General features: G+C 41.8%; 1 protein-coding gene and 1 long non-coding RNA gene across 6 annotated transcripts; both read left to right on the top strand.

The window, feature by feature from the left end:
• The first annotated feature begins 31391 nt into the window (after window positions 1-31391).
• On the top strand, window positions 31392-34050 carry LOC112564645. The gene is made up of 3 exons (XR_003099254.1): window positions 31392-31646; window positions 33768-33875; window positions 34039-34050. It is a non-coding gene; the product is annotated as an uncharacterized LOC112564645 (long non-coding RNA).
• A 1351-nt stretch (window positions 34051-35401) lies between these two features.
• On the top strand, window positions 35402-50068 carry LOC112564139. 5 transcript variants are annotated; one of them, XM_025239119.1, is made up of 11 exons: window positions 35402-35555; window positions 43512-43835; window positions 44366-44493; window positions 45296-45886; window positions 47190-47378; window positions 47566-47660; window positions 47881-47989; window positions 48249-48326; window positions 48475-48650; window positions 49237-49383; window positions 49976-50068. In XM_025239119.1, the coding sequence occupies exons 2-10, from the start codon at window positions 43619-43621 to the stop codon at window positions 49265-49267; spliced, it is 1614 nt and encodes a 537-aa protein (XP_025094904.1). In that variant the 5' UTR covers window positions 35402-35555; window positions 43512-43618; the 3' UTR covers window positions 49268-49383; window positions 49976-50068. The 5 variants fall into 5 exon arrangements, with proteins under 5 accessions (XP_025094904.1, XP_025094579.1, XP_025094659.1 ...); XM_025238794.1 differs by having other exon boundaries at window positions 35403-35555; window positions 45296-45934; XM_025238874.1 differs by lacking the exon at window positions 35402-35555 and adding an exon at window positions 39365-39386 and having other exon boundaries at window positions 45296-45934.
• Window positions 50069-60045: the final 9977 nt, after the last annotated feature.

The following is a 60045-nucleotide window of genomic DNA, read 5'->3' as shown; positions in this document are numbered from 1 at the left end:
TGTCGCGTGTTGTGTTTATGATGGCACAGATGGATCCGAAGTGGAAGCACCCTTTCACGTGGGTCGTAGCGGGGCCTACCGGCAGCGGAAAAACGTGTTTTGTGGTTCGCTTTTTAAATCATGTGAAAGATATGATGACTCCTCCCCCTGATGAGGTGGTGTGGTGTTACGGCGAATGGCAAGAGGGATATCAACGCTTAGAGGGAGTGACGTTTGTAGAAGGGTTACCTAACGTAAACGATTGGCGAGGTGATAAGCACCGATTGATCATCATCGATGACTTGATGACTGAAACAGATCAACGTGTGACTAAGCTATTTACCAAAGGTTCTCGTCATCGCAACTTGAGCATCATGTATATCGTGCAAAACTTGTTTGGAAAGAACAAAGAGCAGAGGACCATCAGTTTAAACAGTCATTATTTGGTCGTCTTTAAAAATCCCAGGGACGCTTCTGAGATCACCCACCTCGCCAAACAAATGTACCCTGGAAAACTTAAATCTGTTCAGGAGAGTTTTAAGGACGCGACATCGGCGTCTCATGGTTATTTGCTGTTTGATCTGCGACAGGAAACACCGGATCATCTACGCTTAAGAACAAACATTTTTCCACCGGACCATCAAGTGGTGTACGTTCAAAAGTTAAAAAAAAAAAAGCACCATGTCGGCACTCATCGAGCGAAATATGTCGATGCTCAAGCTGTTGTGCGGTGCGAAATCAAAGGTCATCAAAGAAGTGCTGAAAGGAGCCTCCCCCGACTTGCTCAAGGCCATCAGCGAGTGTTCTCTTAACGTTTTAAAAGGGCATGTTCATCTCACTCCGGCTCAGAAAAAGCGACTGTGCAAGTACAAAGAGGACTTGCGGCTCCTGGCACGTAGGAATACTTCTGTGAAACGCCGAAGACAGATTCTTCAAAAAGGAGGTTTTCTTTCTTTTCTTTTGAAACCCATTTTGGCCGCCTTGGGAGGACTGGTGGGATCGTTTACCTCTAACGAGTAATCATGGAACACACCAAAAAACTGATTTTGATGGATCCCCGAATGATACCACCACCACCACCTGTTTCGGACGCCATGGGTCAAAGTTTGACAGACATGGATGCACAGATGCGCGATATTTTGGAGCGAACGGATCTCAGTTTACACGACAAAGCAAATCTCTATCAGCAAACGTTGTGGCGGTTTTTGAGCAGGTTTGGACAGTACAGAAACAGACCCTTAGGGATAGTTGATGTGAGACGGCAAGAACCAACGACACCATCACCACCACCATCACCACTACCACCACCACCATCACCACACCACCATCACCACCACTACCACCACCACCACCGGTTGTGCAAGAAGATCCCGTAGAGGCAGAGGTCTTGGGAAGCGTCCCAAAATCGATGAAGAAAAAGGCCGAGCGACTGTTGCAGCACTTTAAACGAAACCCAGAGCTCACTTGGAACGATCGGGGTGAAATTTTGTATGAAGGACAGGCCGTCAAAAACTCCAACCTCGTAGATTTAGTGAATGATGTTCTCAGAAAACAAAAACGTGCTAGAAGCCCGCGAGGCTGGGAAACTTTTGCCAAAGCTCTGCGTCGAATGAATGTTTCTCAAGATTTGGTCGGCCATCCTGACCGGTGGAAGTTTATTACCGAAAAAGAGGAACCGGTGAAACATGTAGAACATCCCACCTGGGAAACGTTGTAAGCGATGGGTAAACTGGCACAACACTATTACACACCACGGCAACCGGATGCTTTTGGAGGTGTTGCGGGCTTGGCGCGCGTCACCAAATTAAAACCAACGGTCGTCAAAGAATGGCTGAGTCATCAAGACACGTACACGTTGCACAAACCCATTCGTCGCTCTTTTGTACGCCGGTGTATCATCGTAGGTGGAATCGATCACCAATGGCAAGCAGATTTGATCGACGTGCAAAGACTAAAGCAACACAACGATGGCTATGCCTATCTTTTGACGTGCATCGACGTTTTTAGCAAGTTTGCCTGGGTGGAACCGCTCAAAAACAAGACAGGGCCTACGATGGTGGATGCTTTTCGACGCATTTTTTCTACCGGTCGCAAACCCAGAAAGCTGCAAACAGACAAAGGAACCGAGTTTTTAAATCGAACGTTTCAAAAATTTTTAAAAGAAGCTCCCGTTGACTTTTTGGTGACGGAAAACGAAGACATCAAAGCTGCCGTTGTGGAGCGCTTTAATCGAAGTTTGAAATAAAAGATATGGCGATATTTTACCCGAAAAAACACTCTCAGATACAAGGACGTTTTAACGCCGTTTGTACAGGCCTACAATCGCTCCTATCATCGGAGCATCAAAAGAGCACCTGTAGAAGTCGATGCCGATAACCAGGAAGACGTGTGGCAGACGTTGTACGGTGACCAGCAGCAGCAGCAGCAGCGTGTGACAAAAACGATGACACCAGGAGACCGCGTACGAATCAGCAAGGCGAGGTCAAATTTTAAAAAAGGTTACCTCCCGGCATGGACAGAGGAACTCTTTACCATCAGTCGCATCTATGATTCCGAACCCACCACCTATGTCTTGAAACATGACCACGGGGACGAACTGCGCGGAACGTTTTACAGCCAAGAACTACAAAAGGTCGGTGCAAAAGACACGTATCGAATCGAAGAGGTTTTAAAGCAGCGTGTGGGGGCAGGCGGAAGAAAGGAGTATTTAGTCAAATGGTACGGTTACGATGCCTCATTTAATTCTTGGATTCCGCAGTCGTCGCTTACCCGGTACTGATGGAAGGCACAACATCACCACCACCACCACCACCACTGACTGGCTTGTGGCGCATCATGGGACGTCGAATTCCTCGAAGTGAAATTGTATTTTTTTTTTTGCCAAATGATCCTTATTTATGTCGTGGTCGGCGTCTCGCTCTTTAATCTGACACGTGGACACGGAGCGGACAATTTTTGGGTGGCATTGCTTGGTAGCTGTCTCGGATACGTGCTTCCCAACCCTGCTATCGACCCTCCTCCTCCTCCCCCTCCTGCTGCTGCCCACCACTAAAACATGTTTTATCTCACCCTACCCAGCAACAGCTCGATGGAATATTATCCAGACAACTCTGCTAGTCACTATTTTACTACACTTCCTCAGACCATCGACTTGGAGCGAGAATTTGAGGTAGGACTATCAGAAATTCAACTTACCAATTCGTATCTCAACGTGGCCAAGGGAGATTTTTGGATCGAATTTACTACTCACCTGCCTTCTGAAAATGAAGTAAGAGCCAGATTAAGGTCACCAGAGAAAAAACGAGTCGAAATTCCTGGTGGACTGTACGATTCGAGCGAGTATTTTGTGCGGTTTCTCAACACTGTTTGTCAGAAAAGCTTTCATCGTGCTTTGGACCCTTCGAGCAAAGAAAAACGCCTGTGGATCGAGTACGAACGTGCCTCCAAGAGCACGCACATCAAGCTGTACGAGGAAAATACGCCGATTTGCTGAGTCCGGCCTACAGCGAGTGTTGGGATTTTCAACAAACATGTTTTTAGGAAAAGGAGACTATTATTCGACCACAAATGTGGATCTCAACGAAAATTTTAAGGCCAGGCACCGGTCGAAAAATTGTCAAAAATTTTTCATTTTGGCCATTTTGAGATTATTTCATACTGTCAAAGTTCATATTTTGTTCTATTCACTCGCCAAGTGGTTTTTCATAGAATAATCTAGAAATATGTCTATTTTGTCAATGAAAACATCTACTTCTATCCTATTTACTTTTCCCGAGCGCAGAATTAGCGAGAATAGAGAATGTTTGAGACATAGCAACACACCTCGCCACGTGGGCAACTGTGTCACATCGTATATCGGTCGAAAGGTCATGACGTGAATTTTCAAACAAAGGCTGAGTCAGAACCCTTAGAAGGCCCCAAGCTATGATACAAGCTCTTTTCTAGACGACACAAAGGGTCGGAAACTTCCTTATATGGACGCATGCGTAACATACTTTGCATATAGCCAATCAGAATTCACTAATGCCGACCTAGACGGGGTCATAGGTCACACGAACACGCTTCGGCTGTGCTCGGGTATCCCGCAATGCATCTGTCATGGCCTCCGGATGTATAAACAAATGGCGACAGCAACTGAAAGCTAGTTCAGTGATATTTTCTTTTCTAAGACATTAACGTTGATATTAAATGTTCATTGTGCCTGTCAGACGCTCATTTCTTCTCACAATACCACGTGCGAAAAAATAAAAACCACGTGGACATTCTTAGACCGTCGTAGCAGCTAAAAAAAGTAACTTAGTGAACTGAATTCGGCTGTCGAAATCACCCTCAGTCATGTGGTAAGCGAGCTGAAAATAAAGCGAAGTTTTAATTTCTGCTGCAAATCTCGGTAGTAATCAGGACTAGATGCGAACATTTACACATTTGAGTCAACTTGCAATGCTACTTATATTTATGTACTTTGTCTGGAATGTAAGGAAACAGAGCTTACATCATTTGCACAGAAAACAAAGGTTGGGTGGGGGCTGGATTGTCTTACTCCAACCAAATGTAACAAACAGAATGTGAAGACAATTATGTGTAACATTCCTAACAAACAGAATGAAAACTGCTATCTAGTCAAGTTTGTAGCCATTCAGTGTCTAGAGAGCACATCATTGTCAGCCCCCTAAAAGGCCAGACAGCTATAGTGCTTTTCCCAGAAATCTTTGACAGAAAATAAGATACCCCCTAGCCACAAAAATCAAACATCTTTAATCCATGTGACTACAGAGGTAATTCATAAAATAATCCTAGCATACAGAGGAACAGAACATGAGCAGCTGCTTAAATTCTGGTGCACTCAGTGATGTATCTCTAGATTTCATGAATAGGTTATTCTTATTCCTATTTGCCCCCACTGGAGCATAGGGCTGCAAGAATTGGTTATACTCCCCTATAAGCTTTTGAAATAATTTCTTTAATTGATGTTCATCCCATCACCCTGCAAGTGAAGGCTAAGAAAGATGAGAGTGTTTCCTACTAATGCTGCTACTTCAGTAGATGCTCGCAAAAATTGGAAGCAATATGTGACATCATCACTAAATGCTAGATAGCAAAAGACCAAAGATGGCAAAAACCATGAAGCTAGTGGACACTGAACTTCTATATAACTAACTAAACCTATAACTGTGTTGCTCAATGTTTGCAAACACCATTGTTTTTATTACTGTGTACTTCTCTGAAGCCTGGTCAGCAGTTGGGTACACAACACAACCATGTTGACTTTTCTAAAAGTGAATAAAATAACTAATTTTATTAGTAATGTTAAAGTTATATGTAGTAACACATTGAAAGATGGTTATATTTTTCATTCAGCAGGTAAATTACATGAAAGGCTTAGATAAAACAAAGCTACTAAGCTTGATATTTCTGCTCGCGCTTTTTCCGTTCATTGTTTTTGTTACAGTTTGTTTACTTAAAATCCCTATAACTTTATATTGACATGTGATACAGGCCTAAAATTTGAATAAAGTTTTCTTCATACATATGTAAATATTTCAGTGAGAGCTTTTTTAAAAAATATTTAGTGGTTTAGTAGTTACTAAGCTTTCACTTTGTTTTCCTTCGCCTTTTCAGTTTCTTGTTTTAGTAAGCTTGTTTAGTTCAAAAGCTTATAACTTTATATTGACATGTGATACAGGCCTAAAATTGGGTTGAAGTTTTCTTTATTCATATTTAAACAATTCTATGTGAACTTTTAAAAAAATATTGAGTAGTTTAGAAGTTACTAAGCTTTCAGTTTTTCTTTCCGCGATTTCTCAGTTTCTTGTTTTGGTTAGAGACTGTTTACTTCAAAAGGATAAAACTTTTTATTGGTGAGAGATATACACCTGTAATTTGGTTGAGATTTTCTTCATACAAATTTAAACATTTCTATGTCATCTACTGCGATCTGGTCAATCCACGCGCCGTGGGTGACGTCATGGCCCCGCTTCTCCGCATAGTGCCCATGACCGACAAGACGCAAGACGTCGTGCATTATATCTTTGAAAAACCTCACTACATCCCACTCAGCCGGTCAAATTTTAATTCGGTGGAAATCCTTTTAACGACAGACACGGGTAAAGAGTTTTCATTTAGCAGCGCAAGTACCATCGTGACGCTTCATTTTCGTCGCAGGACCCACTTCTAGGAGGAAAAAAATGGTACGTTACACACCGTATCATAGCAATCCTAACATCTACGAGGACTACTACTGCTCTCAGGTCGGACATGGCTTGTTCGTGTTTGCCGGTGGGCGTCACATGCGAGGAAGAGGACTCGGGAGTCTGTTGAGCAGCGTCGGACGCATGATTCTTCCGCTTGTCAAAAGAGGTGGAAAGGCTTTGTTAAAAGAAGGTCTACACACCGGCGTTCAGGTTACTCAGGACATGATGTCTGGTCAAAATTTTAAGACGGCGATACAAGAAAGAGGGAAAGAAGCAGGCAAGCGTCTGTTTAACCAAGCCGTCAGTGCAATCTCAGGATGTGGTGCACCCCCTGGCGAACCTGCCCGAAAACGTATAAAACCAACATTTCACCGACGACGTGTTCAAAAGAAGAAAAAGAAGACGACGACGAGCAGTAGGGCAGACATCTTTGGTTAACATGGCTCTCATCCACCCTAAATCTTGCGAGAGCGTACATTCCGGACTAGACTTGTTTTCCGTCCCTCCTACGCAAACGGCTGTCGAGGAAGGTTCTTTTGTAGAGTATTACCCGCTAAGTGCCATCTCGACAGGGGCTCCCATCGAATTTTGTATCAATGGCGCCACAGAAGACTACTTGGACCTCAGCAACACCTTTTTGCACGTCAGAGCCAAAGTCACCGAGGCTGATGGGTCAGATTTGGCCGACGGTAAAGACGTCGCTCCCATCAACTACTGGTTGCACAGTCTGTTTTCTCAAGTCGACATTAGTTTAAACGACACTCTAATCACATCTAGCGACAACACGTACCCGTACAGAGCTTACCTGGAGGCGACGCTAAACTTTGGTTCTGAGGCCAAGAAAGGACATATGACGGCTGCCCTTTACTACAGAGATTCAGCCAACCACCTAGATGATACGCAGGAGACGCAAATGCTGGCCTCAAGATTCGGCGAGACATGAGTGCTAAAAGCAAGGAAATAGACATGATGGGTCGTCTCCACGCAGACATTATGCATCAGGAACGCTACATGCTACCAGGGGTGGACGTCAAGATCAGACTGATCCCGTCTAAAGCTGCTTTTAACTTGATAGCTCACGACGAAGACGGAGGATATCGCAGCACCATCACACACGCTTCTCTGTTTGTCCGCAAGGCCAAACTCAACCCTGCAGTGTCGCTCGCACACGAAAAGCGTTAGAAAAGGAACGGCCAAGTACCCCATGAAAGGGTGGTGCAAAAGACTTTTTCTATTCCAGGAGGACAACTGTCACACGTTCAAGACAACCTGTTTCTCAGTCAATCTCCCACGCGCATCATCATCGGTCTAGTGGATACCGCCGCCTTTAACGGAAAATTGAAGGCAAACCCGTTCAACTTTAAAACACACAACCTGTCCTTTCTTTGTCTGTACATGGATGGACGTCAAATGCCTGCCAAACCGCTGATGCCCGACTTTGAAAATCAACACCACGTCAGAGCTTATCATGGGTTGATGACGGCTACCGGTCATACAGGACGAGATTCGGGCAATTACATCGGTTACAGGTATGTTTGTGTGTGTGTGTGTGTGTGTGTGTGTGTGTGTGTGTGTGTGTGTGTGTGTGTGTGTGTGTGTGTGTGTGTGTGTGTGTGTGTGTGTGACTGTGCGTGTGTGTGAGTGCGCGCTACACGTTTTGCCTTTATGTTTCAGGGACTTTGCGCTGGGCTACACCCTCTACGCGTTTGACTTGACTCCCAGTTTGGTGGACGGAGACCAGTTTGAGCTGGTCAAGAGCGGTGCGCTGCGACTGGAGCTAAAATTTAGCGACACCTTACCCAACCCTGTTCATGTGATTGTCTTTGGTGAACTCGACAGCATGATTGAAATTGACCGCAGTCGTCAGGTGCTGACAGATTTTTCAGCATGAACACGCGTGAGATTGCAGCCATCTTAGGCTCGGACATTCATGCTAGACGAGTGTTTAAAGGCGTATACCCTAGAAACAAATTGCCAACTCACCTTCTCCTCGCCGTCCAAGTGCCTTCATCATCAACACCGACACAGCCTCTAAAAGGGGAGAACACTGGGTAGCCGTGTGGTTTGACGGACTTGGTAAAGCCGAGTACTTTGACAGTTTTGGTCTTCCTCCACGTCATCGTGACATCAACCACTTTATCCAAACTCACAGCATTCGAAGTCGTTACAACGATCGTCTGATACAAGACTTGACGAGTTCAGCCTGCGGACTGTATGTGCTATATTTTGTGATGATGAAAAGTCGCGGTGCAAGTCTCCACAGGCTCTTGGCTCCGTTTCACGCCATCAACCTCCGGACCAATGATCGCCTCGTTTACAGAATGGTTCGACACCAACGTCACCGACCAACCCTCTCCAAGCCTCTATAAAAATAAAACACCAGTCTCTCTCTTGCACGTCTCAGCTACACCACAAATCCGCCATGGCTCCTGTTGACCAGAATGCTTCTTCAACGATGTATCCGCTCGGCAAAGATGTTTTTGCTTCTGTGCGAACGTGGAAAGGCATCGTCAAAATTCACGTTTGACACTACACGGCTCCCATCAACGGCAAAGAGGGACGACGTTTGCCCACCGAAAAGGAGTGGCAATGGACTCACAACAGTTTCAAAATTTGTTGAGGGTCCACAAAAAGCTGGCCACCGACTATCGCAGGCAGACAGAAAATCTTCCCGATACGAAACGACCCAAGAAGCTTCGTATCGATAACGACGACGACGAAGAAGAAAAAGACGATGATGTGTTTTTTCCAGATAACCCAACAGTGTAAAAACTTTTGTGTGTGTGCGCCAAAAGATTCTCTTCCTCCGCAACCTTGTTCGGGGTAAAGAAGCCTCCCAGCGACGACACAGTGTGAACTTTGTGTGTGTGAACCGATCGACAAAAACAGAGAGACGTGAAAACAAAAAACAGTAAGCTACTCCAAAAACTTTTTTGCCGCGTGTACAAACATACTACAAAATGTTTCTTCTTCTTCTTCTTCTTCAGACTGTTTGTTAAATAAAACGATGTCTTAAAATGTTACCACGGTTTTAGTGTGTTTGTGTGTGTGTGATGGATAAAGGTTGGTTTGGTGAGAGAGAGGAGTGCCATCCAACCACAGCGGTCGTTCACCTCTTAATTTTGGCTAATGATGCTGCAGACCGCTGTAGGTACCCAGATGACAAGTTTATCGCCGCCACTACTGTGATGAGCTGTAAGATTAATGTTGGCTAATGATGCTGGCAGACCTCTGTATGATTTCTCGCTAGCTCTGTGCTTCAGACCCGTCAATCCCAACGCACGTGAAGCTGCCTTTTGGCGAACTACCAATCACCTCGCCTTTAGCATCTTTTTAGTCCCTTAGACTCCCTCGAGCTATTCATTCGAGCAGCAAAACACGTACATTGAACACGTCGTCCTCTCTCTCTCTCACACCAACCATGGAAATCGTAAGTTGACGACTGTTTATTTTTAAATATATATATATATTTTTTTTAAAACCGAGTATGCATCACGGATTTTTTTTTTTTTTTTTTTCAGAAATGTCCTTTGTGCGGTTTACAATTTACGGCGGTCAAGAACCTAAATCGGCATATGAAAGCCATACACGAAAAGATAAAAGGTTTTCCATGTTCTTTGTGTTTTCGAACCTTTTCGCGCAAAGAGCATCTTGGCCGCCATGTTGAAAAGGTTCATCTCCGTCAGCCTTCGACTGCTTTGATGGCTCCTCCTCCTCCTCCTCCTCCTCAGCCTAAAAAGCAAAAAACCCAGGCGCAGGGTCGGTTAGAAGAAGATAAGCTTTTATCACAGTTACCCCCTGATGTTGAAGTGTATCGCAAAAACTGGAGCGCAGTCAAAACGCACAAACGGTACGGGAAACATCAGTCGGTGTTTACGTTCTTTTGGACTCCCAATGCCACTCCTTTATGGAGACAACGTCTCGTGGATCTTTTTGATTCTCAAAAGAAGCGTTTTAAAATTAATTTTTCCCACTCCTTTTTGTTAAAAAATAAAACTTCTAATGAGTTGTCATTTTTTCATGCCTCTGCCAACAACCACAGAGCGCTAGAAAGACCCCGTCTTATTTCCAATAAACAAGATTTTTTGGACTTTATACATCAAGTTCAAGACCACGACGCGTTGGAGCACGCCCAAAACGAACGTCCCGACAGTAAGGTGGCGGTGGAGGCCATCATGTCCACCTCCTTTTATGTCAACCCCATCGACGACTTTCCTATCGGTTGTTGTACAGAGGATGCTTTACCCGAATACATACAAAATAACGCAAGCCTGCATACACTTCAAACAGACGAACACCACGGGCAGGCGTACCGTGACAATCTTTGTTTTTTTAGAGCCCTCGCATTACACCGTGGCGCCAACGTACATTCGTTACAGACCCCTGCGCGAAAACTGTTTAACCAATGGTCCGCGTCTGCTTCTTTTTCTGACTTTCCAGGAGTGACCCTGCTAGATCTGCCGAGTTTAGAAGATAAATTTAAAGTAAATATCGATGTTTTTCAGTTTGATGAAAGTCAGTCTCCTCCCGTTCTCGTCCCCCTCCAGCGGAGCGCGTACAAGTATACAGACGTTCTCCGTCTTTTACATTACAAGCAACATTTCATGCACATCATCGACATCGACAAGCTCACACACGCGTTTCAATGTCCCAAGTGCGGAAAACTTTGGAAAAAAAATTGGATGATGGAGCGACACGAAAAGACATGTCAGGGGGATAAGGTAAAAGAGACGTATCAAGGCGGTGTCTATCAGGGTACACCCTCCGTCCTGGAAAGTTTACAATCGCACGGGTTTTCGGTCGACGCGTCGTTTGTTTTTCCGTATAGGGCCACCTTTGATTTCGAAGTTTATTTTGATCGCTCTAGTCTTCCCCAACCCCACAGCAACAACACGCGGTACACAGCACAACACGTTCCCCTGTCGGTGTCGGTAGCCAGTAACGTTCCGGATTTTGAGTCGCCGGTTTGTTTCGTCAGCGACGGCGACTCTCAACACTTGATCGATCGTATGGTCGATCATCTAGAAAAAATCTCGGACCGGTCTTATCTTTTATTATGCGAGCGGTTTAGTGACGTGCTTACAGAACTAGATGCTGTCGAACAACAACAAAACAACTCCCCTGACAGTATTCAAATTCCTACCGCCGCCCTCAAAGCCCGATTCGACGACTACTTGCGTCAACTACCGGTCATAGGGTTTAACTCGGGGAAATATGACATCAACGTCATCAAACCCTACCTCGTTCGCCGGTTTGTCCTTTGCGAAAAAGAAGCAGACGATGACGATGTTGACGAGACAAAAAACCCATTTAAGTTTGTGGTGAAGCGTCACAACGCATTTTTGTGCATTTGCACCCAAAAGCTTAAATTTCTAGACGTCGTCAATTTTCTCGCGCCGGGATTTAGTTACGCAAAGTACTTGGCTGCCTACAACGTCACAGAGCAAAAAGGTTTCTTCCCCTACGAATACGTCACCTCTCTCGACACACTACAAGAACAGCAACTCCCTCCCCACGCTGCGTTTTATTCGACCCTCAAACAGAGCAACATCACAGACGAGCAATACGCCTACTGTCAACAGGTCTGGGAGACTCGCAACATGACGTCGATGCGAGATTTTCTGATGTGGTACAACAACCTCGACGTTGTGCCTTTTCTGCAAGCGCTCGACAACCAGAACGTTCTACGCTACTCTCGGTGTAGACATGGTGAAAGACGCTATTTCGGCTTCCGGCATCACATTGCGCTATCTCTTCAAAACTCTGTCTTCCGACGTCTACTTTTCGCTGTTTCACAACAAAACCAAAGACATCCACTCGCTGCTTCGCGACAACATCACAGGGGGTCCCTCCGTCATTTTTCACCGCCATCACGAAAAATCTCAGACATGCATACGCAACAACCTCAGCAAACCCGTACAAAGCATAGAGGGCTTCGATGCCAACGCCTTGTATCTCTGGGCCTTATGCCAAAACATGCCAACGGAACACCCCATCATCCGGAAAAAAGACAATAATTTCAAGGGTGAAAAAAGAGACGTGTACGGACAAAAGTGTCGCGAGTGGTTGGAGTGGGTTATGTTTTGTAAAAACATTCACATTCGGCATAAATTCAATTCCAAAGAAAAACAGTTAGGGAAAAGGCGAATTCGCGTCGACGGGTGGCATTCGGAAACGCAGACCGTCTATCAGTTTCACGACTGTCTTTTTCACGGACACGAAAACTGCTCCCTCACGCGCGGTCGCGTCATCAACCCGTTTAACAAAAAGCCACTCGTCGAGTTGCGGGAAAAAACGCGCGAGATCACCGCGTACTTACAAAACGTCGTCGGTGTTGCTGTGCAGGAAATGTGGAAGTGCGATTGGGAAAGACAAAAAAAGACCAACCCCCAAATCTCCACCGTTATACGCTGCAAAAAGCTCCCCTCCTACAGTTCCAAACGATATCCCACCGAAAATGACATTTTAGCCGCCGTGAAAGACGGAACGCTGTTTGGCCTGGTGCAGTGCGATCTTCACGTCCCCGAGGCGTTGCGTGAGCGGTTTAGCGAGATGACGCCCATCTTCAAAAACATTCACGTCACGCGCTCCGACATTGGTCCTTTCATGCGAGCGTACGCGGAAAAATATAAACTGTTGACCGGATCCACAAAAACGCTCATCGGCAGCTATGTCGGCAACAAAGATTTACTAGCGATCCCTTTGTTGAAATGGTATCTTGAAAATGGGCTCATAGTCACTGCCGTGTACCTGGTGATAGAATACCAACCCAAACCTTGCTTTAAGGCTTTTGGCGACATGGTCACCAGCGCGCGACGCCAAGGAGACAGCGATCCATCCAAAAACATTTTAAGCGAAACGTTCAAACTGTTAGGCAACAGTGCTTACGGCAAGACGCTCACCAACATCGCCAGGCACTGCGACATTTACTACGTCGGTGACTCTGACTGTGAAAAACTGATAAACGACAGTCGCTTTCAAAAGCTGACGGAACTGACGGAAGACTTGTACGAGGTAGAGATGGCCAAAAAGAACATCAACTGGGGCCTCCCCTTGCAAATTGGCTATTTCGTCTACCAGTACGCCAAGCTGAGAATGCTTCAGTTTTACTACGACTGCGTGGACAAGTTCGTAGACCGCAGCAACTTTCAGCTGTGCGAGATGGACACGGACTCGCTCTACATGGCTTTGGCTGCACCTCGCTTCGAAGATGCCGTCCGTCCCGAGTTGCAACAACAGTTTTTTCAAGAATACACGCAATGGTTCCCGGGACAAGCATGCGACCAACATCACCAAGACTTTGTGCACAGCAAAACAAACCACAAACCCTGGGACCCCTCTGCCTGTCCTGCCTGTCTCCAACGCGCTCGCGACGACAAACGCACACCGGGCTTGTTTAAAACAGAGTACACAGGCGATGGCATCGTAGCTCTCTGCAGCAAAACTTACATTTGTTTCGGTGACACGCAAAAAGTCAGCACCAAGGGGCTAAACAAACACCAAAATCAACTTGACCACAACCATTTCAAACAGGTTTTACAGACACAGCAAGCCAGCGGTGGATGCAACACCAGTTTCAAAACAGATGGTAAATGCATGTTTACCTATCAACAACACCGCAACTCTTTGTCCTATCTGTACATCAAGCGAAAGGTCCTTGACGATGGGGTGACTACCGTACCGTTGGATATTTGAGACTGCTGCTCCCTTTTAGACTGTGATATCTTCAAAGCTGTGATAAAAGTTTTTTTCTTGTTCTTTATGCGTCAAACACATTTTTGCCAGTCAAACAGAGCCCTGCCTCCTCGTGGCGACTGGTGGACAAAGTTTATATTTTTGTAAACTTTGACGAAATGGGCTCTTTCAATGCAGACATTTTCCACACAAAGGGTGGGGTAAGGGTGCCATCATAAACACAGCACGCGACACTTTATCGACCCGCACATTGTTTCTGCTTTTAAATACCTGGGCACCATCTTCGATAGGCGACTTTGCTGGGATGTCAACACTCAATCTGTCGTGAAGAAGGCTCAACAACGCCTCTTCCTTCTCCGGAAGCTGAGGTCTTTCTCTGTCTCCCCCCAATTTCTTCAGCTTTTCTACAGATCACATATTGAGAGCGTGCTGTCCTTCTCGTTCATCTGTTTCTATAATAGTTTATCGGTGAAGGACAAGATCAGCCTACATCGTGTGGTATCCACCTGCTCCAAAGTCGTTGGATCCACCCAGAGTTCTCTTCAGGATCTGTATAACAGGAGGACTCTACTGAAAGTGTCTGCCATCCTTCGTGATGACAGGCATGCTCTGTCGGGTGAACTTGTCCAGCTCCCATCAGGTCGCCGATATAGTATGCCTGCATGCAGGACAAACCGACTGCGGCTGTCTTTTGTTGCTTCAGCCGTCAGACTTTTGAATGGATTATGAATGTGATGTGCATGCGATCATGTATGACTTTAATCGAGCTGGTATGACTGACTGCAACACGACTGCCTGTGGGTTGATATATATAATCGAGCTGCAACTGAATTGCCCTCTAGGGATTAATAAAGTATTATCTTATCTTATCTTACCGTCCCTCCCCGCTCACCCAGGGGCAAGTCACTCGTGGTAAGGGGGAGGAAGGTGACAAGATGGCCGCGCCCATGAGACTTCCGACAAGATGGCTGCCGCGGATATGACATCATCAAGATGGCCGCCCCCATGCGACTTCCGGCAAGATGGCCGACAAGATGGCCGCCACGGATATGACATCATCAAGATGGCCGCCCCCATGCGACTTCCGGCAAGATGGCCGACAAGATGGCCGCCACGGATATGACATCATCAAGATGGCCGCCCCCATGCGACTTCCGGCAAGATGGCGGCGGTGACGTCACGGCTCCCCTTCCGGCTCCCCAAATGGGGGATGGATGCAACATGCCTATACTACTTACGTGGAGCAAACTCATTTCCGTAATCTATTCCAGCAAACTTATAGGAAAGGCCGTGGTACAAATTTTGTAGTTAGTTCTGGGTCTTTAGTGCTTTTTCCACAGATCCACCGGACTAGTAAACTAACACTAAACCAAAGAGCTCGCGACTAGTTTAATAACTATCCCGTGACGTGTTGGATGACTGGGACGTTACCAAACGTACTGTAGCAATCACAATAAAAGGTAGTGACATATCTGTGGCTAAGCAACTTCTAGGATAACTTAGACTTTAGGATTCACACATGTCTGTGTTGCATAAATGAATATATGGCACAAACTTTACTCAGTAGGGGAACATAGTCACACAGAGACCCACACCGCCATTACACTACTTTGCCACAGTCTGCATTTGACACATCTTTATGCATACACTCACGCACACACATGCACGCATACACTCATACTCAAGGACCCGCATATCTCTCACTCCCCTGACCTTTTCACACGCCAGTTACGACTGTTATGTGTTGATGTTGTGAAGACAGTGTAAACACAAACACCAGACATCAGACAGGTGCATGCCCACCACTACAGAGCTCACATCTAGATGTTTCTATTGTGTTTTGAGTTGTCCGCTGTGTGCTGACAGTTAGTAAGAGAAGGCAACTACCGCTTGTCCGTTGACAGTCGAGTTTAGGTGCGTGAATAGCCTGGCCAGGCTACACAATGCTATCTAGTGATACAGGAAACTAAACAATATATCATTTCTACAGTCGTTACAACTCAATAATTGACTTCAGTAACCAAATCTAACCACGGAAAGTCTGACCGTGTATGAGATCTAAACCGTTAGATTAACACCTCATGATCAGTCAACATCAACATCATCATTACTATTAAAAAGAAGCCGAGACAGTGTTGTAAGTTATAAGTCAAAGCACAGTGAGAGTAAAGAAATGTCAGAGTGAGTAGCAAGTTGTACAGATTGTGTACACGTATACAAACACAAGAGAAGGTAAAATCGGCTTACAGTCACTGGTGTCAAGTCCAGCCATGACGCCACGGACTATGCAGAGGATCACCAACACACACGTGAAAAGGCTTGAGGAGAGTACACAGGCCATCAGTTGGACACTGGCTGTCACAGGCTGAGACCAATGCCGATGGAATGTTGGCCAGGACAGTTCAGGCTCCGAAGCTGTGATGGCGGACTTGAGCGTTAGCACGGCGGAAGTGGAATGACCGCTGGTAGTGCAGCAAATAAGTCCAGGTATTCATTCCTACAAAATCATAAGCTAAAAGAGAGGACCACTTCACGGTTACAGTAGAAATGTAAGCTAATTAGTGTTGAGTCAGGTACAAAACTACAGTATTTCAATTCATTCTAGGCCTTGATGACACAAGCGGATGTGAACGCTGCACTATGTCAGATCACTGCGCCATGTTGTTCTCACATAGATCTCATAAAAATGTCGACAAACACACTTTGGCAGATGTGATGGTGTCGCATTTAGTTCACCTCAGACATTTGTTTCCACTATGACTGCCTCATGGACGGTGTGCGCTTCTTCTGAGTTGTGACTGGTAGTTTGTTGTGCTAGTGGCAACCAACATAAAATCATCATCATCATCATCATCATCATCATCACTCATCATCTTCAATCAATCATCATCAATCAACTATCTATCAATCATCAATCAATCATCATCATTGTGACATAAGGCAAGTGTTGGCCTTATTCCGAAAATGTAAATCCGTAAAAGGTTTAGTTCCGTTTTGGTTAAATATACTTGGGCGGGAGCCTACAAGATGTCTCTCGTGCCACCTTACACTCAGGCACGCGTACTCGCTCACTTGAACATTCCAGGCCAAATTCGGCCGCCACAAGCGCGCAGCAGTTGACATCTAACTTCTAGCGTTTCATGTCCACCGCATGGACTGACCAATCGGATCGAGAGATTGATTGTTATTGGGTATAGTCTGAGATCATGATACATAAGCTTAAATAAATTGAAGGAAATAAATATAAAAGAAGTATTATTTATGCCCTTGTGTTGGTTTACACTTTTGCACAGATTTAAAAGGAGCAGAACTAAAAATATCACAATTTTATAGTAATATGTAGATTTATTTTATTTTAAAATGATCGTATGTGGTATTGTGTAAATTATGGATTCACGTCGTTATACAAAAGTTTTTAAAAAAAAAGTAGATGAAAGAAATTTATATTGAATAATGTGCGTGTCATGGTGTACAGTTTTGCACAGATTAAAAATATCCAAATTTTTTCTCTTTTCGTTGTGATACGAAATTAAAAATATATATATATATAGTTTTAAAATGCGTATACGTTGTATTCTAAAGTCAAAATACGAAATTAAAAGCAAAAAAGAAAAATTTTGAATGGTAAAATGCGTATCGTGTTCTACAGTTTCACACTAGTTAAAACTAACATATAGTTTTACTGAAATATTTAGGGTTGTTTTTTTTATATGATCATACTTGGTATATAATTGTAAATTGTAGCTTAATTTACATCGTGATACGAATAAAATAATCTAAATAGTATAACATAAACTTTGTTCATGTGCACCCATGGATATGGCTTGATTAAAAAAAAAAAGATTTAAATAAGGAACTGTTATCTAAACCTGTATTAAATATATAATATTGCAATTAATATATATATAGCTATAGCGTCATTGTCAGTGCAAGTTACAAGAATTGTCTTTATTTAAACTAAAGCGGGAAAAAAACGATTTAAAGACTTCAACTAGTAATTCTATAGGGATGCACGTATACTAAAGAGAAAATTATATTAGTATTATGTACGATCGTTCTTTCTACTCGAAAGGAACGGCCAAGAACGGTCACTCTACCAACTTTATTGCTTTATTCGCGCCATACTTTGGTTCATCCACGTGCAGTGCATTCTTGTCTTTTTATATACCATCAGCATGTCTGCTAAAGTTGTTAAGCAGTTTCGACGAGTAAGTTTCCTTTTCGTAATGTAGATTTTTGTATCTGTGAAATCTGGAATCGACAGGAAGATAAATGTGATCTTTCTTGATGGGGATGGGAGCTGGTTTTTTCATTACCAGAAACTAATGCTATATCACCGAAAATCGCTGTATAAAAGCTGCCGAAACATTGATTTACAAGCATTAAATTCTCACGCGTTGCATTACGAATAAAGGTAAAATTTGATGTAGCGCATCGCTGACATCATTGCTTTGGGACTTTTGTTTTCAGATAATTGGACAAAAGAGAACAACGGCCTTGAGCCATTTCACCAAAACAGGGACACGTATCCCTGGTGAAAGTAAGTTATGTAGTTTTCTCTTTACCTTTAGAGGCAGAGGCTCACATGGAGTTCTTCACCACTCCACTAAAACTGTGTCTTTACTACATTATACCGCGTGCAACATGGATTATCCAAATCACAGTAAACAGCTAGTTAATAAATATTGTTTCTTCTTCCTGTCTCCTTCAGTCAAAGGTTAGGTTCGCGCCCACAATAAACAGTTTGAAGGTTCAGCTCTGTTTTGTTATCTTTCACATTTTCACCCATTTGTTTTTGTCCTCTAGCATCATCCAGTGATGTCAACTGACGCCGAAAACGAGGCTTGACAAGACTGACAACAGGCGGCGCTGCTGGGGGAGATGGCGACATGTCAGCTGACAGTTTTACCTTGTTACTGGGGTAACAAGATCACGCAACCAGACAATTGTTTTGTTTTTTAAATCATCTTTGCGACGTGTGACAGGTAAAACTCGGGAGGAAGGAAAGTCTGCACCTGGTGACCTCTCAAGGTTCGTGAGAAAATTTGCTTCTTGTTGGTTGTTTTGACTGTATGTGCGTCAGGTATTCAGGTGGATATGTCGGGTCTCCAGATTGGAGATGTAGGTAATGAGGGGGGATGTGGTGTTGCTGTGGTGTCACTCAAACACACATTCAACCATACATGCGCGCATGCTCTCTGTCAGAAGTGCAGCAGCAGCAACAACAACAATAACAACAGAAGTGCAGCAGGAGCCATGCAGTCACCCTATTTCTCGTCACGTGACATTGTGTCACATCAGCCTCGTCAACATTGTCGTCGTTGAACTCTTCATCGCAAAAGTTGCCGCCGTCGCGGTTCAAGGAAGGGATCTAACTCTGCATCTATACTCATCATCAACAAAAACAAGTGTAGATGTCGGTCGTGTCCTGAAACTCCCTCATCTTTTGACCCCGTCCCCATCCTCTACCCACAACATGGACTCTATGCAGATGACACTCTAACGGACGGCACAGAGGAAGGATAATCATCATAAGACAAACAGTCCGACACAAGAGTTATCGTTCCGCTGTGGGTCGCAGAGTAGCCAGGCGTCGCTAGGGTCGCGCAGTACAAGGCCTTGGAGAGGTCGCACGCGGCACTACTCTGACCTATCAAGCGGTACTAGCTACGCACGAGTGAATGAAGAGGGGGAATGAGTGGGAGGCTACATGTAGTCCCTCACACTCTTTGTTTGCACTTGCGTCCCCGTGACCCCCGTGACCCCCGCGACACGTCAGGCGCCAGGAGCGGTCCCTTGAAGAATGGAGTCTGACGCGGGCGTACGCAACATTCTCTCTCTCTCGCCCACACACACGCACGCGCACACGCAATTCACGTTTCAGTCTGCATGCATACACGCGCGTGTGCTGGTGTGTATGGATGTCTCTCTGTTTCTTTGTGTGTTGTCCTGGGTTCAGATCACATTTCGGTCACCCCATTCTTTCTCTGCGTGTGGCATCTGTTTTTCAGGGCTGTGACATAGCCTGCTGCTGACTTGGTGTGAAACACCGCCACACACACACCATTCTGTATTTTGGTTATATTGAAAATCGTGCTTTTTTATGTTATGCATGGGAAAACAATGTCTTCTCCATGTTCGAAATGTTATCTCTTTAACAAATGCTCTTTCGTCTCATAGACTGATGCGCTGCGCTCGGAAGGTACATCTATAATGACATCGGGATTGGGCTAAGCACTACTCCCTCTTCCCTGCTTCACAATAGTTGACATTGATGAGCATGGCAGGGTTGAAACAGTCCAGCATCTGGAGAGGGACTGCGAAAACATCCATACCCAGCTCCCAAGCGTTCATTCCCCAACCCAACTCACACTGGATACAAGAAGACAGGAACAGTGGCCAAATAAATCTTTCCACACAAACTTACAGCCGCGTGGCTGGCACGAGGCAGTACTTTGGGACTCTGCCGCAAATTCCTTCTGACGAGTGCTGGAAACTGTTTACAACTAGCAAGAAGTTCAAACTTCAGAACCTTACTTCCGGAATCTGAGTGTTCTGTGGTCCACATCCTAGCAAACATTTCTGTAGTCGGTTACTTTGTTGAAAGGTGTGATTACTTCACGATGATTCATAACAACATTTTAAAATTACAGTCGAACTTCTCAGTTGAAATTTTCTCTAACTCGAATTTTAAACATCAGTTGGTTGGTTTCCCATTAATGCAATGCACATTCAACTTCCGTAGCACGAATCGGCCTAGCCAAAAATCTCCCCCAAGTCGAATAATTTTAACCGGTCAGCATGTTGAAAGCATTTGAAAACATGTCGGAAAGTGTAAAATCGTGTACTCCTCCCTCATTGACCCTGCGCTCCCATATGCCAGAGTGTCTTTAAAAGAAAGACAAGAAATGAACATTTGGCTAAAATTAAAAAAATTAAAATTCATTACTTTTTTTTAATGTTCTTTTTCGACAAACTTCCTTAACTCGAACCTTCCGTAACTCGATTTTTTCACCAGTCCCTTGAAGCTTCGACAAAGAAATTTGACTGTAGCACCCCCTTGACATCTGTATGAAAAAGAAATAGTGCCTAAGTTACCTGTAGGACAAGATCTTACCTTTTCTCACTAAAATCTCAGAACATGGAGCTGTAAATGTGTGATGTACACACGAACAACCGCAATGTACCTGCTGTCTTGAAATATTGGCAAAATAAATGAAATAAATAGAAGCAAGAAGACAGATGTTCAGTAACATGAACAAAAGTATGGCAGTCATACCTGTGTCTGTAGATTGTATAAACCTGCGGTTGGTTCGTTTTACAACAGGCACCAGCTCGGCCAGCATCGGCCTCGTCAGTTAGTCCCCCTTGTAAGTAAAATGTTACCTAAATATTTGTTCTTCATGCAACAGGTGCGGGAGAGTAGCTTGCGCTTGGGTTGCGGGCCCGTTGTTTTAGTCCCTGACCTTTCGAGGTTTCCAAACCAAGGCTGATTCTACCTTCCAGACAGGTTTGTTTTCCCGCAGCAGAAAAATCAGCACCACCCCACAAATGTAACATGTCATACCACCCATGTGTAATGCCATCTACCCCTCACCCTCACCCCGAGTCTTGCTCACATGTCCTGGGCATTTATTCTTCAGATCCCAGACCTGTATATTTTCTGGACTTAAGTGTCGGCGCTACCCATCAGTCAATTCAAACTGATAGATACAAACAGAGTTTCTCCAAAGTTTGGTCGTTTGAAAGGACGTTTAGTTTCTTAGTTTGAGAATCGTTGAAATAAAACGATTATCACAGACTATAGGAAAAAATGTTTAAAGGGGTTTTGGGTTCCTTAACTGCGAATACTAAGAAATTACTTTACCTATGTATCTCCGATTTGTTTAAAAATGTTTAATGAAGAAAAAAAAGAAAAGATAAAGGTTTAAGAAAGAAAAAAATCAAGTTATAAAGAATGGGTAGAAGCGTGGGAGTAATCTTCCTTTTTTGAGTTGTTTGTTCTTTTGGAGAAATCATAATAAATTCGATCCGAGGTATTCCAAACACAATTAAGCCAGGATACAAACAGTTTTCGAGTTCCGAGGCAGACAACCGTTGGTCTATAACTTACCGATGCTGTCGACACATTGTTTCAATTTTGTTGACATTGCTGAAACACTCACCTCTTGCTACAGTCTTGTTGTCATCGTTAGTCTACCGTGACCAACGTGTCAATAAACTTCTTGCCCCCCAAACGGACTCAAATTATCCCTCTCCCTCTTTCTTCTTCTTCTTCTCCTTAGTATTCCATACCGACTCAATGGTGAACGCGCAAGACAGGAGAAGACAATCCGTCTCGTCGCCATACGTTGAAGCGATGCTGAGCGAGGGGAGGCAACCCAGACACAGCCTCATCAGTTACTGGCCTTATCTCCGCCTCCATCTCCGTCGTCGTACCTCGTGGCGATGTTTTCTCGAATAACACTCCTCGACGACCGCGCGCGTGGTAATAGAGTTCGTCGTCGGTGCTGACTGGTGGAGCAGGTCTCTGGCGGAGGCTGGAGGAGGGCTGGAGGAAGGCTGGAGGGGTAAGTGGGTTGAAGGAGTACGCAGAGATGAGTAGTTTATGACAGCACGGCGATGAAATGCGAGTCAAGGGTACAAAGGTGGGGAATATGTAAAGAATAGATGAAAAATAGGGAACGTAAAAAGGTATACCAGCTGTAAAGGTAATGAGTCTGGTAGCTTGGTAATTGCAAGTGGTTCACCGTGTCTAAGCGCAGTGCATGGAGAAGACGTCGTCCCACTGGTTGTCCGCTGATGAAGCAGTACTCATCAGGGAAGAAAATTTTGAGGTCACAGACTCCAGCAGGCCTCAGACTGACGATCGACCTTCTGTTGCACAGTCGAGCAGTCTGACTACCAGGCTATGGAGTCTGTCCACCAAGTACAGGTAGTCTCGCATCCTTACGGTCACAGGTAAGTGAGATGTTACGGTCCTCACTTCACGAACAGCTTTTCTGAGGTCCATTTCTTCTTCTCTCTCTCATTACATTTCCTTCTCTCGCAGCAGTGGAGACATTTGATTCAAAAGATGATGCAAGCCTAATCAAAGAAATTCGCTGGAAACAACATGCCCTACGACAGGTAATTAACTCCGTTGCTATGGCCTATGGCTCGTTACCGACCTTTGTGTTGTGATACCGATGAATCAGAACTGCAGTTTATTTATTTTGTTTGCCTTCCCACAACCTGTCATGTTTGATACAAATACAATTCGATAAAACACGTTCGGTGGGAGTGCTTAAAAACGAGTAGAATGTGTATATGGTCTTTAGGTAGAGACGGCGGTCTCGGTAAGTATGTACGAAACATTAGTCTGTAAAGTGTTCGTACTGCAGAACTTACTCAGTTGAATACAAAAATAGTCGAAAAGCCGCGTCTGTTAAATATTTAGAGTGAAGGTTAAAAAAACCCACCCATCTATAGAGTCTATTCCACTTATTTTTGAAGAAAACTTTTATCTTGCGATCAAGTATTTTGTTTCAGCTGCACGTTCACACGCTTGTCGTGGATGTGTGAAACCTGACGAGGCTGTGACAAAAATTCGAAAGAAAAAGTGGCAAAATGATGGTTTTAAAACATTGTTGCTATAAATGGACACGTTCCATTTGACTTTTCATCTGATGACTGCAGACATGTGCTGTTGTTATCTAAATTGCCTTCAAGGGGCGTCACTCTGGGACCGGGAGGCAGTAGTCTCCCCTTTGCTCATTGCACACCATACCTTTGCAGCGCCGAGTACCGGGATAGCGCCATCATATTTCTCTCTCTCTCTTTCTTTCTCTCCTTCCCTCTTTCTACCCTCTAGAGTCTAGACGTTGGATTGTGCACGTTACGTCAGTCCGCACGTGACACACACGCACGCACGCACGCACGCACGCAGCTTTCATCTGAACCCATCCATCACCGTGATGTATCTGCACGTCTGAACAAATAAAGTTGCAGCACGACTGACGTGTTAACAGGGTAGTCACGACTGTTGTGTCACACCTCCCATAGCCTCATGACACCCGATACCCGTACTTTCCCCTGCATCCATGTCTGATGACGTCAGGGGTGTCTACTGAGTACCCTTGTGCTAGAGACGGGAGGTAGTCCGCACACAACCATGGCAGTGAATGAGTCAACTGGTTAGAGAGACAGTGGACCTAAGTGGGGATGGACTAATGTGAGTGTGAGAGAGAACGAGAGATAGTGTGAGTGTTAGCTGAGTAAACAAAACACTAAGACTGTTATCGTGGCGAGCTGAATAATATCGCAGGTGAGATAGTATTTTCTTTGTTAGCAGGAATATTCTGACAATAACAAAAACACTAGACAGCATACATGGCAGCCCGTACTTTGTGGGAATATAAGGTGTCGATGGAGGTGTGAGCGATTTACTAAAGTGAGAATCTAAACATTCTAAACTAATCCACCATCCTCATCAAACTTTCACAAAGATTTGCTGACGGCAACTAATCACAGCAGGACCGACTTCCATTCTCTACATACAGATTTTTGTCTGACCCCATTTTCTGACGAAAGCACAAGACTACGAACGATAATTATCTTCGGTACTAAAGTGCATGGTGTGGCCAGTGTCAAAGTCTGGGAAGACAGTTATGGAAGGACTACGATTAAAAAAACCTCCCGACACATTTATCTCTCTGATCACGTGGTTGGAACGCTTTGAGGGTTTCTTTCCTCCAAGGAAAGAGGATTTAATGAGCTCCAAGATGTAGTACTGATGTAAACTAATCGAGGAAAGGGGAGGAGCTGCACGTGTCTGCCAGGCGAAGGGTGGCCACCCTTCGGCATTCCATCCCTCTCCTCTGCGTCCCTCTAGTCGATAAACATTTGGTCGTTATTTGCTGATTGGCTGACCTACAAGTATGTACCCGAAATGAACCCACAAATGAATGCCCTACGATGATTGGTCCGTGTGCTAGACAAACCCGACCTCCGTCCTACGACTACGACCTGCGCAGGTTATCAGCCCGGAGAGAAAGAGGACAATGGTGTCCTTCCTTCTCAATCTGCCATCTCATGGAATCCATGCTAATGAAAGATTTTCTCGAAGACGGAGTGACTGGGTGTTTGTCAAATGAAAGAGAAAATAAAGTAAAAGTAATTGACATCCAAGCGCCAATTACACAAACAAGTTAGGATTAACATTTAACTTTTATGTATTTATTTTTTTTTTTTCATTTCAGACTTCTACGTTTTCGGTGATTATGAAGAGAGCCGTCCTCTCCATGTTCTCTCTAATGCCCCAGACTTTTTCAGCCAGTGTGGCTTCCTGATGCCACAGTTTTATGCCAGGGGACAGAACTACAGGACACACTCAGGGGACAGAACTACAGGACACACTCAGGGGACAGAACTACAGGACACACTCAGGGGACAGAACTACAGGACACACTCAGGGGACAGAACTACAGGACAGTCTTAGTGATCTGTGGGCCCGTCTTACTGCTGCTCAGGTTGGCATGACCGACCGGCCCCTTGGGTAGGGTGCTCTTGAGGCTGTGTACTAGGAAATGTGGAAAATAGCTTTTACTAAAAATAGCTAGATGACTACGCATGTAGGCAAATCTTTCACCAAAATAGTGTAGACAGCAGCTTGGTGACCACGCCTGTAGGTAAATCTTTCACATGTGAACTCAGCAGGTTAACACCTGCCGAGCATCAAACGCCTTTTCAGTTTCATTAACAGATTGCAATGATTAAAGACCGCAGATCCTTCAAAAAGCTTTTTATCAGATAGCAGAGCTAATTAAAAAGATACCCAGGGGACTTGATGGTTCCTAACCCTAACCCTAACAACTTTTCACCGGACATGTGCCGAAAATGAAGACAAAGTTTCAAGTTGTCTGAAAGTACATCATATGCTAGTGTCAACAAATATTTATAAAATACATCAGAGATCTTTTAATATGTTTTTTTGCATCATACAATGAAAATATATTCACGTGCAATAGACATATGACCACCTGGACAGAATATGCAGCACTGTCAGCACAGAAAGTAGTTAAAATTGTGAATATTAAAGAGGTCTGATTGAAACTAATAAGGTTGTAGATGACTTAGACCTCGAGCTCACCCTCCACCAGGTTTGCAGGTGGGTGTGTCAGGACATTTGTATTTGCTAAGACTAGGCGTGTTGTTTGTTATTGTCGTGAAGAAACGAAATGTCAGTTGAGGATAGTTTACACAGCCTGGCTGTACCAGCGTTTGTCTTTCTGTACAGAAAACTACTCTTAGGTACCCTTCAGAATGTATGGACACTTTCATGTGTGGAAAGGTGAATTTCGCACTCATGCAGTGTCCAACAAAAGGATAAGTAATCGTCTGGTCATGAATCATTTACCTGTACATGTCTACTTCACCTCCCCGACCCCCGACTTCTTTCTCCTGTCTTCACCTGTCTCCAAATTCTTAGGAAAGGGCTTAGAAAGACGGGGAAAAGTGAAAACACACGTGTTCAAACACCGACACCATCCCAGGCGTCTGCAAAGACCTCCAGCAGACATGAGTCTTTTTTGCTCCCTCCCTTGTTGTTTTAATGCCAGTCAGATGAGGTGTGGGCCTGCGGTCTTTATCTTTCCCTGTGTCTCGGCGAGGGTTGCTTTCAGTCAGGCTCGCCAAGTTTGTAGCGAGGCTGAGGCCGCCAAGAGATGACCCAACATGTGACTAATTTTTAATCTCGGGTAGCTCAGCAGGGAGGCAGGCGCGTTTTCAATACTGCCAATTGCGGGACGTCCGTGGTTATATTGCTTTTACAGTCTTTGATAACGCCCCTCCAGCTCCATCATGAACCTGAATAAAAATGCGATGAAGGTGGGAGCCGGGGGAGGGCTCTGATAACGTATGTGCAACGGGACCTTGATCTGTCACAGAGAGCATGGGAACAGCGATTACAATTTTATTTGACTAGAGGGGAGCCACAGCGATGTAAGCGATCGAATCTTCATCTACATTACCTAATCCGGTGATATGAACTTAGAGCCCACAGAGGTCACGGTTCTTTCATTAGATGATATTATTTGGCACGGCATATGACCGACTCTTAAATTAGAGTCCTTACATTGGTTCGATGCTGGAAGAAAAACAAAATAGTTTGCTCGATACCCTTTGGTATATTCGAACTTCCGCCAGCTGGTCCAGATGATGAACAGGTGCCTGACCATCTTAGAGTGACAAAGGTAATGCAACGAGGGAGAAGAGATGGGTAGCACCCTCAGAACAAAGCTGGCCCCAGGGAGAATGCGATCTTTAACACCTCACTTCTAACAAGTTATTGACTACCTTCTCTATATATATAAAAAAAATCATATGACATCATATCACTATGCAGCCGAAACAATCGTGCTTGTGTTCATTGTATCGACAGGGAACTTGCATGTACATGTACTTGTAGTTGATTCCACATACACAGCACGACCCTTATGGTATTTTCCAAGTCGCGCTCTAGCTCCGAAGTAGCTTTTTTTTCTTAAGAAAACAAAACCTCCATTGTGGTGGCAACCGACTTTAGTACAAACGTGTGTGATACGAAAACAGCGAGACAATGCGTGGGTCTGTTTGGCCTCAGCCTCGATGTCATTTGAGTGTCCATTAACTCTCGCCCCACAACCACGTGCGCTCAGCATGCGCTCGTCTCTCATTACCAACTCCAGTCCGGAACCTAAAGGGCAAGGGCAGGAACTTCAAAGTCAGGGAGGCAAAGGATGTTTATAACGACACCCCTGGCCAGATCCATCATATTTCGATGGGCTTCAGTCGGAAAATGTTATTCTTCCGGAGAGGGTCTGGCCCCGTGGACGTGAAGGAGCCGTTTCTCTGAGCAGAAGTGTGTTTTGGCGAGCGCTAAGCGATCCCGGCCATATGTCGACGAGGTCGCTTTGAATGTTGCGCTACTTGCCGGAGGGAAAACGATTACTTCTCCCCGGGCTTCTGGCAAAGTTTTACATAATGGTTTACCTTATTATCTTTCTTTTCAGCCCCGCAGTTGTGTAAACACTCCGTTGGTACTAGTTAGACCCAGATACATAATGCAGTCATTGTGGCCCTCGGCAGACTGTCTTCAGTTTGGGTTCAAGATGAGAGAGAAATTACTTAGACGAGTTTATGAGCACGAGCGAATAATAATAATAACAATAATATTTTGTTTAGCATCTAAAAGCTTGGACAATCTGAGCAGATAAAACAGTTTTTATTTCGATCACGAAATCACTGCCTCAATGTTTGGAACAGTATCTTCACAAAGAAGTTAAACTTAAAATAATGTTTTTCTGGAAAATATGGAAACTAATAGTTTTCTCCTTCATATAAAAGAAAATATATGTGATTGAGCCCTGATTCATTACAATAAAAGTATATATCTAAATGCATTTAACGAATACATGACACAAGTGTGTGCGCTTGCTTAGAAAGAATTTAACTTCGAACACTTTGAACTTTGAATGGCATATGATTGACATATCAGCACAGGTGACCCAACCGATCCACAGACAGGTATGGCGTCTGCTACAAGTTTTACTACAAGTGGTGAACATGTCTGTTCGCTGATTTTCCCGGCGAGCCTCGATGCTTTGCCGATGCAGGTACTTGCCAAAGAAAACAGGACCAAACTGAAGAAAGTATTCTGCCAGGTCATCATCTAAGTTCTAAGACCTACAACTGTCTCCCACGACCATGCCACCAGCTTACAGTAATTATGTTGAGGGTAACCTGATGACTAGATGAGCGCTTGACTTCAGTCTCTCTCTGCACTGAAGTCGTCGACAAGAACTGAACTCCCAGACTGTTCTTGGGTGACCGAGGGTGAGAGGGGTAGTCTGGGAGGAGAGGGGGAAAGAAGGGAGCAGAGCAGGGTGAACACAGGCTAGGGGCTGGAAAGATGAGAGGCTATGGGTGCCAATTATCGAAGGGGTACATCGTGACACGTGCACGTTCTTCTGGGCAAGGTTTTGGAGTGCCAGACTCTCCATTTTCGTGGTGTAAAAACAAAAGTGACAACAGTCAGACGAGGGGCCCACCCTCTCCCAGCACCTCTCCCCCAGCTGTCTCCGTGTCTTTACCTATCTACGTGTACACACGAACCCGTCTGCGAGTTTTGGCATGTGAACTTACAGCTATCAGTGAATGTTGATTCTACCTCCTTTAAAAACATTCGCCGTCTAGTCCAGTGGAGTTCTTGAGGCTGTGATCAAAGGCGAACGAGGATTTCTTTTGATGGTAAAGGGCGATAATGTTACAGGTGGTGAAAGCACGAGACTTGCGAGAAAGGATTGAGAGGAAAAGAGAAATAATTTTACAAACAGGTCGGAGTGACAAGTACTGAAGCATGGAGCCAATCATGGATGTCCTAAAACCTTTTTGTTTTTGGAGAGCTGTAAGTTGATTAACACAATAACGAAGACGAAGTATTAAAATCATATTATTGATGCATGTTTATATTTAGTGATGGTGGTGTATGTGTGTCCGCGCGAGAAAGAAATATGCTATTATATTCTTTAATGATTCATGTTCCTGGCCCAGAATCAAGGGAAGGGGTACATCATAATAATACAAGATATATGATTAGCATGCACACAACTAGACATTCACTCATGCATATAAAATACACAGGTACAAGCACAGGCATCACTCTAATAGTCACTCTCCTCCTCATCATCATCATCACCACCACAACACAGCAAGGCAGCAATGCATGACGGTATAGCACGAGCAAGACAGTGGTGGACCAACGCCACTCGCCACAATATAAACTATCACATACCGATGCATCACATTCTTATCTCAAGATACGACAACTAAAACCTTCAGCAGCAAAAACTTCATCAGCAATAAATAGCAGCCACATCTGGCCATTTTTAGGGCTATAAACAGCGCAGATCATCGCCATTTACTAGTTGTCGGCGATAAAAATGGCGGCACCGCCACCTGCTGTCTTCTGGAACGAAAAAAAATTAAGGAAAAGTAGGAATTCATAAACTCTTAACTCATTTCCGCGGATAGAATTAAAAAAAAAATAACCAACCCCCGCCTGTTTGGACTCGTAATTAATGATCACGTGTGCGCAGACTCCGCGAGCTGAACTGTGACCTGGAGTGACTTCACACGTGCTCGTGGGTAAGAGATGAGAGCCACTGACGTGCAACACGCGCCAGCAGGTGCCATACCTTTGATGGCTTTCTTTGAGCCTCAGCGCTCCTCCCGCACAAGGAGGGCTGCATACCTCTCCATCCTCCGCCGCCGACAGCATCGCAACCTCCGTCTCCGGCACCGCCGACGAGGTCGAGGGTGGCAAACGTTGTGAAGTGTTGTCTGCACGTGGAAAGTTCTTACATTTATCGGAAAATTTTCACATTTTTTTTTTTTTTTTTTTTTTTGCGAAATGACTTTTGAGGCTGTAATTAGAAGGATGAAAATAGTCTTCAGAGCGCGGTATGGTCCCACAAACAAGTTGATCTTTAATAGAAATGAACTCAGCATCACCATACAAATGCTCAACTAACACATTTGTGTCGGATAGTTGCGCCCTCTTTCAACAAATAACAACAGATCATGTTATATTTTGTTTGGTGCCGGGCCCAGGACCTCACACAAATAACCCGCAGATCATGTTTGGTCCTGGGGTATAAATGAAACTCACTCAAAATTCTCTGTAAAATCTTCGTATACTGTAATACCCAATATCCCCATTAATACCCAATATGGCGGCAGTCAGACAGGATGACAACCGACACCTGTATGTGGAATTATGAGAATTATGAGAATTTTCTTTGATAAATGAGTCACCAATAATAATACTGATGCCAGGCCAGAAAAACGTGGAGGATAATCCACTTGGAAATGTAAGATTTCTCATCGGCCTCTAGTGTGCGCAGGTACTCGAACGCCACCCCATCTCTCTGTTACACACACACACGACGCGGGTGATGGGGTGGAGATAAAGTAAAAAAAAAAAAGAAGAAGGAAGAAGAGTTTACTAGGTACAGCCCATTTCATTGTCTATTATCTTTACTTATCTGCAATGGATCGACGCGGTGGGTGAAAATGACAAGCCAGGCGAGAACCGGAGCTGGAGTTGAGGCTGCTGCCAGTGATCTTCATCTCCTCGCCAGGGGCCGGGGAACAAGGGTGGGGTGGTTGGGGTGGAGGGGATGCGGGCTATTAGGTGTCTGCCCTGTCACAGAGGGGTAGCCCACAACCAGGCAAGGGCTGGGGCAGGCAAGAATCCTAGACGTGACTTTTTTTTTATTATTGTTTGTGCTGACATGGGGGACTGACCTGTTCTACGCATGCGCAAACAGTCGAATGGTTTTGTCTCCTGTTATTTTGTCCAGAATAAAAGCCTACCCACAAAACCCTAACCCAAACTTATCTGAAACACTTCAAAGATTTTTGAACGAGACAATAAAACACACACATATATATATATAGAAAACAAATGCAATCTTCAACCACTCCCACCTCGTTCTTGTCTGTAGTTGAAAACAAGTGTGTGGCCAGTATAGGTGGTTGGGTATGTCACCGTATGTATGTGTGTATAAGTAAATCACCAACCAGGAACTGAAGGAGAGCCAATCAACTCAAGACTTCCCCTTTAAGGATCGCCGCATTCCATTCAGGCCCTATAAGTCAGCTTCAAGGGGTGGTTGATATAAATGTGTGAATGTGGACACCGTGTGAACATGTGAAGGTGGACACTTGTGAATGCGGACTGTTACAGATTCTTCGATGCAGGTGCGTTCAGGAATTCACGCTGTGGGTGCATTATTTGTGTGTGTCTGTGTGTGTGTTAGAGGGTTAACATACTTAGAGGCTTTACTGCGGATGTCTAAACTTATGACTTCAAAGCCTTTCTTATTGCCCCTCCCCCTTTGTTGTTTGCCAGTTTGTTTATTTCGTTTTCCTTTTTCCATCTCTTTTTCTTTTGTTGGTTGATTCATTTCCTCCTTCGTTCTTCGTTCATTTTGTTGTTGTTGTTGTTGTTGTTGTTGTTTGGTTTGTTTGTTTGTTTGTTTGTTTTTTGCTTCTATCTTTATATCTTCCTTCTTTCGTCTTTTTTTTTTACTCTAGAGTAGCAGCAGTTTCCCGCCCCTGTCTCACTACTTCTATAGGCGAGGAAGTGAGAACGTTCCAAGAATGTTTGGTAGTCGGCTGCTTCCAGAAATACGTTAGTGCTGGGCCGTTAGTCAGGGTTTGCTGACATTGAGCTGATCGAGTTCCCAGTCCTGCCACAAATGAGTCTGCCGGGGACGAAATCGAAGAACTTTGTCAATGACATTTTACGTGAAGACAAAAAGTGTTTTGTCAACAAATCATTGTCATCTGCACCCGCGTCCCCGACCTTTGCCTTGGAATATGTCGAGTTGAAAGAAAGAGAAAGACAAAGATGACGACAAAGATGATGAGGATGATGATCTAAACTAACCGCCATATTTTGATATCAGCATCATAGAATTTAAATAATAAAACTGGGTAAAATATCGCCTAATCAGAGCGCAGTCAGACCACACCCAGTACGATCACACTTTAGACAGCAAGCAACAAAATGAAAATCACATGATTGTTTTTCTTGGCTTAAATATTTATTTGTTTGCTTGCCTGCTTCATTCACCCTTTCTGGGTGGCCCGTTAGCGCAATGGTTAAATTTCCCCAACACTGAAGATCGGGTGCCTTCGGTTGACACTCAGGTACGCTATTCTTTCTCTGTATGTGGCACCTGTAGACAGGTAGACCGTTTTGCTAGCCTTATTTGCTGGCTGGGAGTCTAACAACTTAAACAAAAATAGTTTTTAAAACTTTTTGCAAGCGCAAAACTCGAATGCCCCATAATGACACGTCAGCTTGATTGTCTTAATGACTCTCATTGTATGCAGTTAATAAACACTTGTGCTGGAGATCGTCTCCACTACCGGATTTGATATAAACAAGAGCAACCCGAGAACAATCCGGGGCCTAGGATAGGAAGTCAGGAGACATCATAACGACAGAGCCAATCCACGTGTCCCGGCTTTCGCAAGAGGAAGTCATGTCTGAGCTGCAGCAGAAATTCCCCGAACATTTATTGACAGTTCACTGATCCCCCTCCCTGTCTTACACATTTACCCCGTATCCAGTTATGTCGCCTACAGGTGATTACAGGTGAAGAAGGAAGTCAAATGTCAGTCGCCCACAGGGAGCCATATCAGATAAACTACATTATTAAATATGACAATGTCTTTGACCAAGAGGTGTTTCTCTGCTTATTCGATGAATCAACCCCAGAACCCTCATTAATAGCATTTGAGTTCTCGGGGGGAACTGGACGACTCGCCAAAAGTCTCTTTAGTCTCTTCAAAGATTGTTTCTTAGCCTCCAGGGGTTTGGCTGACACAGTCATAGATGTTTCTTAAGAAATAGAATTTCCGTTGGTACTTCCACTTTCATAGCTTATGAAGTATCGTACATTACAATGAGAAGCCAGAGTCTGCCAAAAAAGAAAAAAAAAATGCACAGCGGAAGCACTCGAGGAAAGTTTTGATGGTCTAAACCCAAACTTTCTAAACCAAAACACGTTTTCCGAAACGGAAAATACGAAATAAAAGCATTCATTGCAAACGAGTTTTACCTGACGATAGTTCTTTGCTCACCACCTCCCCCCTCAAAAAAAAAATGCACTGACAAAATAATGGTAAGATTGCTTACACATCGTTCACAACATGAGTAGCAAAATATGTTTTCCCCAAGAACAGTTACAGTTTTATAGAACGAAATATGATTGTCGAGACTGAAATGTCATTTTCTTGTCAATATGTGGACTGAAGTCTGATTAGATAAACATAATCCTGATATGATGGTGTTTTTGGATGTGTCTGTAGAAGACAAATATTCCGCGAAGTGCGCCAGCATTCCACTTGAGAACCAAAACTCGGGCCGAGAAATCATCCTGCAGAAAACTGTGTGTGTTCGTGGACCATAGTACACTAGTAAGTAGAAAGTGTGTGTGTGTTCGTGGACCATAGTACACTAGTAAGTAGAAAGTGTGTGTGTGAGTGTGAGATGTTTGTATTTCTGCATTTGTTGTGCATATATTCGTTTACTGTACAAGACAAGGCCTAGTATTGTCACACATGTGAGACGAAGGATCAGGAAAAGTAAGAAAAGATAAGGATGAAAAAGACCGCTACTGCACTAGTTATTATCCTGCTATCCTATTGTGAGGTCAAAACAGATGGAAAATCAAGACCTTTGTTGTTCTTCAACAGATGCATACCATGTCATCTTGTTTGTCATATCATCTACAGAAATGTGAACTGTCATCATAGTTCTGCAGAATATTACTATGATAGTGACTGGGCATGTGCACGTGTGTGAAAAGTCACGTGAGCGTCTACGTGAGATGATGTTCAGAAATTTATGTTTGTATGAATATTGTGTCTGTGTGTCTGTTGGTTTGTGTATCCATGTACTTTTGATATTACTCTTACGAGTCTTAAGCTTGCCTTTTGCTGGATGCTTCACGGGATATTTTGTCTTTCTTTTTTTTAAAAAAAAAGTCAAAGGGTTTTTTTTTTTTTAGTAAAGCTCGGAGAGATTGGCATTGGCTGATGTAGCACACTATATATAAGGTCACGGTGACTAAATATTATGCGTCGTTATTGCCTAAAATTAGAAGATTGGCAGAATGCACGCGTACACAAACCCATGCACGTGCGCAGTTTCATGATCTAGTGCTACGCATTAAGAAGTGTACTCTTAAAATAGATTGGAATTTCGATTCACGGGAAGTCCTACTTTCGCTTTCGATATCCGCAATAAAGTGCAGAGTCCAGGTACTGATATCTTAATGCCTACAATCAGTCGATTTTAAGTTGATAAAGTCGATCGTCTATTTCTGTGGTTTGATAATTTATTTATCAGATTTATTTTGTTGTAGTAAAGAAAAAATTCATTGCGCCATCGTCAAGACATTCCTTGCTCGATGTACGGGACGCAACTTAGAAGCTCCACGTCTTACAAGTAATTGTGTCCCTTTGAATTGCGAATTGGCATGAATGTCACAAAGATCTTTGATCTCATATTTGCGACATTTGCAAACAAAGAAAAAAATAGGAAAGTACATTGACCCACAAGAGGAAGTTATCAGGAAATAGTTAAGGTGAAATTTTATGGATAAAGAAAAAAATAATGACCACGTAATGGCCAATCCCAATGGGAAACACACCAGCAGAGATGAACTGAGTGACCTACACTGGCCAATCCTCAGCTAAACAATCTCTGTAATTTTTTTAAAATACGTATATATAAGTTGGGCTGTAATCTGAAAATGTGTTAATAAATATCAATCAACACATATGAAATAAACATAAACATGTTATGAGCAACATTTCGTGGTCCCTTCCTGTCAACAACCTTACTCCTTCGTCCACGGCAACAGTTAAGGTATTTTGATGGCTTGAATGCAGTTCAACCGGTAAAACTGATTAGCTGACAGTGGACGAAGGACCAGGTTTGAAAAAATATGTTGATTAGCGATTGTATATGTAAACAAACGGGTTTTGAAGTGCGGAAGAACACAAGGGGAATTCCCCTGTCGTGTTTTCGTCCAATCAAAAGCCGCGACTCATCACTCCGTATCGTAGCGTGAAGAAGTGAGGGGTAAATCCGTGAGTACTCCATTTTATTATCGTTTTTCACTGCAAACGCATAGCTTCTAACTTCCATTTTCTCTTATCACCAACATTTGATGCAGGTTTTGGAAATGGATGCGACTTTCCATGTATTACGAGCCGTTTCACTAAAATGTGAGGATTTCTTGGTGACGGAAGTTGCGGCGCTTCCATTGTCCCTACGTTTGGTGGTTAGGGGAGGTCGTCATACGTCTGGCCATGTTCGTTGAGCCAAGTCTAGCGGAGACTGCCGTCTGTCTTGTTTATCACCTCCACTGAACCATGAAGAGGATCTTGTAAAACTGAAACAACACGCACACACGCACGAGCGCGCTATATGTACGTAGGGGCAAACTGCACAGTAAGGCAATTTTTTAAAAAATCCTTTCCTCTCGCTTGCGCTGACTTTTCTCATAATTTAAGCATCGGTATGACTAGAAAAAAAAGAGAGAAGAATATAGAATGAGGAGAAATGTATTAGCGAATCTTATTAGCAACAATATCTCGTGTAAACCTACACACCGTTCTGTTCGTCAAAGGCTATGTCACTCGTGGCGAAACATGTTTGGAGCAGACGCTCTTCTGAACACATTATTACAGTGGACACGAGTGAGTGTTCTGACTAATGTTGTGACACGCGCTATCTTAACCTGTTCACTCAGTGACACTTAAGTACATGAACATTGTAAAGTAACTTAGCGACAGACCTGATTGTAATGCCTGTCACCGTGATATGCCATTCGCATTTCTGAAAAAAAAAAATACAGTGCTCGATTAGGTCACTGCTTGTTAATAATTTCATGTATTTGTACAGAACTGCATGCATGGGAAACTCCTGTCACAGATGGGCTGTGAATAAGTTAGTTTAATCCGTTTATGACTAAGCAGCTAATTCATGGTCTAATATAGAAGATCACAAACTAAATATAAATTCTACCTTATATAAATATTACTTGAAAGAATGCAAGATTAGTTGTTCTGATCCGTTTATTTTCATTATACATAGAGCTTGAGGTAGTAGTGTTGTTAGCATAAAGGTCCCCTGACCTTTTTCTCTTTTTTTTTTTTTTTGGGGGGGGGGGTCGGGAGGGAGGTGGTCGAGACCTCACTTTTCTTAGGGCCAGCTTGGTGTGAGGGCGGTGCCCATCTCCTCTACGTCCTCCTCACCTCAAACGACTGGAATGATCCACAGACATAGGCTGGGTTTTCATCACTGCCCTATGATGTTTTCTAGCTTCTCATTTCTACATATTAAACTGCATTTTTCTTGTTTCTTTTTTATTAACTCGGCTATTTTTCCCGCCTAGATGTATGGTGTGCAGTGTGTCTCTATACCAGCGCGTATACATCAAACACTTCCGCATCTTTAGGTTTCAGTTTGGGTCCTCCACTCTGCACACTGAAGCACTATTGGCAATTCAACTTGTGTAGCAGTGCAGAGCTTTTTTTTTTTTTTTTAATTCTGCTGTTCTGGGGCATCACCGAAAAAGACACGTTCGTCAAAATGTTTTAGTATACATCTTTAGGGCCTCTGAGATAAAGCGAAGTTACCAAAGAGGTTAATAGACTGCAAGGTGTCAGAGAAGAGGAAGAGTTTTTGAAGAGGTTGAACCGGACACCTGTTTTCGTGGCAGCCAACCGTTATAGGTGTACCCTGCAGACTAATCTGTAGCACCTGCTTAGGTCAGCGTTATCGCAACACGGACACTCACGTATATTTCGACTTCATGGTAAACATCCTGGTGTAGGTATTGCTCTGATGCTGATAGCAAGACAGCAGGAATTAAACAAGTAAGATGACAAGTAAAATCAGTCTCCCATCGTTTGTGAACTTTTCTCCATTCACCACCAGAATACAATCCTTCTCTGTTTAGATCGCGCAGAAAAATGATGACACAAAAGAAACTTTATTTACATCATGTAAGCTAAAAAAAAGATATATCAGATATATCAGTCACTAAGCTAAAAAAAAGATATATCAGATATATCAGTCACTTCTTATTTAGGCGTCGCTGTCAAACCACAAACATTATGACTGGGGTGTTGCTCCTATTAATTGCAAGTTTTGTATAACTGTGAAATCTTTGTATGTTCAAATAGGCAACTGGTGTAAAGTCAGCGTACGTGGGACATTCGTCGCTTATCGTGCAGGTTTGAATACAGCTTGACCAGATACAAAGGGAGGAAGAGGGCACAACTTTCATCAAACTAACAAATCGTGTCGCATGTACTGCCTGTATGTTACGAAGTTGAGGGTTCTTGTCTATCAACGCTCATTCCATCTGTTTTTTGTTGTTTTGTGAGGTTTAGTTTTCATGTTCGACGATCTGCACTGAACGTTTCACGAGTGTAGAGAAGAATAATGTCATCAGTCATTAGCACTCGATATACGAAAGTGTGTGCAATGAGCTTTGATGAGAATCACGCGGAGCTCACCGACATGTTGGCTCTAGTCTGGCATGCTTTACTTACTGTGTCGTCAGCTTTATTTATAATATATAGGGCTCTTGCGGACATCGGCTTACTCAACCGAGGGTTGGTGGTGATAAGGTCTTTAAAAAGCACCTGAAACATGACTGTCATTCTCCGCAGTACGCTTCGTCAGCATACCTCCCTTGTGCAGGTGTGTGTGGGAGAGAGAGAGGAGAAAGAATGAGATGATGATGCAAGATGGGTGGGGGGGGGGAGTTAAAGAGGCAGGCGAACGAATTTGTCAGCGAACGAGCGAACCAGCTAGCCGATCTGTTTATAGAGTGGATGTAAGGAGCTCCCAGCATCTTTGTGTAGACCAATAGTAACATAGGTTTACAAGGTCCGTATTCATAGTTATGACCATCAGCTCAGAGCGAAGCCAGGCGGCGCATGTGCAGGTTGGATTACTTACAAGTTATCTTTCTTTGGCTGTATACACGTCTGGTTTGTTTTTACTTTCAGTTCGGGGAAAGCTTGGCTTCTTTCGATTCAGTCTCACGTGGCAGACACGCTAGACGTTGTGAAAAAAAAATCTCTTTGAAATTCACGCGGGAAGTTTAAAACGTGTTTGGGCGTAAAGCTGCTTATATATAAACCTCTTGATTACTGCGAGAACAAGCAAGAATAATGATGTGTTTCGATGCAAAATTCCCCGTTAACGATTTTTCCGAGGAGTTCTCTAACCCATGAACAAGTCATTGATACCGAGAAGTTTTCTCCGTGTTCGGGAAGGACAGGTAATGCTGATCGTTCAGTTGTTTAATTGTTACTGTCTTTGTGATACTAAGCCATATGCAGTTTTGTGGTGTGGTTCCAAATACTTCAACCTTGTGCATTCGATGTACATAAGGTCCGTGCAGGATGTAATGATGGAAGAGGTCTTAAAGGTTTTGAAGATACTTTCAGCTGTGTGACCTGTAGCAACAAGAGAAGAGCCTGGGTGTGAGTACGCGGTTGCTGACGACCATTTCATCAGAAAATTCAGCATTGATGATGTCGAGTTTCCTGTGTGTCGAGTAGTGTATAAAAATATTAATACTTTACCGTTTTGTCGTTTATTTTAGTAAACACCTACCTACCTTCTGCGCAGTTATTAGCTTCCATTTTCCGTTTTTTTCAGCTTAGCTAATCGTTAATTTTATTTTTATTTTACATTGTTAAGATTGCATGCACTTAATATTCCCGGAAACATCAGACAATAACTTTAAAATGTTTCCTGCCTCCCGTTGCAGACATCAAACACGATTCCATGTATGCGAATAAATCTCCTGCTGTATATTGAAATGAGCTTGTTGGAAATATTTACTCAACACATAGTAATCTCAGTTGCTGTCGACCCACAGTGGCCAGGAAATGGTAAGTTTCTTTTTCCTATCCGGAATCCGTTTTACAGACCAAGTTATCAAAGGTTGCATTATGTAAGTAGCGGTGTGAGGGCTGCAGTGAGCTGTGATGCCAGTGAAACCATTGGACTCATTTATTAATTAAAGCAAGTGCAGTGTTTCATTGCGTTGGCAGAAAGCTAGGTTTTCCCTCATCAAGTGAGTATTGAACGATACTGTTGTTCACTTGTATCAACAGCTTTCTGACTTGAACGTTTGCTGTAGTTCACTTGCACTGAACGCCGCTGTCCTCTCTCAGCCACTCTTCACTCCTAACTGCAAACATTTGCAAGTTATCACAAGATGACAAGAAAAAAATACACTTTTAAATTGGTTTTTCTTTGATATTCTCATTGAAGTTGTGTAACAAGTAGGTCAACAGTGTCGGTCGGCTGCACTAAGAAAGCGCGTGACGACCTGACTTTGTACAGGAAAGCTAGTCACGTGATTCCATGTAGATGCCTCTAACAACTTTTCTAACACATTACAGGATATTAGGGTACCTGACAGAACTGGAGAAATGTAACCTCATTATATTCTCAGAGTGATCCTCAATACTACAATGAGGATTCCAGTATTTCTCCCATTTTCAAAAGCAATCGAGAAGTGGTTAGTCACTGCGTGAACTGATGGGTGGGGCCGACACTTAAATGTTACGGAAATATTCTCAACGGAAGAAGTCCAAGTGCACCGACACTTTTCATTGTGGTTAACATTTATTTGTAGCCAGCAGACGTTTCGGACGTTGACTGGGTCTGTCATCTGCTAGGACTGGTTCCTCTCTCAATGTTTCTTTTGCACTTTAATGTGTTGCTTTTCTTCTTTTATCTTTAAGCTGATTTTCTCTCTTTCGTTGTGCTTGGCCCTCGAATTTGATTTTACGGGCAGATTGGGAGCGTTCAACGTGTCAAGCTCACTCAGTTCAATGCAGTGAAACAGATGTCATTCACGTGTGATCAAGTGAAAACATGATGTCGGAGACAGTGACATCAAAATCTTTGACAAAACTGACCGTTGAAAACACCTGTAACACGTGTTATAACAGGTAACATAGACATACTGCGACGTTCACGTAGACAAAGGGTTGGACAAATCCTGCTTATGATGGAACACATCGGCACAGCAGGAGGCGGTGGCTGGGGTCCAGGTAAACATGCGGATGTCCTTGATGAGGGAATGACGTCAAAGTCACGTGCGCAGGGGGAAAGGCACGTGCGTCCGTTTGCCGTGCACGCGCCCAGAATTGTTCACGTCGTCAATAGTCTGTTGACGTGCGAGGAGGTTAACTGCTAAAGGACTTTCTTAACGGAACATATTTCCACAGCATCATGTTTCCACGTTTTCTTATTTCAGCGATGATCACAGAAGAGGGGCGTTTCAGTAGCGAGCAGCCGATTACTGCACGGGTCACGGGGTCAAAGGCCATCTAGTAAATCACTAGACAGAAAAGTCGAGCGCCGTCATAGGAGGATCAAACGTGAAAGTTATCAGTAGGCGCTACTACCACAGAAACGGAAACATAAACGATTGTGTATCATGCTATTGTTCTAACAACACACACAATGACATTCACTTGAAAAGTTCAGTCCTTGATTATTTTAATGGCATGGTGTACTTAGGTTATTTGTCTTTGCACATAGGCGTTTATAGATGTTATGAGTTTTGCAAATATGAAAACTTAGATGGGTTCAAATACTGAACATTGTTCCAACTCCATACTGCAGCGCATTATTTCATGATGAAAATAATTGACAGAATAGCTAGTAGTAACAAGTGTGAATTTGAATAGCAATAACAGGTTAGTGTCGACATGCCCTGCTGGTGTTCTGTTTAACCTGAATATTAAAACTGGATTGCAAAAAGTTATGTAAAAAATACAGCACTATGATTCACCATGTTATTTGAACTGGAGGCCTTCCTGAGTGTTTCAGCTAGGACTGCCTGTGGTCAAATCTACCTTTGTACTGTGGTTGGTGTGGCTGATTTGTCTGCTGCTACATTTCCCATACTCACTCTCCAAGCTTTCCATAACCTTGTGAAATAGTTCTTGCTGCCGCCACACTGCACCTGTAAACTGTTTGGTCAACAGTTGTCTCTTGAATTTGGAAGTAAAGAGTACAGTGAGTGTGTTGATCCAGGCTTAGGTACAGGGGTATGGATGGCAGGCAGAGGGGAAGAGAAGGCAATGCTCAGAGTTGTGCAGCATTATAAAAATGATTTGCTTCCCTATTATTTTAGTATCAGTTTAGATTATGTAGCACTCTAGTGGTGTACTAAGTTATGTCTTTGTAGAGGGTAGGGGTCGAACAGTCCCTTTCTCACGCGGGCAGCGTGCGTAATAACCGGCCTTGAAGCCCACCCACGGCCGCTGGCGACTGGACCTCTTGTTACGAAGTTGCCTGAGCCACTTGGGGAGACAATGACCAGACTGGGAGGGTAGGGGGTAGCCACGGAGCTAACCCTAACCCTGAGAAAGGTCGGGACGAGAGCGTGGGAAAGGGGGGGGGTGGATGGTTCTGGAACCTTTGACAAAAGATAGAATAAGTAGTGTAGCTTTTTGGTTTGGAAGTGAGAGCGGAGAGACGGCAAGCCACCCGCCGAGGGAAATTCTAAAATGTACAGTAGTAATTTCCATCTTTGTTGTGTTGTACAACTAGCTAACCCCTACAGAGCCATCAGGGACTGACATATGTTGGTTACAATTACATAAAGGGTAGATACTCCTTTCTAATATATCAATTAATACATAGTTCAATATGACATTTTATACTGTGACATATTATCATATAGGTATCTAATGTGAAATATGTTGTTTAAAGTAATATTTGCAAAAATCTCTTTCCAGGTCTGTTAATTGAATACTAAATATCTAATATATACTTTCTGTAACAATTACTTCTTTACAAAGTGTTTTTATTACTGAGATATTTAAAATTTACCTTTAGTTTTTAAAATTTAGTCCCCTTCCTATATTTCGTCAGTATAATTGATAAAATATTGCTTATAAACATTGCTGTGCTGTTAATAGCATATCTGCACTAGCTGTTTCTTGCTGTCAACTTCGATCCCCTCCCTAAAAAGGAAACTTCCCAACTTAAAAAGAACCGTCTCCCACGTTTTCGCCAAACACAGTGCTTGTTTCTACCCATCTGATAACAGTCCAGGCGAAACTGGACCGAACTGTACAAGAACCTACAGTCTACAGTACCAGACACACGGTGTAGTCCAACTCATTATTTAATCCCACAGCCACAGAATACAAGCCATTATCGACTGTGTGTGACAATAAGTGCTTCACATGTCTGTCTGCGACCTTCAGTGTGTTTATCTATGTGTATATACAATAGATATATGCATATATCCCTATAAAATGGGGAAAATACGGGTAGCGCTAGGGACTCGCCCACAGAAAAAGGAACGCTCATCGGTTTCGACGGACTGCGCATGCGTGAATGGGTGTTAGGGGATTTCCCGAGTTTCAACCTACTCTATAACACATCGAAACTAAATAAATTTACCCATTAATTAAAAGAACTGACATATTTTATTAAACCAAACTTCACATTTAAATTCATCAAACAAATTAGTTATATTTTAAAAGTCAATAAAGAAATGCAATCAAAATAGTTCTCACTTTCCTGTCCGCAGCTGTGGCGCGCGCGCGTGTGTAAGTTGCTTTCGAAATTCAAGTGTTTTTTTTATGTTTTATGATCATACAATTTCAAGAGAGTATATAAAAATAGTTTTTGTTTCGTTTAGATTGTCGGGGACTGATTATTTCCCTCCAGCTCTAAATCACTTATAATAAGAAGAAAGGCTTTGATGACTGTTGCAATGAGGACTTCAATGACTGGTGACACATTTGTTGGGTTGGGTTCTAAGTTTGTATTGACACACTCAAAACAGTAACAGTCACATACAGACCGATTTCTTTGACTAGTTTTCAGTCATATCACTCGATGAGTAACATCGATGTGTCGATGACGACTGTATGGTGCAATCGCGAACATTGAAAGACTTGTCAAAAATAAATCTGATGGGAGAAAAATTACAGTTTGTTTATAGATTTATTGGAATGAAATTCTTGGATCTGTTTCAGGAAAAGTAGGAGGCACCCTGTCTCAAGTATTGCCTCCTGTGAACCTTAAGAAAGATGTGCTGATTGTGGCCAAACTTCATTGAAACATTTGTGCCATTTACCTGTCAATGGAGTCACAGCCTGCAATACTTGAGACAGCAACGGGTAGCAGCGGCCAAAGTTCCAGCGAAAGCATTGTAAGCGCTACCCGGTCAGGTGCCTCCAGTATCTCCACCACATTTTCCAAACTTGACGAACCTGAGAACAACCTTATCCTTCAAATCAGGCAACTTCAGGAAGAGAAGAAATTACTTGAGGGACGCATACGTGGATACTTGACTCTGAGTAAGTCAAAGTTTTTTTTTTTCATTATTTTCCAACTATATTCTTAAAATACCAGCTTATTATTTTCTGTAACTGGACTGTATTGAAAAATATAAGGGGAAAACATCTGAGAAAAATTTCGAAAGAAGTTATATACAGAAAAATAGAGCCCATAGCCTTTTGGCTAGTGAATGTGGAAGATAACCCCAGCCCTTTTCACTCCACCACCCTCAGGGATCCATTTCTGCTTGACAGCTGCTGGATTCCAGTCAGGTGGGGGAGGGACAGATTCTAGACCCAGACCTAAAACCACTGACCAGCTCTACAGCCCAGCACACTAACCAGAAGGCTATAGAGCTTAACCAGAACAAAAAAAATTAAACATTATTTGTTTTGCATTCATATTTATAAGTTCACATTGTTATTATTATTATTGTGTCAAAACCAAAGTAATAATTAAGTTTGTCTGTTCTTTTTTTCTTGCTGTTTCATACAACCTTATTCTCCAGTTCATCGCACACTTCTGTAATTCCATGTCATTGTGTTTCAAGGTGATCTTCTTGTTGAAGCTAGAAAGGAAAACCAGAAACTCCAAGCTGAAATGAAAGAGCTTAAAGCTAACCAAGGAGAAAAAAACACAAATCATGGACAGAGTCTTCTTTCTTTTTCTTCCCTAACAGTATGAATTTACAATTATATTTGTACTGATTACAGTGTGATTTGTAGGGTGCTTCATTGCTACATACATCCTTCACATTATTGGAATCTCTTATATCAACAGGAATAATAATCAGTGGGCTTATATAGTGCTGCACTTTACAAAAAATCAATTGACATTTTTACAAAAAGTCAGAAGAACCTCCAGTGAAGCAGTGCTCAAATGCAAACTTACATTAACATAAGTGTATTGTCAACACCGACACAGATTTAGACACATCAATATAGATACAATCATAGATTTTTCATCTCATATACACTCATATAGCTATGCACACTCATGCCTGTGCTGTTCATAGCATTAGTTTTGGTTCTGTCAGTGACATAAACATCAGTCCCAAATACAAATGTAGATGCTTATAGTAAATATAAAAGTACATGAAGTAGTTTATATATTTGTTTTCATTTAAATATAACAAGCTGGTTGTTGATTTCTTTTAGTGTTATTATAATGTTGTCATTTGTCTTATGTTTTTATTTATTTCTGTGGGGATTTTTTTTCCTTTGTTCATAACTGTGTCTCTCCTATCTGTCTGCATCTCTCCTTGCTGTCTCAATTTCTCTCACTTCTATGTGTGTGTGTGCGCGCGCGCTTATGTGCCTACACATTTCATATTTACATGAATACATCTATGTGAGCATGTCAGTTCCTTTTGATAGAAAAGAACACATATTTTTAATTTTTGTTTTTGAATCCAACTGAACTTGTAACACATTCAGATTTAGTTGTTAGTGTTTTGTAAATTCTAAGTTTCATTTTACAGGATGCGTCTGGCAAGGAATGTTCTCAACAAGACCGAAGTAAACCAACACTAGACAAGAAACTAGAATCCCTCCTTACCACACCATCTGTTAATGGTCATGGACCAGTGCTGACTAGTTCTTTGCCTACAGATTTGACACAAGGCTCTTTAATTACCTTTGGAAGTGAAGACCCAGATGAAACCCAAGTAGTTCAGCTTCCAAAAAACAAAATGTTAGAGATGTCAGTTTCAGCAGAGAGCACCCCCACTCAAGAGTCACTTGAAGCATGTAGTACTGAAGGTCAAGGTGGTAGTGGGTCAGATGACATGTCGCATTCCTCCAGTGGCAAAGGTGAAGACGGGAAAAAGTCTGCCGTGAACAGAACGTGGAACGCCCAGGACAATGGTCTGCAGCTCGACTCTGACAAATATAGTGAAGCAACTTACGAAAAGATTGGAGCACAGCTTGGATCTGCTAGCGGCAGATACATCAGCTCAGCCTTCACAACAAGTGGCACAGTCAGATCTGGGGATGCTATGGCTACTGAGTCCCATCCCATAGACTTCCCCAGTCTATGTTCTGTTAACAGCAATGGAGGCACCAGACGGGAGGTGACACATGCCAAAAGTTTTTCTGTCTCCAGCCCTCCATCTTTTCATGTATGTTGTTGAGTGATTTTACACTCTTCCTCTCTATTTCTTTCTTTTTCTCACCTACCCCTCTCTCCCACTCATCCCCGGTGTTCCAAGGCACTCATCTTTTTCTTGAACTCAGTATTCTTTTGCTGCAACACTTCATTTTGGAGCAAAGTGGAGGTGATTGTGTCACCTCTTCTTTACCTGCAGCTAATTTCCTCTCATTCACTCACTCTACACTGAAATGCATGCTTACTAAACTGATACTATCTCCTCAGATCAGTTCAGCATATGAATGCACATGTTTATGATATTATTCAGACTATTATTCTTTTATGATTTTGGTTGCATTTTTATTTCATTTTTCTTCCTCTGCATACATGTTTGTATGCTATTACTTCTTTTACAAATGACTATGAAATTGGATCCATTACTCAAAGCTTTGTTAAGAGTTTTAGTTTTTTTGCAAATAATCCATCCAGAGGAAATAAATTTAGTGGGTTCTATCAGAAGATGATGATATAAACATAGGTTACACTTTTGTAAGATCGCAAGTAAAACATAAACTTAATTTCTTTCATTAGTTCATGAGAGGTGCTCTGCAGGCATAGAATATTCTAGAACTTTTTGAGTGTTCTGGGTAGTCCTTAATAGTTTTCTGCAACATTCATTGACGTAATGTAGGGCAGTACTGCAAAACTGAAGCTTATGATAGAACAAGGCAGTTCCTCTAATAATATCCTACCAACTGCTCTGTGCTTTTAAACTTTTGAGTACATTTACCACAGATGGAGTTTAGGAGCCTGGGAAAGCCCCACACAGTAAAAACCATTCTAAAAATCGAATACATGTAAATGCATGACAAATTTCCTGTAATCATTACTGAGAGTTATGTACGTTAATGCGATCCCTTAAATAGATAATATAGTAAATGTATATAGAAAATTAACAGAAAGAGAGAAAGACCTCTACCAGTAGTGGAGGACCAAGGTACATGTCTGCCTCAAAGGTAGCTTTACTTCGAGTCTCTAGATGCAGCCCCAGAACCATCAGTGGCACTAATTCTGTGAACCATATGTTAGTATGTATGTTATTTTCTCCCCACCCCCCAAGGGTGTTGGTATCCAGAGCAGGCTCACTCTAGTCCATAGGTCTGGTTCCAGATGAAACAAAATAAATAAGGAAAAAAAGAAGTGGCACGCAGTTTCATAGATGTTGGTTGTATCATGCAGGTGATGTCCCTACATGCTGATTTGAGTCTTTTTTTTATTTATTTTAGAGAAGTCAGCAGAGCTTTATTGGGCAGGCATCTGATGCTGGACCCCAAGGTCTCCTGACTCACCAGACTGAGAGCCTGGCAGAAATGTTTAGCAACGATCAGAGCGACGTGTCACCATCTTTTGCTGCTCAGATGCATCAGCTTACTGAGTCAGTTGCCAAGATCCACCAAAGAGAAGTTGAACAAAAGGTTTGCAGACAGTTTTCATTGGTGTCTGCATATTTCTTTTGTACCCAGTTTAATTACTTACTGTTGTTTGCTCATAACTTCTTTCTGTCACATTCTTTGTTTCTGTATTTTCTTCCTTTCTTTTTTTTACATTTCCACTGAAGAGTAAATGCTGGTTTTAATTGGCACTTTTTGCTCCACTAAACAGAAACTGATGGCCATGGTGATGCAGGAAAATCGTACTCTGAAGAAAATGGTCAGAGACCGGGAGAGGGACCATGCTGCAGATCTGGCAAGACTGAGGTAGGCTGAATGTTTCCCATCTTTCAAATACATGCAGTTATTTGAGATTACATTTGATCACCATTTATAACTGCCATCTGAACATCATGAGACAGCAGTATCAGTAGTTCTGTTGATTGAAAATTGCATGAATCTCTTTCTGCACAGATTTAATTACTTTGGAGATGTTTGTCATTTTTTTAAAATGAATTTTATCGACAAATTTTGGCACTTTGAATAGGGAGGAAAACATCAGACTGCGACAAAACAAACCAGGCTTAGATGAAATGGCTGCCTTAAAAACTTCCTGTGCGGGAGAGTGGGTGCAAGTGGAGAGACCTGTCACTGGGGTATCATGGACTTTGTAATCTCTTTCTTAGATAAGCATTTTTATGTATTTGTTCTGATTATCAGTTTTATAGGAAAATTGGTCATTTATGGCAGAGCTATTTAATAGAAAGGAATTTCTGACATTTTAAAATTATTTGACTTTAAAATTTTTTAAATTGTTTAGGCCTCTGTTGTTTTTTTGTTTTGTTTTTTTTGTATGGTGGGTGAGTGAGTGACTGTTGATAATAAAATCTTAAGAATGTTGCTTGTGTATTGTAGGGTGAACCTACCACAGGTACAGAAGTGGAAATGAAACTTGCTGACCGTGTCCGAAAACTAGAGCTTGCTAATGCAGAGGTACAGTTTTTCTTTTTATTCCTCATATGTCTGTTTAATTTTTGCTTTGCTTCTTGTGATTACTTGTCTTATAATAATTATTCTTCTTTGAAGTGCATAAAGATAATGTGTTTTTGGCTTAAATTTATTCTGCATTATCTGGAAACAGCTTCAGTTAGCCAATGCTAACTGGAATACCCAGTGGGAACAAATGGATCGTAACAACAAGATGAAGATTCATGAACTTACTTCAGAGATTACTGCCCTTCAGTCACGCTTGAATGAGCAGACAGCTAGTTATGAAAACCACATGGTGGAGGCAAAACGCATTTCCATGATGAAGAGGTAAAGACTTATTTGGTGAACACTTGATAGGACATTATATCCATGATGGTTGGTCAGTGTGTTGCACTGAAGATCCAAATTGTTCAATCCAAAATTCAAGTTCAATTAAACTAAAATAAGGTTCAAATGAAAAATTTTAATGTTTTCGATTTTTTTCTTAGTGCACTTTCTTAGCACTTGTGACTTGGATCCAAATGCTTTCTCTTATTTTCTCTAGTAGTAGTCATAAACGTGATGATAATAAGTCATTTTAATTATCTCATGGTGGAAGTTCAAAGCAAAGTATAATAAGAAAAAAATCATCAAGGCACGTGAACAACAAAGAAAAAATAGGAAGAGATAATAAAAAGATCTGAAACAATGCACAGATACAAAGCACAGAGGACCAAGAGTGATCCGCCATTATAAAATGATGTTCATGAAACAAATATCTCTTTAGACTTAAATTGCCTAAAATATTGACACTTGCAAGGGACTCGATCTTTTTAAAAGTGGTGAAAGGGAGAATTTTTCAATATTTGCTGCTTCTGTTATTATTGTCAGGTTTTTGAGTTGAAACTAAGTTCTGTTCCATTTCTTGTTGTAGACTGCCAAGGAAGATGCACAACATCAGCTGAGGCTGGCAGAACGAAAAATCCAGGAACTGGAGGACCATCAAGCTGCTGCTCGAAGCCAGCTGTCAGACATGTCACGTGAGAAGCAAGCTATTACTGCAGAACTGAATGTTCTGAAGGTATGAAAAGTATTGTGTACAACTCATAGTTTGTGGTAAAGAAAATCATGCCATCTGAGAAAAGAGTTGTAATAATAATAAATGTTTATAGAACATACAAAGTTGCACAAATACACACTTTTCATGTAGGCATCAAATGCCTTACACTATTCACTCCCTCTTTCTTTCACTCATACACACAAAATTGTTTTGAAAATGCACATCTGCGACTATCATGTCTAAGTGGATGTGTCTGTGTCAAAGTCACTCTTGAATAAAACAATATGTGTGAAGAGTATGAGCCAGCACAGGGAAACAAAATCAACTTCAGTTTGCTGCCATTTCCTCCTTTCCCCCTTCCCAATGGATAATTCCCAAAACAGGAAATATTTTTACAGTGATCTCAAAAGTCACATAATACAATGCAAATGTTTCCTCTTCCTTCATAATCTGAATGTGCTTGAGTTTGGGAGGCCTTTACATAACTTCTTCCTGCTTTGCTTAGGTTTGTATTTGTGGTCATGTATTGTACAAATTTAAGCAGAGAAAAGGCAGGAAGGAACGTGTGAACTGCCACATTTACTTATGTCATTCTTGTGGTGCTGTTCTGCAGGCACAGATGTCTGGGCAGGGTATGCACGGGGTTGGAGCGACCAGCATGTCCAGGTCGGCTCTAGAGACAGAAATAGCAGCCCTCAAGCAGCAGGTAAGCTACAGTTCCAAGCAAGAGCTACCTTATCAGCTTAGACAGCTAAGCATACATATGCATATAAAAGACAACACCCCCCCCTTGAAAAACCTCCTAGATGTTAACCATGAACATGACTTAAATTTTATGAGTAATTGGGCTTAACACTATCTGGGAACAAATCACATTATGCTGATGCTTGAAATTAATGATTTTTATTTGAAATTTAAGTAATGCTTGGGGTTAACACAATGCAATACAACTTTATTAATCCACAAAGGCAATTACAGGTAAGATTTATAGGTGTTAATCTCTAGCAACATACAGCTGAATACATGTACGTGTTGACTACAGTAAATAAAGTTCTTACTATATATGTATAGATGCACTCAGCAGCAGTAGGAACAGTTGGTACACTGCATTAGGTTACCTCAGACTAACACAGCATCACAGCCAGTAGAGTTGATCAAGTGTATGGCACGTGAAATGAATAAATTGCAGTGATGATTCATTCTTCATACAGGCTTTGCATATTAGTGGCCAGCACACAAAAGTGAGAATTCACATGACAACATATGATCAGAAATAATAGTAAGGATACAGGATACCTTGCCAAGGATCTGATGATTGCTTAAGACTGCTGAGTCACTCTGCTTGGTAATCTTGAAACAGATATTGACAAGGAAGATAAGACTGTTTCCATTCCCTAGGGTTGATACCAATGAAGTTAAGAACCTTTTTGATGTCTTACCTATGTAAGGTTGCCAGCTTCAAATTCAGGGTTATTATGCGATTTATGAGAGGCTGTTGTATCTTGCAGCTAACAGTGTTTGCAGAAGACTTTGAGCAAGAGCGGCAAGACCGGGCCCTGGCCCAGGCTGCACGAGACACAGCCAAGAAGACTTGTGAAACACTGGCGCGCCAAGTCCAGCAGCTTGATTCACAGGTCAAGCACCTGCAGAGACAAGTCAGTAAAGTCTTTAGAACTATATTTTTTTTCTTTGACTCATTATGTGACATATTCACTTATTTTACGGGAGTTTGCTTCAAAAGATTTGTCAGAGGGCCAGAATTAAGAATTGGACCCTGTAAATGATAAGTTCATTGACGAAGTCACTGAAATTTCATACTGTTTAGCTTAGTTTAGTCCTTGTTGCTCCTCAAGGAGCATAGGGCCGCACCAGCACCTCACCAACGGACCCAGTTTTGGGCAGCCCCTTCAGTTGGGCCCATGTGGCTCGGACATCCTTTGCCTCGCATCATACTGTTTAGGAAGTTTCTATTCCTTCAAACATTTACTGAAAGTGTGAAAATAAACTGTAAAGTAAGGCCTATGTAAAGAAGTGGGGAAGGGAACTGAGAGTAAGTTCTTATTTTTTCTTATATGTGCAATCTACGGCTGTCATCATATTTCAGTTATTTTGTAACTTGGCCTCTGGTCAGTTTAGTGGTGAAAGAGTTGATCTTGGTTTTGGCCTTGACCAAGGTTTTAAAGACTTGTACATGGAAGATAATGCATGAAAATGTACTTTATGATCCACTCAGAATTGTGTGCAAGGTTTTTTTTTTGTGCAAGTCTAATGTCTGCATAAACGCATTGGGAAAAAAATGGTGTTTGTGTGTGTGGTGAGTGAGTGAGAAAGAGGAAATTAGCTGACACTTGAAGGTCTTCCTGCTGCAGGTGAAGGATAGAGAGGACACAATCACTTCCACTTTGCACCAGAACGAAGCACTGCAGCAACACAATACTGAGCTCAAGAAAAAGGTGAGTGCCCTGAGAGGACAAAGGATCAACTCAGATGAAAAGGTTATTGTTACTGGCCCTTTGGCTGTTTTGTCCAGAAGAGCTGGTGATAATGATCTCAGATTTATTGCATTTTATCTGTGACATTTCATGGCCATTCGTGCATCATGGAAAAATTAAATCAGTCACATTTAAAAAGTTTCTTGAGCACAAATAACTGCTCAGTGATTGTCGAAATAATTTGTGGATGGCATGTGGTACTTTTTTTTTGGAAAAGGAACTGTAAATTTGCCTCGTCACAAGTTACCTTTCTGTCTCCTCAGACATAAATCTGTCAACCAAAATTAGTTGATTCATTAGTGTGGGTTTTAAGGTATTTATTTTTTGTTTACTGCTTTCCAGCCCATTACCTGGCTCTACAGCAAAAGGTTCAGGCTGAGTTTCTTCTCACCTATTAACATGCAGTTAAAACACAATAAAATTTGCCATGTCAAACTCCCCAGATTTTATCACTTTAGCTGTGAGGTTTGTTTTCGGCATGTTTGTTGATGTTGGTCAGCACTTGCTTGTACCATTGAGAAGAAGTTGCTTTTTTTTCAAACATATCCAAAAATGGTTGGAGGTACAGTTTGCATCTGATAAAAGTGAAAAAAAATGATATTATCTCATAAGCTTACTTTATAAGGATGCCAAAAACAACCTCTCAGCTTCATGCACCTGCAGTGGCTGTATATCTTGAGGCCAGTGGCTCATTCACATAAAAGTCTTGCACAAGTGGAGGCTTTTTGTAGTGCAGCCAATCATGCAGAGTGCTTTGGGTTGAGTAGAATGGCCTTAAGTGTCCACCATAAATAATGGTGAGACTGCATGTAGACATGGTTCATCACCTGGTAACCCAGGTGAGTATGTCAGTATGACGAACACTGTTTCTAATTAGCACAGGATGAACTGCAAGCAAGAAAACCAGTCTGAATAAAAATAATTGATCTTTAGTGCTGTAGGCTTCTGATTGAAAAGGATTTATAGCATTTAATCCCTTTATTTCAGAGCTCTGAATTGGCAACTGAAAGGTCTTATATATTTTAATGGGTGAGATATTGGGTTAACTGCATTATGCAAGATAATGTATTGTTATGAGCTGTAAATGGTGAAAAGTGTAAGACATTGTGTAGAACAGTGTATGAGAATTTTGTGATTGTAAATAAAGATCTTTTTATTGTGGCTGTGATTCAGTTGGCTGCAGAATGGGATGCCAGACAGAGTCTGCACAGGGCGCTGAAAGTAGCGCAAAGACAGCAGCAGCAACAGCAGCTGCGCAATCCTTACCTTGTGTCGGATCCCCCTACTGGAACCACCTATCAAACAGGCTACTTGTCTCGACCACCATACTACCCCGGTGAGTTTGGAGAAAGTACTATGATGGCATCATGAGATATTGGCATATACATTTCTGGAGATCCAAATGAAAGAATGGGTGGGTGTTTAGAGATGTATGTGAGGAGTAAGCTAGTGGAGGAGAAAGCCATCTGCCAACTGACCAATTGATAGATTTATGGATGCATACCTGCTGTTACAGTTTCAAAAACAAAGGGGTATTTGAAAATTCTGCTTGAAGGCTGTTGTGATAGTCACTTAAAAAGGCTTTTGTGATGATTGTCAAGGGCAATTTGCAAAGAGGGAAAGTCAAAGACTGAAAATAGTTACAACTGTTGACTGAGTTGCCTTGAATGATGCAGGAACCACGCGGCCTCATGCCACTCAAGTTCTCCCCTGAACATTTGCCTGGTACCTGGACATGTCCTTCTTGTACTTACGTTAATTTCCCAGGGCGCAGTGTATGTGAAATGTGCGGTCAAGTCAACAGCCCCAGTAAGTAGCATTATTGAGAAATTTTTTTCTCTCCAGTTCTCTCCAGTTTTTCTTCTCTCTTTACCTAATTGTGTTGTTACAACTGTAACTTTTTTTTTTCATTTGTCGTTGTCATTGGATTATACTGAATGAACAATTCACATTATTTGTTATGCAAATAAATTTTATAATGTTGTGTTAAGTGTGCATCCTAAAGTTTAATGGACAATTATAAACCTTGAGACAGCACTTTTTGTGCCTTTAAGGGGTTGGGGTTTGGAGGCATTCATTAGTTGTTAAACCAAAACAGATGTGAATAGGGCTGATATGGAGAGTGGATGATTTACTTTTAAGATGGGTCTTTACCTTTCCTGAGGCAGGGATTATAATAAGTTACAAAATTCCTGATGATATCCCTTATTGTGCAGATGCTAATTTTGTGATTTTGTTGCAAAAAACTTACGCTGATGTGCGTCCAAAACTTTTTTTTTGGTTGCAATGTCAGGACCAAATTTCTTTGAGTTATAAGCAAATGGTGTGTCAGGATTGATACAAATAAGAAAACTGACTAATGCATGTTTTAAAAATTAAGATATTGATCTCTTCCTATCACTTATTTCTTTCAGTTTTTGTTTTAAATGAGTGAACTTTGTGCTTTCTCACATACTAAGTGAATGAAATACTCAATACAAGAAATGAATGAAAACAAACACAAGGATATCGCAAGCTCTGCTAAAGGCTTACAACTTCTTTGAGTAGTGGAAATAGTAGTAAATAATTAAATCTAAAATGTCTTTATGTTGTGGTTTCAGCAAGCCACCCTGACCGATATGGCTTTGCATATCCTGACATCTACAGCTCAGCAGACCATGCTGTAAGCATTTGATTGTTGTTAAACCCATCAAATCACTTCCTTGATTTGAAACTCTTTCATGTGTGTGTTGAACATGAAACTTGTATTATAAAAGCTTGTTTCCAGACATTACTTAAGAAGGCATAGATTAATAGCTAGATGTCCTTGCATGTTTTATCATAGAATGAAATTTAAGGCTTTTGTTAAGATACACTTAAATGAGAGGCAAGAAAGGAATAGAAAAAGTCAGGACCTGACAGTGGAAAGATGAGGAGGCTAAGACAGTTGTCTGCTTTCAGCTTTTGATGTCACGGGGTTTGGACCAACCAGGTGGCCACAGAGGAGAGGAGGTGATCTGGTGGCAGACAGCGCATAGAAGAGCCTTGTATGACTACAGGTATGGGGCCCATGATTGACAGTATACAAGAAAACTCAAACAATTCATAGTTCATGACATAGGTGCAATGCACACCAAAAACAGTGTGGAAGAGAAATCTGATCAGATTTTCTTATTTTTTTACTGTAATACAAATACTCTGCTGTTCACCAAAACTAAATATATGTGAGTGTTCTAGAATCAATCTTTCATTTTTCTTAGCTGTCACTCTCGTTGCTTCTCTCCCATACATTGTTTGCTTTGCTTGGGTATTAGGTAAAAGGATTGTTCTGTTTTCAGATGGGTCTTAAGTCAAAGTATTCTTACAAGTCCTTTAGACTCAAGATCCAACTATTACTGGTCATGGAGCAAAGAGGGAACTAAGTATGGGAAACATCAAGCAGCAGCAACATCAAGACTAATGCCCAAAGCTGTGCCCCATGTGCTCCTATGAGTTTGGGCTAGCCCACAGACACTCCTTGTCACAGAAGGGAGGAGAAGATGCTTGCCTTAGGTCTGTGTTTGCCATCTGGTCGTTGGACATGGAGTGCATTTTTTGGGGCCCACTTGGATTATACACAACTACAGAAGATAACACAGTCGAACATCTGAAGAATGGCACTTATTATTTTCTCAAGACATTCTTTTTCCCAATAATCAGAAATACAAACTTTGAGTATATGAGCCAGCATCTCTTGACAGCTGTATTTTTTTTTGAAACATTATCAAAATTAGGCTAAGTTCAGAGTTGTTACCAGGAACAGTTTTACAAAGGACAATTAGCAGCACAGGTGAGCCATCAGAAGTCTTGCATGACAACTGTAGGTGTGGTGAACTTGTCAAAACTTGTTGAGCAGAAGAAATATCCTCCATTTCACTAGAAGAAACAAGTGCTTTATATTCCGGGACTAGATGACACAACCATTTGCCAACTCAACCACCACATGAAGTAACTCGACTGATACAGAGAGATTACTTGAACACTGCCATACATCTCAACCACTCCCTAGAAAGGACTCTACCACTGCCATGAGACAACTCAACCATTGCAGAGAGACTACTCAATCACTGACCCCTAATGTGAGAAATCAGTATTCTAGAAGATGCTCTAACGGCATCCATTTGAATACATATAGGTAAGTACTTTGTATTTTCTCAGGAGATTGTTAGAGCTTTCGATAATATTGAATTGTCATATCAATGGGTCAGTAGTTGAATCGTCTTTTAGCAGTGGTTGAATCATCTCTTGACAATGGTTGACTTCTCTTTCAGTGGCAGTTGAGCTGTCACTTGGCAGTGATCAAATTGTCTCATGGTTGGTCAAGTTGTCGTGGTCGAGTTGGAAATAATTGAGTCATCCAATAGCCTGCTTTGTTTGTAGTTAGTGACTTGTAGAACTTTATGGGCATAGGTTTACACACAACTGTGAGCATCCTAACATGCAGTCATTATATCCTTACTGTTGTGTCAGGAAGGGCTTGACTGCATGTCTGTTGTATACATGCAGTATACAGAATACACACACTGCTCTCAGTCACATTATTTGCTCAGATAATTCGAGTGTCTGCATAGTTTGTTTGGTTTTTTCGGGCTGAGGACTGTTGTTTCTCTTCAGATTCAGAAAGTGGGATATTCTGGATGTAACATGAGATTATTTGATCCCATGCAGTTACATCAGTGACAGTGAGATGTTGATTCTGAGACTATACCTGCATGCAGTCAGCATCAGGTGTGCTGTTTTGGTTACAGTACCTATAGGAAGTAAACCAAAGAGTGTCTGTGGGCATCTTTTTCAAAGTTTTTCTTAAATGTCCCCTTCTGCCTTCAGTCATATACATATATCTTTTCGAAAAAAAGTTTTTCTTGTGATCACATCCATTTAAAAAAAATCCTTACACATCATCTTTTTCCATCATGTTTCCATTCATCAACTGAAAAATCACATTTACCTATATATAGCAATCATGACTTCATCACCATCAGAGTTCTACTTTTGTGAATCTTCAGTGCAGTTCTGGTACAGCAGAAACTTTTTTAATAATTTCTTTTTGCATTACTTCAAGAACAGCAACAAACTGAATTTCTTACACACCATTATTTAATACAACATTTGAGGCTTTCTTCCAGTTGAGTTAAAGACCAGATAAAAATTTGACCATTTTATGCATGAAATGTGATAAAAAAAATGCATGTAACCATGCAAACTGTTTTAATTTTGAGTTAGAGTCTTAAGGTTTTAGTAGACTAAAAGGAAGAAGGTAGTCAGAAGTAGTTTGTAGCACTTTTAACTCTGAGATCTGGGGGAAACCCATCTATGACACAGATTTTGGAGGCAAAAAGTGTAACATAGCCTTCTATATACACAACCAAAACTGATAGTGTTAAATTACATATGTAATATTGATTTAATAATTTTGGGGTTTTTTCCGTTTAACAGTGGAGAAACATTTGCAAGTCAATGATGAAAAGAAGACATAACTGTTAACTGAAGAAGCTTCAAACATATTTAAACAGACTTACAAGCCTGTACATTTCTCAAGCCACTTATCATTTCTAAAAATTCACTGCACCATCTCTGTAGATCAAACAGTGGAACTTTGCATGCCTTACTCATGTCTCACATCAAAATATTTTTTTCAGGCTGAGCTTCAGCTGTTAATGCTATCAGTTATCTTTTACTGCTTTTGATAATTAACATGCAGGCCAGTGAAAAAAAGAAAAAACCTGTTGCCCGCTTTTTATCAGTAAGATGAATAATCACCTTTAGACTTTTGGGAACAAAACTAAAATGGAAAGAATGGGACGAGTTTATCAATACTTCGGTGATTTTTAAGCAAAATAAGTTATGTAAAATATTTTTGAATAGTTGTCAAATTTTGTTGCATAGCCATCAACTGCTCAAGTCTGTTGTGGTGAGAGTAAACTTGAGATTAGATTCTTGAATTACTGGTGTATGTATATTTTATTTTATGAATATTATTATTTTACGCTTTGTAACTGGTAAAACTGCCCACACGTAGAGTGTGGATAAAGGACCTGAATACACAGATTAATGCAGGTCCCGAGAAAGTGGAAAGTGCCTACCCACTAACTCGTGTTTATTTGAACTTCATGGACATGTTCAAGTGAGGTCAAGTTTGATTCACAACATTCTGGTCAGGATTTGGAGCTACATAGTAATATCAGAGTGTTAAATTATTTTTATAATATAAATTTGATATTGTTTGCATATAGTAGGGAATGGGGAAAATGAAAACAGAAAATTCTTTAATTTAATAAAATTTGCAGTCACTCCTTATCTTGCTGTATGTAAAATCTGTTATCATCATTTAGTGGAAAGATTTCAAACTTTCTTTCTTCAGTTTAACATATCTAGAGTAAATCAGTGAAACACTATTTTGCAGCTTAATGCAGTAGCTCCAAAAACAGACTCTTGGAGTGAATCACCTTTGGCACATTTGTTACATTTAGACAGATTGTTGTCTTTTTAGAAGTGCAGTGAAGTTCACAAGGCCAGATTTGATTTGCATAATAATGGTCATCTTGTTGGAGCAATTTTCTGATAGGAAGTCAAACAGCAGGGCTGCTTCATTTTTCATCAAAATTTAGAGCTGTGAATAACATCTTTGAACAACCATATGCTTATGGGCTGTACTTCTTAATACACAAAAGTTAACCAAGAGGGAAGAGCAGTTTTACAGTGAAGCATTTACTTTGCTCCAAAAAGAGACCATGAAATGTAAATCACTTCTAGCAAATGCTTGAAACTTTTGTTGGGAAGTTTGAAGAGCTTATATTGCTGTGAAGCCTTCAAATCTTGCACTCACTTAACCAACGAGTTTGCCAAGCTATGACAATGATAAACGTGCTACCTTATGAATGGTACTCTGATGTTTACTTGCACAAACAGTTTATGGGGAAATACTGTTTACAGACCAATGCTGTGAAGTCTGAACCTCTGCACTTGCAAGCATTTGTGTTTAGCAGAGAAACGGACAATGTTTGTGCGACATCAACCCTCTGAAAGTGCTCTGAACACTTTCAGAGGGACTCATGTCTTCTGTTTAAGTGCAAATAAGGCCAAGTTTGATGAACATAATATTGGTCATTTTTTTGGAATTGTGACATCAAAGATGCGACGAGTTTTGATCTTTTGACATATTCCCATGATAATGAAAATGCCAAAGCTTGAATGCTATTTTTCTTTATTTGAGAGTGGACAGCAACAAGATTAGCACACAGTGGAACTCGCATGCTGTCTTCTACAACTTTTAGAGTTAACCACATGAAGCACCATCCTAACAGCCAGACTTTTAAGCTACTCCATAAAGTGACCTCTAAGTGTGAATCATCTTTGGCAACTTCCTCCAGAATGTGACACTGAAGGTGTCTTGTTCTGCAGATGATGTTTGCAAACCTTACATCAGAGTGGTAAACATATGTGCTACTGAGGCCCTGTATTTTCTTGCACAAGTAAAAATATGCTAGACAAGTAAAAACCCTTTCAATGCTTTTGCACTTTCTGCCATACAGAAGATATATACATGGTTTTGTATTTCACTCGTTACTGTTTAATGTGCTTAAGAGAACACAATATTTGTGAGAAATCTTGAACTGACTTTATGTAACCCTCATTGCTGACACAGAAACAAGAACCCGTTAAAGACTAGGATTTTGTGGTGGAAATACTGGAGGTGCTGCTTTAAAAAAATGTATGTTGTACCTATAATAGATTTTGATATGTAATATAATGATGCAAACAAGTCTGGTTCCTTTCAATTTTTGGACACTTAATTTAAGAAATACACTTCAAGATTTGGTAGTTATTTTATCCAAATTTTTTTAACACTATCCATGAGCAAAACTTTTGGAAAGGGTATATTTTTGCAGCTTAAATGCTTGGGAAATCTGCTTGAGCACAGTTCACTATAATTTACTCATTGTTTACCTACAAGCTAATTTGTATGAATATAAACAAGATGCTTAAAAGAAATATGATTTTAAAAATAAGCACTGTTCAAAGTTTGTAAAATTCAAGATGAAAATAGCATAAAACATTACTTCAGACTGTAATCAACCATTCATCTATAATTCTTTTTTGGTTGTCAAAATTCTTTCGTTAAAAATCCTCAGTGTAAAATGAGCTGTAAGACAACAAAACATAAAACCATAAC

This window comes from Pomacea canaliculata, linkage group LG1 (genome assembly GCF_003073045.1).
Source record: "Pomacea canaliculata isolate SZHN2017 linkage group LG1, ASM307304v1, whole genome shotgun sequence".
Classification (NCBI taxonomy): domain Eukaryota; kingdom Metazoa; phylum Mollusca; class Gastropoda; order Architaenioglossa; family Ampullariidae; genus Pomacea; species Pomacea canaliculata.
This window is presented reverse-complemented; position numbering and strand designations above follow the sequence as displayed.

Coding starts and splice junctions, on each gene's coding strand:
- LOC112564139 (XM_025238794.1), top strand. CDS start 43,619: ATGGAGTCACAGCCTGCAATACTTGAGACAGCAACGGGTAGCAGCGGC. Junction 47,379..47,565: donor AAAGAGAAGTTGAACAAAAG/GTTTGCAGACAG, acceptor TCCACTAAACAG/AAACTGATGGCCATGGTGAT. Junction 48,651..49,236: donor CGCATTTCCATGATGAAGAG/GTAAAGACTTAT, acceptor TTCTTGTTGTAG/ACTGCCAAGGAAGATGCACA.